The following is a 72089-nucleotide window of genomic DNA, read 5'->3' on the forward strand; positions in this document are numbered from 1 at the left end:
AAAGAATTCTCCAACCCCGCCGCCAGCTCAAACGACATCACCCCCTCTCAAGTCCTCTGCGACTCCCTCGCCTCATTCTTCCATGACAAAATAGCCGACATTCATAACAGCTTTGACAACCAACCTGTAAACCAGTTCACCCCACTCACCTCCGAACTTGTACCTCCTCCGAACTACCTTCTCGACTGGAACCTAATCACCACAGAAGACACCATTCACCTGATGAACTCCATCCACTCAGGATCCCCGACAGACCCATGCCCCCATCACATCTTCAACAAAGCAAACTCCGTTATCGCACCCCATCTCCGAGACGTCATCAACTGCTCCTTCAACTCCGCCACATTCCCAGAAAGCTGGAAACACGCCGAACTCAGCGCCCTTCTGAAGAAACCTACAGCTGACCCCTCCGAACTCAAAAACTACCGCCCCATCTCGCTCCTTCCATTTCCTGCCAAAGTCATTGAGAAAGCCGTCAACAATCAACTCGCCGCCTTCCTCGAAACCAACAAATCACTCGACTCCTCACAATCTGGCTTCCGAGCCAAACACAGCACTGAAACCGCCCTCATTGCAGCAACAGATGACATTCGAACACTTCTGGACAACGGAGACACAGTCGCCCTCATTCTCCTTGACCTCTCTGCAGCCTTCGACACAGTCTGCCATAGCACCCTGATACAACGCCTTAGAAACATCGGAATTCAAGGAAAAGCATTGGACTGGATCATCTCGTTCCTCGCTGGAAGAACTCAGAGAGTCCGCCTCCCCCCTTTCAAGTCAAAGGCCTCCGAAGTCATCTGCGGCGTCCCGCAAGGATCATCACTCAGCCCCACCCTCTTCAACGTCTACATGAGCCCCCTCGCAACCATCGCACGGAAACACAACCTCAACATCATCTCCTACGCTGATGACACTCAGCTGATCCTCTCACTCACCAAAGACCCAACCACCGCCAAAACCAACCTACATGAAGGGATGAAAGAAGTAGCCGAGTGGATGAAGCACAGCCGTCTGAAACTGAACTCGGACAAAACGGAAGTCCTCATCCTAGGTACTTCCCCTTCCGCATGGGACGACTCTTGGTGGCCAACGGCCCTAGGAACAGCCCCCACACCGACGGACCACGCACGGAACCTGGGCTTCATCCTGGACTCCTCACTCTCGATGACAAGACAAGTCAACGCCGTCTCATCATCATGCTTCAATATCCTACGCATGCTCAAAAAAACATTTCGCTGGATCCCCACCGAAACAAGAAAAACGGTCACCCACGCTCTGATTACTAGCCGTCTAGACTACGGAAACACCCTTTACGCCGGTACCACCGCAAAACTGCAGAAAAAACTCCAACGCATCCAAAATGCTTCAGCCAGATTCATACTAGACATCCCTCGCAAAGACCACATCTCCGGTCACCTGAAAGACCTGCACTGGCTCCCCGTCAACAAAAGGATAACTTTCCGTCTCCTCACCCACGCACACAAAGCCCTCTACGAACTCGGACCGGATTGCCTCAACACGCGCCTTTCCTTCTACACCCCCACCCGCCAGCTGCGTTCGTCCAACCAAGCCCTCGCCGCCGTCCCGCGCATCCACAAAGCCACCATGGGGGGAAGATCCTTCTCCTACTTAGCAGCCAAAACCTGGAATTCCCTCCCCACCCACCTCCGCCTCACTCAAAACCACCTAGCCTTCAGAAAACAGCTTAAAACCTGGATATTCGATAAGTAAACCTCCCCCCCCCTCCTCAAGCGCCTTGAGACCCTCTGGGTATGTAGTGCGCTATATAAATTATGACTTGACTTGACTTGGTTACTCTCATTGCTTTCTCTGCTTGGATTTGGGGTGCTGGACATGCTCAAAATGGAGATACAAGTTGCTTTTTATCCTTTCATCTACCAATGCTTCTCCTCTTGACTACGAAGTGTTCCTCGACAACGCTCTTGATACTGCGCTTTTTTCTTTATTGTACTGTATGTAACCCTAACCTCCTGCTCCCCTCCCCCGTATTCTTTTGTCTTAATAAAAAATGCTTTAAACCTAAAACTAAATTGTATATTAACCCCTTTAGCGCGGCACAAAATCCGCCCGCTGTGGGCGTTCTATTGCGCGGGCGGGGCCGCGTCGGCCAACGGACGTGCGCAGCACTACTGAGGTAGTGCTCGCGATGGCTGTTGGCCGAAGGCAGCAATGAAGGGGTTAAGTATAACAAATAGAAATATACTACAATATATCTTTTTTTTCAGATTCTTAACTAAAATATCCAGAAGTTGGTTAACGAGACTTACATTTTTTCCCAACACATTTTGCAATGTAAGTGAACCAAAGAAATTCTTTTATTTACATGTTTTGAAAATACCAAAATCTTTTTTAACATTAAAAAAGAAAGCATTTTAACAATATTGCAATTTTAATTAATTAGTAATTAGTAATTTTGATAATAGTTGCCGCAAAGGAAAATACTTGAGGATAGTGGTGGGGTTAAAATTACTATTCCAACTCCAAAGCATGCCTACCTCAGAGTAAACGCAGGATAGTGGTGGTATTAAAATTACTATTGCTATTCTAACGGGTGCCTACCTCAAGGAAAACGCAGGATAGTGGTGAGGTTATAATTGCTATTCCACCAAAAAAATTAGCATGCCTCAGAGAAAACGCAGGATATTAGTGGGGTTTAAATTACTATTCCTACTCCAAAGGGTGCTTGCCTCGGGGAAAACGCAGGATAGGGGTGGGGTTAAAATGACTATTCCAAATTTAGTGGTGGGGTTTAAAATTCTATTCCAACTCCAAAAGGTGCTTGCCTGAGGGTAAACGCAGGATAGTGGTGTGGTAAAAATTACTATTCCTACTCCAAAGGGTGCTTGCCTCAGGGTAAACGCCTGATAGTGGTGGGGTGTAAATTACTATTCCTGCTCCAAAGTGTGCTTGCCTCATGGAAAAAAGCATGATAGTTGTGTGATTAAAATTACTATTCCAACACCAAAGGGTGCTTGCCTGAGAGTAAACACAGGATAGTCATGGGATTAAAATTGCTAGTCCTACTCCAAAGTGTGCTTGCCTAGTGGAAAGAGCATTATAATAGTGGGGTGTAAATTACTATTCCTAAACCTAAGGGTGCTTTCATCATGGAAAACGCAGGATAGGGGTGGTGTTAAAATTACTATTCCTACTCCAAACGGTGCTTGCCTCAGGGTAAACGCAGGATAGTGGTGGGGTTAAAATTTCTATTCCAAGTTCAAAGGGTGCTTGCCTCAGGGAAAACGCAGGATAGTTGTGGGGTGAAAATTTCTATTTCAAGTCCAAAGGGTGCTTGCATGAGCGTAAATGCAGGATAGTGTTGGGGTTAAAATTACTATTCCAACTCCAAAGCATGCCTACCTCAGAGTAAACGCAGGATAGTGGTGGTATTACAATTACTATTGCTATTCTAAAGGGTGCCTACCTCAAGGAAAACGCAGGATAGTGGTGAGTTTATAATTGCTATTCCACCTCAGAAATTAGCCTGCCTCAGAGAAAACGTAGGATATTAGTGGGGTTTAAATTACTATTCCTACTCCAAAGGGTGCTTGCCTCAGGGAAAACGCAGGATAGTGTTGGGGTTAAAATTACTATTCCAAATGTAGTGGTGGGGTTTAAAATTCTATTCCAACTCCAAAAGGTGCTTGCCTGAGGGTAAACGCAGGATAGTGGTGGGGTTAAAATTACTATTCTTACTCCAAAGAGTGGCTACCTAAGAGAGTGCGCAAGATAGTGGTGTGGTAAAAATTACTATTCCTACTCCAAAGGGTGCTTGCCTCAGGGTAAACACCTGATAGTGGTGGGGTGTAAATTACTATTCCTGCTCCAAAAGGTGCCTGCCTCAGGGAAAACGCAGGATAGTTGTGGGGTGAAAATTACCATTCCTACTCCAAAATGTGCTTGCCTCAGGGTAAGCGCATGAAAGTTTTAGGCCTAAATTTACTATTCCTTTTCCCTTTTGAGCCTATGTGTAGGTATTAGCAAAATAATGTTTGCTTTTGAATGAAATATTTGTAGTAATAATGTAATTTGTTGTACATGTAAAAATCTCCATGATAACAACACTAGGAAAACCGACTGCAAATCTGCTGGGAATTATAAGTAATAGGTCCCAAAAAACATCCTGAATTCATTATTAAAGGTAAATGATTCTCCTAAAGTTACCAAAATGCAGGGAAAAAAAAGATAAAAATATACAGTGAATCTGATATTAAACAAACTACTCTTTTTTTTTATTCAACAGTATTTTTGCATAAAAAGAAGTGTTCTTCTGAAAAAGACAACTAAAGGTAAATGATATTCCATATTGTGCCTTTTAAAATGTTCAAATGAATAGTAATATTTCAATACATGAAACTTTGTATCCTTCAGTTAAAAAGTTTTTAATTCTAAATTATAGTTTATTTACAATCATTTTTATAAAGCGAAGGCAAGTCATATGTGTGTTACCTAAAAAATGTATCTCTAGAAAGCACTTTTTTTTTCAATAACAGTTTGTATCGTAATCTTTTTCAAATAAAAATGTAATCATACAAATCCAAAGCATAAAAATATTTTTTATTCTTATTTTGCAGCACATTCTTAATTCAAAAATGGACAGCAGACCGAGTTTCCCTTTGTAATCCTCCAAAAACGGTAAGAGATTTTTTCAAATAAACCTAAGCTACTGAATAACCTTTTTATTCCCCTTAGCAACAATCCTTCATTAAAATTGAAAGTAATAATACATTCTTATTTCTTTATTTCTACCAGCTACAACATTCAGACAAAATACACCTTTAAACCAAAAGAAGCAAGAAAACTCTTCTAAAAAGGTCAAACTCATCCAAACTCTATAACACATAACCATTAACTTTTTTCTCTCCCCGAAAAACAATGTTATATTTGTATGCGTTTATCAAATATAAAACACAAACGTTTTCAAACTTTTAATCAAAATTGAACCTGCATTTACTAAAAACATTCAAGTGGTTTAAAAAAATTAACTAATTATTTTTCTATTCTGCACAGGTAAACACAGAAAATAGATAACAAGTTACAATATTTTTTTTACCTTTTCATGTCATTACAGAGAATGTCTTCATATCCTGAAGCAAGAGACATCACCTCCAGTAGGGGAAACAGACTGCTAAAACATAGTGGGTATAGGTATTGTAAGGAGAGAATCACTGAACCCAGGTGTCATTGGAGGTGTGTGCAATACTACTCATCCCATTGCACAGGCAGAGTGGTTACTCTTGGTGACTCTGTTTTAAGAACCACAGATCATAACCACTCTGCCTCTGCAATGGAGATTGAGGTTAGAGAAATCATTAATGAGATTAAATATACTGCATCCACCTTCAATGAACACTGTGGTGCAATTTTGAGGGAGGTCGCCCAACATATTCCACTACATGTTGCCAGTGGTATGCCCATTATTCCTAATCTGAGACGTATTATTCAGCATAAAAAAACAGGCAAGTAACCCTCAAAGAGTAACTCCCCAAACCTATTCTGATATAATTATTCCTCCTGAACTCTCTCTTACTGTTTCTAACAAACCTTTCCTTTTGCATGACAATCAAAATCCTCAGAAGAGAATCCTAATCTTTAGCCCATCCTTAATCTTGTTAGGTTGGAGAACAGTGATATTTGGATGATGGATGGTACGTTTAAAAGCACACCCCATCCATTCAACCAAATATACACCATTCATGCACACATTAACAATACAGTAGTCCCCTTAGTTTACAGTTTGCTGCCAGATAAACGATCCTCAAAATACACTGAACTTTTATCAGTGGTAAAATCTAAAACATCAAACAAAAGTCCTAAGCAAGTAATAATTGATTTTGAATTTGAAATGATTAATACTATTACCAAAATGTACACGGATACCCAATTCAAGGTTGTTTTTTCCACTTTTCACAGATGTATTGGTGTAAAATACAAAAAAAAATCCTTAGTTGAGGATTATATAACCAGATAGCAAACTACAGTTTGAACTTAAAAACTATCTGCCCTTTGCTTTGTTCGTCCTGACAGTGTAGACTAGTACTACACTTCCATTACTGAATCTGACTACTTTACTTCAAAGGAGTAGAAATTGGTACCACTTCTAAATTATTTTGAAGACACATGGATTGGCCATCTAAGCAGGTCGGGTCGAAGGAGGAAGCCACGTTTCCATGTGGTGTGGTGGAACTGCGACTCGACCTGCTTAGAAGAAGGATCAAAAACAAACAATGCCATAGAGGGATGGCACAACTCCTTCAATCATTCAATTGGCAAACTACGTCCTAATTTCTATCATTTTTTGGAAATTTTGATGAAGGAGCAAAGTTTCCAAGAAATGAGATTATCGCAGGCATTAACAGGTAGTCTGAATCCACGTATTTCCAACAGATCAAAGGAAATGTCTGAGAGACTATTGGTTGCAATACAACAGTTCACCTTCAGACTACCTTGATAATCTTGCACACATCCTCCATTTCTAACTCACACTATCCTATTACTTGCCTGTTTTGCCCTAAAAAACATTTCCTAAACAATTTGGCATTTTTTACATTTAAAATTTTTTCAAGTCGGGTCTCCTTACCTTGTAATGTTTTCTTTTTTCAACTCTTGGTCTTTTCTTCCTTCCATCTGTTCACCAAGAGTCCTTTTTCAAATTTTGAAAGCCATAACCAATATTCCACATTCCATTTTCGATATACTTTTCCAGTTTAAAAAAAAATGTATGTGCACAAACTTATTATCTCAACATATGTGCATATTAATAAAAAACGCACCTCCAAAAAATCCTGAAAAAGTATTTTTTTTTGTTTGAAACGCAACAAAATCCCAGGTTGCAATCCAGTCTTTTTCGATAGCAGTCTCCTTTTTAAATCCAAGGTCCATAATCTGCGACAATCCAAAAATGCTGTATTTTCATGAACTACGTCGCTCAATTACTAATGCATAAAATGCATGAAAAAGTTCCCAAAAATAGAATCCTGCAAAAATTGTTTTTTTTGTATAAAAATACGCAAGAAAATCCAACGTTGCATTCCAGTGTATCACAATAGAAATCTCTTTTTTAAATCCAAGTTCCAAAATCTGCGAGGTAAAAAAATATTCTTTTTACATAATACATAACGTTCAAGATACTACTGTTTTTTTAAAGTTTATATCTTGTTATTAACCTAACTAAACAGTAATACTTTAGAAAACACGTGACCCAACGTGGGCCTACTCAGGCAACCTGTGAAGTTGTATAAATGTTGGTTAACACACATCACAGTAACCTTAAACACATTTCCTAGATCTAACTACCTCCCTCTTCTCTCCTTACAATAAATATTACCACTACACTATGCATGATATGTAATTTAATTTTTCTTACCTTTCCGGAGCGCTCCCTTGCTTCTGAACTCTTCCTCGCTGTTCCCCGTATTGACGAAACTCACGTTAACGCGTCAACATCATCACTTGCTGTAAAAATGAAAAACTGACATTTACTCCCATTGACTTCAATGTTAAAGCTTGAGAAAGTTTATGTATTTATAATTTTTTGATATTAAATGTACATATTAAATTTCAAAAATATTATTAAAATAATATGTTTATATTTCTCAATTTCTAATAAATTATTAAAAAAATTACTCTGCCTCTGTGTATTTTTTTAATATAAATGTTATGTAATATTATTTCTAGAAATAAACAAACCTTACTTTTAATAAAACTGACTATTTCTTGAAATAAGTACATGTAATCATTTTTTTAATCAATGCTTCTTTTTTTAAATAATGTAGGTAATATTAAAATATTATTATTACCTGAGTATTTTTTCTCTAACATAAGACTCTGGTATTTATTTTATTTTATTAAAATTTCACCAATGCATTTGGATTTTTATCAGAAAAACAATAAGGTATTTTTAAAATATTTAAAATGTTTTTATTAAATGAAAATACTCAGTTATTTACTTTAATATACATTTATATCATGTATACCTGATTATTATTTTACTCAAGTATTAATATTAAAATGTATATTTATATGATTAATACCAGAGTATTTTTACACATGTATTAATTTTAAATATATTTTCCATTTACACATAATTCTTTTTTACACTACTATAATATTCATATATATTTTTTCCATTAATACCCGTGTATTACTTTAAAAAAAAAAATAGCAATATAAAATGTATACTAATTAAAACTCAGAACAATAAGTACTTACAGATACTTGCCATGTGTTGTAATAGCATGCGTTGTAAAAGTATTTGCGTTGTAAAAGCATGCAATGTAAAAACATGCAATGTAAAAGAGTTTGCGTTGTAAAAGTTGTGTTGTAAAAGCATTGCGATGTAATGCCCGCGTTGTAATGGATGTTTCCCAGTCCGGTAGGACATTTTTGTCTGAGTCCATTCCACAGACCCTCCACCTTGGGAGGTACTGCTTTGGTACATCAGAAGAGCAAGTTACTTACATTTGGTAATGCTCTTTCTGGTAAATACTCTATCTAACCACATATTCCTCACTGCCCTCCCCTCCCCGTTGTATGGATGGTCTCCTTTTCACATCTAAAAAAGTTCCAAATAAAAGATCTGCTCAAGTACCTCTGATTGGTTTTGTGCTCAATGTCCGAAGGCGTGGACAGAGTCAATAAAGCAACTGACATCAGTGCGCAGGGATGGTGTTCATATGTGGGTCGGCTCTGTCACTTCTGCGGTGGAACTGAGTCACCATAGAGATGCCCTGTGCCACTTGCCGGTGTGCTGCAGCACTGCTAAGCATGAGTAAGCTTTCCGGATCCAGACTAGCAAATGGGTATATTTTAAGGGTGAGAAATAAGCTTTCTGGATACAGACTGGCAAGGAGAGATATTTTAAGGGAGAGAGATCTGTGCTTAGATAGAGTAGATAGAGTATCCACCAGAAAAAGTGTTGCCAAAGGTAAATAACTTGCTTGTTATGCCCTTTGGTTCCACTGCTGAGTGTACAGCCTGGCAGCTAGATGCACTTTGGACCCATTGCTGCATTGAAGGGCAGTGCAGAGTTCATTTTGTATTCATCCATTAAACCCTTTCATGATTTATGTGGGGATAAAGGTTGCCAGGAGGATGCTTCAAGATACAACAAATAGCTATGTTCTAGTTAGTTTCAGTGCAGTTATATGCAGGCTACACGGGTGTAAAAGGATCTAGAATGACGGCAGATGAATATGCGTCTGGTGTTTCAGGTTATGCTATGTTATCTTACTGGGTATTTGTAGAGCACCCGGCTACTCCAGAGAGTGTCCCGGTGCTAGAAAGACCCCATGACAGATCAGTGCACACAACAGTAGGTAGGTCTCATCTAATGTTGGAAGAGCCAAGTTTTTTAATTTCTCCTGAAACCAAGGAGATCCTGCACCTGTCTCAGGGAGGGCGGCAGGCTATTCCATAGCTGAAAGGCTGCCACCTGGAAGGAGCGTCCCCCATACTCAAACAGACAAACTTTGGCACGATCGACAACAGCAGGGTCGAGGACCGCAAGGTTTTGGATGGGGCATAGGGCTGAATTCTATTCCTAATGTAAGGAGTCCCTATGTTGTGAAAGATCTTAGCACCAGGGCTTTAAAATGTACCCTCTTTCACACCAGGAGCCAGTGCAGGGACTTTAAATGAGGCGTCATATGTGTCGTAGGGCCAACCATGAGTACGGCCCTTGCCGCCGCATTTTGTACCACCTGCAGGCAGCCTAGTAAGTACTCAGGGAGGCCTAGGTACAAAACGTTGACATAGTCCAACCTTGACGTAATCAGGGCATGGACCACTGTTTTCCTATGCGAGACTGGGAGTAAAGGGGGAAGTTCCTCAGCATTTTCAGTAGCCCAAAGCATGTGCCGGCCTCTGTTTGAACCTTGGACTTCATGGACATGTCAGCGTCCAGTTTCACCCAAGGTTTTTTACAGCGGTGACTGGGCTTGCTGGGGGGGGACATATTCTGGGGCCACCATTGGCGCGATTCATTGCCTGGACTATGACCAAACACAAAATAATTTCAGACTTTCCTGAATTACATAGCAGTTGATTTTGCAGTTGATTTTGCCTAAACCAGGCTAACACCTTTGCCAGTCAAGTGTTTATTTCACTACCTCTCAGCGCATCATCCTTCTTGCAAATAAACAGCAGCTGCGTGTCGTCGGTGTAGGATATTGCTTTTGCCCTGTATTCCACTGCCAGATGTGCATAGGGAGCCATATATATGTTAAACAGAGTTGGGCTCAAAACAGAGCCCTGTGGCACTCCTACTTTCATTGGGGGGGATAAGAGCAGAAAAAGGGTGGAACCATACTGTTTGCTGTCGGAGAACCACCTAAGGACCGTGCCACCAATGCCACAGTCCTGGACTCTGTGCAGAAGTAAATCATGGGGCACGGTATCGAAAGCCGCCTAAAGGTCCAGTAATATCAATACTGCTTTTTCTCCTCTATCAAGAGTAGTTTTAATAGCATCTAAGGGCCCCATTAGGATGCCGCCACGGAAAGGCATGCAGAGTCTGCTTGGGGGGCCCATTGCGGGCCCCCATGGACTCCAGGGGGGTGGCGGTACCCCCCCCCCTGCAGTTCAGGATTCAAGCAAGCCGGGCCGAGGACGGCTGAAATGCCAGAAACCGGTCCCCGGAAGCTTGTCTCCTTTCTGGTGGAAAATTGCCTTGGTAGTTTGGTCTGCCTGTTCCCATGATGCACTGGGCCAGGGACAGACTAATTTGCATATAGCCAGGTTCTGAGCTGGGTTGGTGCAGTGAGCTAAATAACGGTGATGGATCAAGCCCTGATCTTTGGACTGGGTAAGAGTGGTCTGCTTAATTCAGACACACTGTTCATCACACCCCCTTTTCTGAATCGTTTTTGGCCACTATAGGTGTGGCAGGGTATACTCAGACTCGAGTCCCTTGCTCACTGCACCATCAGGATTCAAGCAAGCTGGGCCGACGACGGCTGAAATGCCAGAAACCGGTCCCCGGAAGCTTGTCTCCTTTCTGGTGAAGAATTGGCTTGGTAGTTTGGTCTGCCCTGTTCCTATCATGCACTGGGCCAGGGACAGACTAATTTGCATATAGCCAGGTTCTGAGCTGGGATGGTGCAGTGAGCTAAATAACGGTGATGGATCAAGCCCTGATCTTTGGACTGGGTAAGAGTGGTCTGCTTAATTCAGACACTCTGTTCTTCACCACCCCCATTTCTGAATCGTTTTGGCCACTATAGGTGTGGCAGGGTATACTCAGACATGAGTTCCTTGCTCATTGCACCATCAGGATTCAAGCAAGCCGGGCCGACGACGGCTGAAATGCCAGAAACCGGTCCCCGGAAGCTTGTCTCCTTTCTGGTGAAGAATTGGCTTGGTAGTTTGGTCTGCCCTGTTCCCATGATGTACTGGGCCAGGGACAGACTAATTTGCATATAGCCAGGTTCTGAGCTGGGATGGTGCAGTGAGCTAAATAACGGTGATGGATCAAGCCCTGATCTTTGGACTGGGTAAGAGTGGTCTGCTTAATTCAGACACTCTGTTCATCACCACCCCCTTTTCTGAATCGTTTTTGGCCACTATAGGTGTGGCAGGGTATACTCAGACATGAGTCCCCTGCTCACTGCACCATCAGGATTCAAGCAAGCCGGGCCGACGACGGCTGAAATGCCAGAAACCGGTCCCCGGAAGCTTGTCTCCTTTCTGGTGAAGAATTGGCTTGGTAGTTTGGTCTGCCCTGTTCCCATGATGCACTGGGCCAGGAACAGACTAATTTGCATATAGCCAGGTTCTGAGCTGGGATGGTGCAGTGAGCTAAATAACGGTGATGGATCAAGCCCTGATCTTTGGACTGGGTAAGAGTGGTCTGCTTAATTCAGACACTCTGTTCATCACCACCCCCTTTTCTGAATCATTACTTGGATGAGGCAAATCCCCAAACGAATTCTGGATGGTTTTAATTTTATTATAAAAATATTGCTCAATAAAAGATTTTTTTCCCTCACGGACTTTGTCGTAGTGGGCTTTCAGAGCCAATTTATAGCTAATTTTATTCACGGGGTCAAAATTCTTCCTCCATAGTTTCTCCAGGCATTTACACACGCTTTTTCTTTTTCTTAGTGCCTCTGTGAACCATGGGGCTGAAGCTCTGCAAGATTTAGCTACTCGAGTTTTGGGCGGGGCTAGTTGCATAGAACACTCCTGGAGCCAGCCTTCAAGTGAGACTACATTGCTCTTTAAAATGCCATTAAAGGGAATGGGATTCTGACTAAGTATAGTGGCTAAAGCCTCCGGCGTAAGCTGGTCGAAAGGCCTAAAGCTGCTGGCCCGCGGCTTGCAGTAAGATTGAGGCCTTTCTGGTTCCTTGCATACTCTAAAGGTGAGCAGGGAGTGATCAGACCAGGTAATGGTAAGGGGTGTATCTAGTTCCATCCTGGTCGTTGAAAAAATCTGGTCCAGAAAATGGCTCTTTTCATGAGTAGTATATTCAAGTGTATGGTTAAGAGTTGAGATTCAGAGCTAAAAGAGAAGGGTCTTCAGCTTCTTTACCGACTTTAGATAGCATCTTTGAGTTCCTACCTATGTTTGGAGGAAAGAGTGTTCCTGGTGCCCCTTGATCTGTTAAGAGTGTGCCAGACTGTCATGCTTCAGTAACAGTATTTAAGGTGTGTAAGGAGCAGAAGTCTGGAATTAGGGCATTCCAGATTCTCACATTTGACTAGAGTTGCTAGCTCTCCTATGTGAAGTGGGGATATTTCCGGCTCTTAAATTTCAAGTGACCCATAATTTAAACTTGAGAGGCACAAAGCTTCCTGGAGAATTAGGTCTCTCAATCGGCATAGTGTACTGTGTATTGGTCAACTCCTGCTTTTGATGTCGGCTTAGTAGAGGCATTCTTTGATAAGAGAGTCTGCACAAGAGGACCAGAACATTTGTGCACCGGGTGAAGGTTGTGCATTGCTCAGAAAGTACATCATGGTGTTTCAGTTTTATAGGTTCATATGAGTGACTTTTTTAGGCTTAGGATTTGCTTTGCACTAATGCGGAACCAGGTCTTCTTTTGCATGTTTGTTAGTTTTATTTGATCTGCAAATCTCGCCCAAGTCTCTAGAGTGCTCCTCAACAGAACCAGACTACGTTACACATACGGGTCTTTTTAGGCACAGGGAGATTATAGGCCTTATTTAGAGCCTAGAGGACGTCACAAACTTGTCAATTTTCCGTCCGCTGTATTACACATTCCTTATAGTCTATGGCACATGTAATACCACAGGAAGGATATACTCCGCGTTTCGATGAGTCGTCCAATCCGCAAAAAATAAATAAGGCCCTGAGTGATTTGACAGAGTGACAGGATGTTGAGCAGAGGCCAGAATTAGACTCTGTTCCCCATTTTCCACAGCTAGCAGCTCCGACTAATAGGCCACGTCTTTACCGTTGAAATATGTAAGTTGGTATTTTACGATAAACAATCACAAAGGAGGGACTGACTGAAAGCTTTTTAGACAAGTACAGTATACATGCCCTAATAATAATGAAGATACAAAAGGTATGCTGTTCCTAATTTTGAGACAAGTAGAAACTGGTTTTAAGGGGTCATGAGGTGTAGGAGGATTAGGATTCCTCCTCTTGGAATATAGGGTTTTCACACACCCGGCAAGGTGTCATTCTTCATCATCGGACTGCTCCTTGTCAGGTCGGCACTGCAATGCCTGACTGGCTCCCTATGAGGGCCTCTTTGGCGGATATCTTTTATTCAAATGCTGTTTGGTGCCGTTGTCCCAAAATTAGGAACAACATACCTTTTGTATCTTCGTTATTTTACTATAGTCTGCAAAAATTCAATTTCTGCAGTGAAGTGTATTCATAATAGTAAGTAGATGCATTTTATGAATTAAACAGTAGGCAAATAATGCCGACTCCTGGAGTACGCAGAGTGAGATACTAACATAGTACAATGAGGCATTCCAGTAATACTATCATAAGGAGGTTCAACAATACATTTGAACAAGGAAGTAAAATACCTGTAGTATTTTCAGAGTGCAAGAAAGGACAGACACGTAAGAATACAGGATGACAAGATATCAGGAATCCAAGCTAATGTTTACTGAGACACTGGAGTCTGGGAACAGCCCTGGATGTTGCGGGACCTGTTGAACAAGACGGGCAGATTTTCCCATTCACTGATATTAGTAGAAAAGATGCAACAATAACTCTGCCCAGGTAGATACTTGCCTTCTAAGTTACTTGGTGCTATACTTCAAATGTGCACCCCAGAAATGCTGCAAAATGTTAGTTTAATTAGCCATCAAATACACTTATACATTCAAGATACATTATAAATAAGATTCCCAGGTTCACAGCATTTCTTTAATTTTTACGTTTTCTTTATCCGTATGTATTTGTTTCCTATCTTATTGAATTAATGCCTTATTCATTTTTGTTTTCGTGTTAAAAATAAAGGTATGACTACTGGATTTCCTTCTTATATAACCAATCAAGAGACCTTCACACTTGGATAGCTGCAGAGAGTTTAGGTTTCAATAATGTTGATATTTTTTCTTTGATCCCTAGAGGAGAGCGCAACCATACTACAAGCCGCCATTAGGAAAACTATCATCTGAGATATTGAGCTCATGATGTTGGCTAAGGGTCCGTCCCTTACTAGAAAGAGACAAGAAGAGTCTCCAAGGGAGGAAGATAACCACACAGAAAAGGGAAACCAGAACAATACATTCTAAAGAACAAAAATGTAAAAACTCCCAGAATCACAAATTGATTATCCATGCTCTTGGGACACATTTGGAGTGGTGTCTCGTGGCCACCAAACAAGACATCATCCAACTTTTCCTCCAAAACATCAACTTCAAATGAGGTGCCGTTCGCGGAAGGGAATCTGTAGTCTAGAACTTCATCTAGATATATAACTTTCCTCTCAATAGTCTTCATCATATTTTACAACTCAAGATGGGCTTCCAAAATCTCTTTATCCCTGGGCCCTTCAACGCCACCTCTGGTATCAACCTCATGTACCTCTAAAGTTCAAGTTGAAAACATCACTGGTGTCTTATGTCGGCTTTCAGTGGCATCTTCTAGAGGCTGGAGGATACAGCACTCCAGTTTCACTCTTACTTTACTGAAGCCACTGGGATATAGAACTCGTAGAGTCCCAGATCACTCAAAGGATAGCCAAACAACTCGTCGCTGAACAATCATCACACCAAGGCCAGTGGAAAGTCATCCAGCACTCTTGCAGAGCCCTCTCCCGCAGCATCATGTCGCTTCAGCTTCTCCAGCAGCCAGAATTACAAGCCATACCGGACGACAGGCCTACACTATTGGTGACAGCCATCCCTCCATTAGGTGGTTTTGCTGGTGCAGTTTTGCAGCGCCAACCTTATCGCTCACCACCGAAAGCAATGTCGCCATTTTGAAAGGAATACCCGCAGTTGGAGAAGGGTGCTTCACAAATCATGAGTGGTCATAGGCCATGCAAATACACCCACGGCCAGACTGCCCTCTGGGAAGCGGACAATCGTCTCAGAGACTGGTTCCCAAGGTGACCGGTTTAGCCACTTGGAGGTTAGTTTCAGCCTCTAGGAGTGGTGTGCACGTTACACGATCCCGACTTCAACTTGAAAGAGTTGTTGTGGGTCTAGCGCGCATTAGCACATCTGCACATGGGGACTGAATTTATAATTTTTGGCATGGCTGTTTTAAGTTCCCAGTCGGGCCCTGAATACACCTCTAAGGTATATCAGCAGGAATGCAGTCGTTCCCTGCATCCTTTGCTGACACCAGATGACAACTCGGGAACATCCTCCATCTGGTCAGGACTACTTACATTTAGGCCCCATCGGAGCTCAGAGCAGACCCAGGGCCGGAATGGGAACATGACCTAATTAAAACAGGGGGTAACCCAATTAACCCTAAGGCATCTGGGTAAGAACATATAATTAACAAAATAAACAATACCTTGGGATAGATAAGTGTACTAAATAGTAAGGGAACATAAAGCAGCCCTGGCAGTTTTCGCAGACCAACCCCTGGGGAAACACTGCCTGGCAGCGGGACGCTGGACTGGAAACATTTGCTGCTTTTGTCACTGGGGGCTGATATTGCAGCACAGCTGCAAAACCGGTCCCCAGTAACAATATTTAGCCCCTATTGCTCTAAAACATACCCCAAGCCTTCCGGGGAAACGCCCAATGCCCGGTACTGCCAGTCCAGCCCCGTGCAGACCTGTGTTCTACAGAGCTCCTTGGGACTCACCGCCCCTTCTGACAGAGATTTTAGCGCTAAAAGTAACTCTGTATACTGCTACAATGAATTCAACTGACAACAATAGTGCTGCAGTCGAACCACATGTCAACTCTGCAGTTGTTTTTGCTTCACTAGACAGACTAGTCCCATTTTAAACTCTCCTTGATGTCTTTTTCCACGGCCATTGACCAGGCAGTAATTATTGGCAGTCACTCAAAGCAAAATCTGCATTCCAAGCTTTCAGTCTGAAAATCAGTGTTTCCATCTGTATCAGTAAAAATAAAAAAAGGAAAACTGGAAGCCTTAATTATAAGCTAAAAACCCTTATTAAGTAAAAGAGAGTCATTCAGTGTCTTTTTTATTTTTTAAAGCTGGAGTTTCACCTTTTAGGTCTGGCTTTACAGGAAAGTTGGCTTTAGTATCACTCTCCCACCACATTCCCATTGCTGTTTGGTGTATCTTTCCGCCTTCTGTAGAGTGCCGGCGTTGACATCCGTGAGGGACTATACTACTTCTCAACAGAACTCTACATCATCACAAATTTAATTATTTACCTCTTAGATGCATTGTATACAGAAGCAACAGTTTTTTTTTTAACTGCTGAAAGCTTTAAAAAAATGTTTTAGTCAATACGTAGAATAAAAGTCAGACCTATTGGCTTTGCCAGTGTTTGTTTGCTTTCGAGATTCATTCCCACCCACCCCAAGGATTCTGGATTAGTCCCAGATCCTTGTGTTACATCACAAAAGAATATAAGAATGATGTGTGCTTTACTGCATCAAATCTTAATATCTACTCATGTAACTCTGCATACAAAATCAAAACTGTCATTTGCTTTCCTGACACCAAAGACAGGTGGAGCACACCTCCACTGAACTAAAACTCCTACCAAGAGATTCTTGTGCTCTGGCTGCTGAGCATTCAACTGTATGTGCTGCTTCTTTCCTGAAATTTAAGAGTCTAGATATATTCGGCTAAGCGCCCAGCCACTGTAGCACTTTCACAAGTAATAACAAATATAGACCACAATTACAAGTGCTTTATAGGATTTGGTGCGATTTATCGCACCCTGTGAAATCCTGTACCATATCAATATCACAAAGCCCATTTCAAAGAAAAACAACCTTTCCATCCACTAACCATTTCTCCTTCCACTTGCTTGATAAACTCTTTAATAAAGACAGATATATGATTCCCATTCTTAGCATGGAATGTTATGATCTACTTTCATGATTGTTCTATGGTAGCCGCAGCATAGGTGGTACCCGCAAGATCGATATCCTTCTTCATCTATAAGCATTTCTGAAACTTCTAGTTGCGTGAAGGCATCTGTTTATGGTACGTCAATACCTGCCCTGGTTCAAATTTTCCTGATGCTAGGAGCCTGCAAAAAATATTTCTTAATTGGTTCATTATTACTCTAAAGTAGTAAATAAAATGTTGACTATTCTAAAACGAAATTGAAAGAAAGACCTTACAGGCGTAAGGTTCACCGGCCACTCACAATTTTAAAATAATGGGCACCAGGCTATTAATGTGCACGCTCACTCGTAATATTCCGTTGTTGTTGACACGCAGCAGCAACAATTTTCACCCGAGCATTTATATTGCAAGGCACAATCACCATATACTTAGTTCACCTATGCTATTCTTCACAATTTACACTCCACGTTATAACCTTCAACGGTATTCTTCTAATTCCGGTAATTCGTGGGTGCACTCCGAGTCACTAACAATTCCCCTCGCACTATTTCCATATCATAATCCCTAACCTCACGTTTCGAACGTATTTTTTATGTCACTTTTTTTCTGCCTTCATTCAATTGAATCACCACCCCATTCTCATTATTCTGATCATTTCCATATCACTCGGGTCCTGATTAGTAATTTCGGACTTTCCTCCTTTTTCCTAGAACACGTTGACCCCCTGAAGAAGAGCTTTTCAGCTCGAAATGCATCGGGGATATTGACTCATGTTGTTCATATTCACAACCACGATGTATTGAACTTTTGTGATTATGGAATTATCACGCATTGTTTAATTCGAGTCATCTTTACCTAAAGGAATACTTTTGATTCAGAAGGATGAATCACATTTACTAAAACCACAAAGTGAATAAAAACTTTGAACATTTGAACATTTTTGTGTAACTTGCATTTTTCTAGCACAAAGGAGTGCTCAGGTTTCTCACCTTACGCCTGTAAGGTCTTTCTTTCAATATTGATTCTTTGCCACTCCTGGACAGAAGGGGTTCACCCTGAGCACCCTGAATGATTGAACTTAATTGATTACCCTCAAGACTAACATAATAACTGCGGAGTGCAGAGGACCCCATCCATTTGACTATTCTAAAACAACATTTCTCTTCTTTCAAATTCACTCATCCCAAACAATTAGGATCGCCTTATATTCACGCAAGGCATCATCCTCTTGTTCTAGTTTAAATTTATATGGTGGGCAATTCCATATTTGTAAGTTTGCTGCCTGTAGACTGTGTCTTGGCGACACCAGCTCGCTGTCTTCTCCAAAGTCACCCCCATTTTGGAATTGTGCTCAGTCGTCACATTTTTCTCACCATAGTTGGTACATGACTGTGCGTTGCCGGGTGTAGAAAGAACATTTGTCAAAGGTGGTATTCTATTCATGATTCCACTTGTGAAATGGTACACTTGGTAGCCTCTGTGAATCAATCATAGAATGAACTTACCAACCTCTCTAGATCAACAGCATCTCAATAGAGAAACACTCTCTATAATCAGTGATCTGCCAAAACATCGCGTTAACTATCGACCTGTTCATACATTGATTCCACAATATCGACTTGCATGATAAATGGCTTGGTAAGTAGATGTGGATTTGGAATAGTAAATTTGCCCTGTGTGTGCCATATATTGACGCCATTGGGATTCTCAATATTTTGGAATCAATATATGTGTGAAGCTCGATAGTTCTCTGGTTGGTATTTTGGCATTCACATCTTGTGAAGTACCAAAGAGTGATCAGCTGTACAAAATTCTGCCTGTATTCCACTTTTGGAAAATACTTCCATGAACAAATTGCTTCAGTGCTTGTAACTCACAAAGTAGCTGAGATGTTTCATTGTTTCCTCCTTCTTGTGAGGTACCAAAAGTACTTCCTTGTACAAATTTCAACACTATGTGTTATATCACAAAGCTGCTCAAATATGTCATTGTATTCCACTGCTTGTAACATATCAAAAGGTACTTCCTTGTGCAAACTTCCACATTATTTGTTAAGTCACAAAGTTGCATACGTGTTTCGTTGCTCCCGAGCTTGTCAGGGATCAATCATACTTCCTTGTCCAAAATTGCTCAGTAGATATTATATAACAAAGTTGCAATATATTCCCCATATTGTGAAGTAACCAAGAGTCAAAGTATATTGCAGTGTTACTCTTCCCTTAGTCATGATACACCGGATATGAAATTTTAAAAATAGATCCCTCCCAAAGAAGGGAATTTTGTTTGAAAATTGTGGTGTATTCCCGTAACTTCATTAATCATTCTGGGTGACAGTTTCCATGCTTCCATTTTGCGTGAAAGTTCATGAAAGGATTAGGAATGTTGAACCGGTAACTGTGTCGGCACCTAACTTAAACAGGTAGTAGAAGGCTTTCTTTTACATAAAGGTTATTAATATATTCAGCTATCCCACTTCCTCCTCAGTTACTATTTGTAAAATGTGTATATATATGTTCAATACCTAGAATTCTCCAAAGAATCAGAGGAGATTTAGTTTCCAAAATAAGCAAAGGTCCTAATTCACCATTCAGTACTGCAGATTAGTATACCTGCAAGCACTCGCATGGCAGAACAATACTAAGGTTGTGCGAAGATTGAGATTCCTCACAGCAGAGGAAGGTACGCTAATATATTGATCATTTGTACAACAAAATTCCTTCTTATAACAGAATGCCTTCTTTAATCACCGTAGCAAGAGAGCATCTTTACAAGCATGCATCTACTTGTAACAGCTCGATCACTATACCCATGTGATCATCCTCGCAGCCATGCGCCGACTAGTACCGGAAAGTCCTAGATCACAAAACCAAGTGTTCATCCTCACAATCATCCAGCTTCTACTACCCAAAGCCACTAAAGTATTATACCACTTGTTAATTGTCTAAACCATTCACTTAATTGTACAACAAGGTGCAAGTTCAAAATACCAACTATCACCATTGTATCAATGGAACTGCTTTTATCAAAATATGCTGGTTCACGAAACCAAGTGATCCTATTTACAATCATACATGTACTTGTACCAGAGGGCCCTAGAACACTACATGACATGACTCTTATCAAAAGGTCATCCTCCCAATGAGGGACCTACTATTAGCAGAAGATTTTAAATCACCGTACCAGATGATCAGCTTCATCCTCATGCACCTACTTATACCAGAAGGTGTTAGATCCCTTTACCATGAGATCAAGGTCAAATAGTGTCCCATGAATTTGTATTGGGGGCCTTGTAGCAGAAATGTATCAGAAAAGAATCCTCATCAACTGCTTTGAGATGGGACTTTTTCTGGATCCTTCATCAATCCTCGCCTTCACAGTGTGGAGAACATATAAGTCTAAGAGTTGAAGTGGGCAGGGCCAGGGGAGATTTTAATTGAAAGACCCCTCTTGGCCCACCTTCACACTCCCACTGCTGACAAGTCCTTGCCTGAAACTTGGCTTGAGTTGTACAGTCTGGTAAGGTCCGTCCCATTGCTACTCCCCCATGTGGCATCTGACCCACCTGTCATGAATGCCAAATAGTCTGTCAGTCCTGAAGGAAATCACTCTCTTTTTAGATGTAGGTTTACAGTACAGCTGTCACCAGACATGATGTGATAAAAAAATGGCTTCAGGAGTAATACCGAAAGGGACTGCGGCTCCGCCCAGATATTTTATCACTGGATTACTAAGATTTCTTAGTCATGAAACATCTGTGATCATTACTTTATCAAGCTGCTTGAGCAGGGCTCTTTATCGTGTCAAGCTTTTGTGTGAGGATGGAGCTTGGCCTTTAGGGCACACACATGCCACTTCAAAGCTTTATGTCTCTAGATAATTGGATATCTACAGTCTTTGTTCTTCTCTGGCAACTGAGTAGAGGGCAGTTAGAAGGAATGTGCTACTGTACTAGCCCCATTCCACCTTCTCTTTCCATCATCAAAGTTAGAGGAACCTCCTTGAGAGAAAGGGGCCCATTCTTCAAATTTCCAGTGTAACGTTTTATGGGTTTAAAATATGTAGATCTAAGGGCTTTTTTTAAACTCCTTGGCACCCGTTTGCAAAACCTCTCGCTATATTCCTGCTTAGAATCCTATCAGTCGTTACTTGATCAACTGTTACATAGAGAGTCATTAAATCCAAATAAATACTTTGGAAATACCTTAACATTGGGGGCTTTAACATCAGAGGTGCATTTACTTCACAGGTAAGTTTGTAAGTATTACTTCTAGCTTTCTAATTTTGAATTCCAAAAAAGTTAATTTAATTATTAGCTTTAGTTATTTATTTAATTTTTATAAATGCCAATACTAACATAGTTAATTTACTTTGAATATAATATATTTATATGATGTCTTTTTTAATCCACTGTAATTTAAAATTACCCTTCCCATAACCCTAAAACCCTTTTACTATCTCAAGCTACCCTTCCATAGACCCTACAAAGTTCTTAGTACTACTTCCAACCTTTCCTGAAGCCTAAAAAAACTTTACTACACTTAACACTACCCTTCCTTGAATACTAAAATCCTTTAACGCTGCCCGTCCCGGAACCTTTAAATCCCCTTAGTCTTAGCCCTTCTTTGAACCTTAAACACTTCATTCTGCCCCATAATGCTGCCCTTTCCTGAACCCTTAAAACCCCTTTACTACCACTGAATACTAGAGTTCCCTGAACCAGAAAAACTCTGTTCTACTCCACCCCACAAACCTTAAAAACGACTTAAAGCTACGTATCCCAGAAACCCTACAAACAACTTACTATCCCTTAACAAAATCCTTCCCTGAACATGAAAACATTGTAACCACTTCTTTACCAATCTTTTTTGTTTAAGAAATTTTTATTAGGCATTGAAAAGTAATACAAAAGACATGTCATGAAAAGTTAGAAAAAAGTACATATGAATATAATATTGAATGACATCAGTCCAGAGGACCAATCTTTAAACCCTGAAAATCATTACTGCTCATTAACACTACCCTTCCTGAAACCCTAAAAGGAAAGTACTACCATTTTATGCTACCTTTCATTGAACGCTAAAACCCCTCACTACTCCTTACCGCTACTATTCTCTGAACCCTAAAAATGCTTATTAACCCATAACGCTACCCATCCCTAAAAACTTTCACCAATCCTTTAACGCTACCCTTGCTGGAACATTAAAAACGTCTTACTATCCTCAAACACTACCCTTCCCTAAACCATAAAAACACTTACTCCTGTTAATGATACTCTTTTCTGAACCCTCCTATCTCCTTACTACCCATTATTGTTCACTCTGGGGACTCTGCCTGCTAAAAGCAATAGAGCCAAAAGGTGAAATAGGGTCAAAAATTGGGAACTGAGCTTTTGACTATTCTGGTAAATCCTCAATCCTTAGGGGTCTCTTAGGGCTGCACCGATGATTCCTGTTGTTTCTATTGCCACCTCCTTCCTCGCAGTTACTAATGCTCTGTTGAGAAGTTATATGGTGATTTCAAGGACCTAGTTATAAGGCCATCAGTGGTGTGAGCAACACGAATAAACTTACATCTCTAAAGAGAGTTGGGTGAACGTTTTTAGGGCTTCAGTGGAAGCACTTTCAGGACTCCGAGGGAATATATTCTACTGTGTATGTGCAGTGTGTTCTGCTGCATTGCTATTTGGGAAATAATGAGATCCACACCACTAAGGGAGTTATTTACATAATGTTGGGTTACTTGCAGTTTAAAAAAAAAAAATGTATTGTTTTTTTATTGCATATCACAACAAAGTAATACTTAAGAAAACGTAAACAGTGCCGGCAGGTGTAGTGCAGAGGCAGGACATCTACGAACGGTTAACACAATAAATGTACAGTTAGGGTTAAGACCATAATAAGCAAGCTCCTGCAAGGCAGCACAGCTCCCTACGAAAGGGCCCAGAAGACAAGGGGGGGCGATTCATATAACTAATCTAAGATCAAATCCTAAACTTTCTACTTTTGGTATTCACAGAAGGCATTTAGTAGTAGTAAAGTTAGGACTCCTAACTTTACTACATCTAAACTGAGACAAAATCTTAACTTTACGACTTTTGGTATTCATAAAATGCATTTAGCAGTAGTAAAGTTAGGAGTCCTAACTTTACTACTACTAAATGCCTTCCGTGAATACCAAAAGTAGTACGTTTAGGATTTTATCTCAGTTTAGTAGTAGTAAAGTGAGGAGTCCTAACTTTACTACTACTAAATGCCTTCCGTGAATACCAAAAGTAGAAAGTTTAGGATTTGATCTCAGATTAGTTCTGTGATTTTGCCCCAAGGTTAGGATGAGCACCAGACCAAGATAAACAGGTAGAGCTGCCTCCTCCCCGCAATTCTAGCCCATGCAGACCCCCAGGGCCCCACCATAGACAACGGGAATAGGCATGGTAATGGAAAAAAAGAGAGCCGGGGTCTATCAGGGGGTGTCACCTTAGTCTGAACTATGCGCTCCAGTGTCCGAAGCCGGAACTGAGCCGTTGGATGGAGAATCATCCACCAGCACTGGACCCGCCAACAAGATGGTGTCCCATGCAGGCAGTATCAGAATCCTTGGGACTCTCCAAGCCTCATCCTGGCGGGTCGCCTCCAGTTTCACAGTCTGCCCACCTCCTCAGTTCTGACCACCAATGATATATATCAGGTCCCCTGGCAGATTTCCAACTCATAGGCCGTTGTCTGCGGGCAAGGATCAAGGCCAGATCTAGAAATCTATTGGTAACCTACGTAGCCACCGATCGGTCTTGCAGGCCTAGCTGGTAAAACAAAGGGCTCAAGGAAATTCCCTATCCGTGGCCTGTGTCGTCCAGTAGGGCAACAGAAGCGGACAGGACCAGACCATATGCTAAAATTCTGCGTCCTCAGCGTCGCACCGTGGATATTCAAAGGTCGCGGCCGGGAACATAGCATGCATGCGTCAGGGAGCCAGATAGGCCTGGTGTAAATTAAAGATATGAATTAGTTTGGAATGGGCATTATGAGACACTTTAAGGCTAGAGCCTAATATCTTCTTCCAGGAGGAATTAGAGAAAGAAGCATCTCGAGGTCCGCCTCCCATCGTGACCTGAGGGTTCAGTGATCTGGCCACGCCCCTCCAACAGGGCACTCACCAGTAGCGTAATCTTTGATAGACCTGTGATGACAAAGAGGAGGTGTAGGCAGTGGGTTTATTGCATGTATACCATGATTCAAAAATTGTGTCACCACAATCCGTAGTCAAAAAGTTCTGCAAATTTAGAGAAAAATGTGAAAGCATTATTTTTGCTGTTTTCTAACAACTATTAGTGTAAAATTGGCTACAGCTTGTTTCTTGTGCTCTGGTACTAATAAGCAAGGAATGCAGTATTTGTCTAGAAATGCAAAAATTGTTTTAAATGTACTGACAACTACTTTCCACACATTTCAATTGAATAAATGTACGTAATAGTCTGTCATTGAATGAAAAAAGGCACCAAATATTAGTCCATAACTATTCTACATTATTCATAATGATGGGCTATCTCTAAAGGTAATCTTTCCTTTTTGTGACTGGCTTGCCAGTGCAGATGTATGCATGACTTACTTTTACCAATTATTCTTTACAATATGCATAGAGGGGCCTTTGTTTTGTTTCCACACAAAGGTCTATTACTTGCCACCTCGTGCTATCAGCTGACGATGTGTCATTATGCCTTGAAGGAAGTACTTCCATTAAAAAGACATGACAGACTGTTCTAAATCTGAGAACAGAGCTCCGCCATGCCGTTTGTCACAGCCAGATTTTTTCCCTTATACAGGAAACAATACTTCTATACAGGAAGCAATAGTTTCCGCTACTTTTCCATGCTGAGGCAAAGGCAGTAGGAGAGGCTTCAATGTGGTAAAAAACATTTATGCATGCAATGCATGCAAACAAAATTTCTGAATGCCTGCGTTAACAGTGGTTTGTACATTAAAGCCCAGCCTGTTGGCTTTGCCAATGCTTGTTACATTATGTAGCCCTATTCTCACCATCTTGAAATGTTGGAAGTTTGGTCTCTGTCCTACTTCAGATGTGGCATCTTAGCTACAGGAATGAGTATTCTTCCCTAGTGTGAAAGTACCCCCTACTCTTCCAACTTAATCATATGCCCACATTGCCACCAGTGGCATGAATGCGCCCTCTTACCAGGCCCGCTGTTACCTACAGTCTTCTTGGGACGTACTATGGCCTAAAGACCTATAGGGAAGCCTTATAGTCATGGTTAGCATATGATGTCACAGAACCAGCTTAATTGTGGCCCTTAATCACAATCCCAAGACACCTTGTACTTTCACAAGCTTCAGCTTAATCATGCTTCAGGCTCAGAGGACCCATATCTATGGACATCAATTTACTGCTACTGCCACCGGTGCTTAGTTTGTAAAAAAAAAAAGAGCCAGGGCTCTCGTCAGGAGGCCACTGCAGCTGGCACCACACATTTCCCCTGCCATGTTGCCAGTGATAGTAACAACCCATCCACAAACCATCACACTCCTACAAGTGTGACAACTTGGACTGTTTCAGGCCCCCAAAGCAATAAGAAAGGCTTAGGCAGCAGGTAAAAGTAATTTTAATGTATACTGAATTAATAATTAACTGTTGTGGTCCTCTCTAAATTAGCCATACTGCGCCACTTTGTGGCAGACTGTCACAAGCACCGGGGTTGACAATTAAGTGCCGCTGCCGAGCACCTGAAACCACAGGCTCAAATTAAACACTGACTGTCACAAACACTGAGGCACTCGGCCATCATTTTTCCAGCGGACAGATATCCATACATGTCCTCTGGTAATAGTATGATGTAGGCATAAGCATCCAAGTTGGTGCAGTAACCTTTCGGGAACTTTAGCCTAGAGGTTTCCGCAGCCCAGCTACATTGAGGCAACAAATAAACTGGTTAGAAGTAAGGAGAACTTCCAGTAAGTAGCCCAAACATAGTTAAAAGTAGATCATCATGGAAGAAGACCTTTGCAGACAGACACAAAGGCCCTCTCCATGCTCTCCTGCTCAAATCTTGGCTGTACGACCCTTGATGACTTCCCCTGCAACGGTGTGGATAGGTACAGTTTCAATGATAAAATACTCCTGCACAGTAACTGAACCTGGAGTTCTTTCTGTGGTGAACCATACCTGGTTGAGGACTTTTGGCCTCCAAACAACAACAGAGAGACTATGTTGTTCTTCTTACGGCTACATCCTTTGTACTCTTCACCATCTTGTTTTCATTTTCTGTTCTCCATCCATTTCTTGGGTCAATAGGTACTCAAAATTTAAGCTGCAACTCCAGAGTCATCTTTCCCACAACAGCCACATTCACATGGTCCTTCCAAAGTTTGCAAATCCCTACACGTACGATGCCTTGAGCTCGCTGTATGTTCCCTCACCAAGATGTTTGGGACAAAAGACTCTTCTCACATACAATCCCTCGGACAAGAAACTTACAAAGCTACTGGCTTTGGGTTGGTTCCACATCCGACCTCGACTGACATCTTTTGGTCACGGAAGCCTTCGGGTAGGTTTGAGCAAACTAAAATAATCCTCCATATATCAAATACCAGAACCTAGAGATCTTTCTTTCACCTTGGATCAAGATATTAATTTTACCTCAAAACCAACAATCAAGTTGTATTGCTTGTATTTATGTAACTGTGTACGTTTAAGAGAAAAAAAGGTGTTTTTTGATCTCCATAACACGTTTATTTGCAGGGCGCACCAAATGTACCCTAGTTGGTTTCTGGGCACCCTATAGCATATGTTTCTGGCTACCTAACTGAATGGCACTCCTTTTGTCAAACATTGTAATGAGAAAGGCAGAGTGCACCATATATGGGTATATATGAAAGAGTGAGTGGACCCACTAGGATTTGAACCTGTGGCTATGGTGTCAAACAAAGACCCCCACAGTGGATGTATTTCTTCACTGAGCCATCAAACCCAGCTACATTTAAAAATTGTTTTACAAAAGTTTACAATGCAAAATACAATAATTAAATGCATCCCTTGAGGTAGCTTTCTGGTTCCTTATGTAGCAGTAGAAGACTTGGTATCTTGGCAAAGGGGGAATGCATGCTTCGCAACCTTGAGTCTCGGTGTGAGAGCCCCGCTTACTATAGTGACGTCAAAGTTCAAGAAACCCATTGAAAGAATCGGAATGCAGCCAACTCCCTGTTAAGTGTCTCTCTGTGGGCAGTCACCCATGGAAAGAGACCCACTTTGGCCACTCTAGATCCCATGGGGAAAATAGAGTGGGGCTGCAGAGGGATTTTTTTTCCATAAGATTCCTCAGCCTTCCCTGTCACAAACTTAGATGAATTATGACCCAAAGGATGACCACTGTCCACTCAGCTCTTAAATATGATTTTGTCTGCCCTTTCAAGAAGTGCAAGAAGGGTGGGTAACCCAATAAACCCTTGCGGGCTTGGGCAGATAATGTATAAACAAACGATGCCAGCAAGGGATTTTATTTACAACTAATATGCAGCAAAGTGAATCTGTATTTCTAGTTTAAGATTCAGACTGAAAACATCAGTCGCTGTATACATTCGAGTATTCAATACCTCTTCTAAGAAGAGGGTCTAGCTACCACACTAGCTAATGTAAAGAAGAAAAGCAACAAAGGGACGTTTTTATATAAAAAATATTCTTACTTACTTTCAGGAACTGATTGTGACTACGCCGGCAGAAACTTTCCCATACTTTCCCATAAGTTTCACGTTCGCAGTATGGGAAAGTTACTGCAGGCGTAGTCACGGTCAGTTTCTGAAAGTAAATAAGAATATTTTTTGATATAAAAACGTCCCTTTGTTGCTTTTCTTCTTTACATTAGCTTGTGTGGTAGCTAGACCCTCTTCTTAGAAGAGGTATTGAATACTCGAATGTATATGTTTTTTATGATGTTTTCAGTCTGAATCTTAAACTAGAAATACAGATTCACTTTGCTGCATATTAGTTGTAAATAAAATCCCTTTCTGACATCTTTTGTTTATACACTTTCAAGAAGTTGGCATTCATTTTGTGATCTGCTGAGAGGGAACCGGGAGCCAAGATAGATGTGAGCCCATTGCACCGAGCCCAATGCCATGGACCATATAGGGATAGCCCTTTATATCCAAGCACGTTCGAATGCGAGACTTTTTGCCTTATGCCAGAGGCAGTTTCAGTCAAGCACAACCTGGCAACCTTACCAACCCGCTGCTGCCTTAGCCAACAACCAGTTGCCTACGGTCAGCTTTCCCAATGGGTCTTGGCGGCAGATCATTCTATTCTGAAGGCCCTTCCTGTTCAAATTTGCTTCCTTTATCTCTCTCCACAGAAGACAATTTTCGCAATTGCAGGAATTTACAGAAGTCTCACCTCTTCCGACAGGGCCGGCGTCCATGGCAGGTGCAACTTCGGGGGATAAAACCTTAAAGGAAAGAGGACCTTGTTGATTCACAAGACTCACGTGAAGACCCAATTTGCTCAAACTTTTGGACATTCTGGGTGTTTTCTGTCTGCAGCGGTTACACCCCGGGCAGGATAGACGCCATTGGGAACGGAGACCTTAGTCCCTACAGCGCCATTTCCCTTGATGTTAGATCTGCTGCAAGGACTCTTCTGATGGCCAAGCCAGTGGCACCTCCACCATTTTGAAAACACCTTCCCATTCATTTTGTTTGAAGTGGGCTGCCAAGAGGAACTGGTGGATGTCCCCTTACCACCCTCTAATTAGCGAAGCCCTATGTACCTGCCAAGTAAACTTGTTATTTTCTCCTTTTTAGGTCTTGACTAGCGATGCATGCGTACGAAGTATGCATGTGCTAGGAAAAATCCTAATGAGTATGGTATGGGGGCTGGGAATCCGCCCCCGTCTTTCATTGGCTAGCTCCATAAATGGAGGCTAGCCATTGAAAGACTTCTCTGTCCGTCAATCCCGGACCAGATTCGGGGGCGTTCCCGAGAATTTTTGGCTTTTGGCGACGTCAGCTGAAAGCCTGTTCTCTGGAACGCCCCCGAATCTGGGCCGGCATTGGAAACACCAGTCCAAAATGATACTCGAGAAACGAAGATGCGGAGGGAAAGGAAATGCCGTGACTATAATATATATGAAAATACATCCATAATAACAATTGAGTGGAATCTAATTTGAGAAGTCCACACAACATGAATCCGTCGGTTTCTTCGAGTCTGTATAGTAACAATGCCTTGCGGACGGGGGTGGGGGTGACAAGTCGGGAGACAGGAGCGCGGGAGATAATGCTCAGAGTGGGGCAGGGGACCCCTGTGTGAGAAGGAGGGGAGGGACAGGACGGGCGAGGGGTGGCGGAGTGCAGGCTGGAGTGTGGAAGAAATAAATGAGAGAGACTCGAGGGAGAGTAAAGTACACTTAGACGGACTGGAGCGGCGTAAGAGAGAACGAAGAGAGCCAACGGTACAAGAAGGGAGAGAGGGTCGAGGGAGAGGCGGGGCGAACAAAGAGAGGGAAAGAGAGTGAGACACGCTACAGAGAGAAGGGTGGGAGGGAGGCTGGCTGGAGAGACATCATTAAAGCCGCGCAGATTCCACAGTGCATCTCTAGCTGTCCGCCCGTCTCTCTCACTCTCAGCAGCAGGGACCAGCACCAGGCTCTGGGGTCTTCTGTGTGGAGCTGAGCTGCTGTGAGCTGCTAGCCCCGCGCTGCCCTGCCAGTCTCAGCACCGCCCGGCAGCAGGAGGAAAGGAGGGGGCAGCAGCCCCTGGCATCACCCGGAGGGAGCAGCCCCAGTGCCCTGCTGGTTGGGGGGAGGGGGGGCTCGGGCGGAGAGGGGTGACTACCACTAGAGCATTCTAGCAGCAGGCAGCCTTTGACGGCCGCAGGACAGCCTGCCTGCCTCCGCGGGAGCCCCGGAGCTGAGATGTGATGCCGCCAGCTCTCTCCCGCCCCCGGCCATCAGCACCGTGAGTGGCCGCACTCCCCTGGATGTGACAGCACACCGTGGCCGACTCCTGTTCTGCCGTCCCTCAAACTGCACGAAGAGCCCTCGCTCCAGGCGCCGACCTGCAGCATGTAGGGGGCGGCTAACGCTTGTTTGGTGAACGCGGAGCTCGCCCGTTGCCTGCTCCCGTCCACCCTGGATCCAGAGCACCATCGCCAGCGCATGGGCTTTAAGGGGGATACATACCAAAGGGGTCTTAACGTGTCAAAAAACAATATTTACTTGCAAGTGTGACCCCGAAGAGTGTATGGCACAGCTTAGGAAACGTATGTAACTAAGGGTCCTTTACAGGTGTAGCCTATGTACCACCGTAGTCACATGGTTTTACTTGAAATGTCCTAATTAAATACAACTTTTTTGTATAGGTTATACCTTAATGATAAAAGCAAACTAAAGCCATTTGTCAAGATATATGGAGAATGCCTTGATTGATATAAGAAGCCCATGGCAGCTAACAAGGCAACCATCACTCCATACTTCTGGGTCACTCACTCTACCAACATCACATTAGGGCAACAAATCACAACCATCATTTGCTAGATGTGTAGCGACCATACAAAGTTGTAAAGAAGTGCCTCTCATCTGACACTAAAGGACTCGTCCTACTTGAAAATTCCAATAAAATATAATAAACTAGCAAAAAATGTTTGGCAAGTAACAAAATACTCACTTTTTATTAAAATGCATCAAATCTCTGGTGAAACCCACCATTTTGTACTCAGTTTCTTCAAAAGTTGTCTGCTTTTCAGATGTGATCCTGGAACTAAACCATTCTCCTGAAACTAATCCTTTGGCCTAAGAATGTCAGTGTCTGTCAGCTGCTTGGGGTACCTTCCAAAAGAGGCCCCTCCAGGGAGATATACTGGGCAGACTGATTTGAATTAAAGTCGGACGGGTGACTTAGTCACTTGGTAGGTTGAGATCCCTCTACTAGCCCGTCCCCAAAATTCGCCTTCTCCTCTACCTTGACCTTTCCCTTTCCAGGGCTAGGTTGAGATTTTTATGGGGTGGGTCTGGTGGTTTGGAACTTGGTAGGTTTACCATATTTATTTAAAAAAAAAATTACAACATTTTAGGCCCCATCCCTGTGAAAAAGTGGCACACCCCTTTCCATCTGTCTTTCACAACACACGCTAGATAAAGACATAACTGTACGCACACATACATTTGTGCTTGTTTTGTGCATGTCACACTGTACCACACTGTTGCTGTTTTGTAGTATTGTGGCTAACAGAGGAGTAGTACTGTGATGAATAGGTGTAGGTATTATCCAGCTCAATAGAACTCGCAAAGGATGAACGACCCAGTCGAACACAATAATATTTGAAGCTAGTGCCGTGAGAAAGCTGCAGGGCGCAGGAACCCTGAGTAAACACGAGTCGGCGGGACATGGTAGAAATTAATTCATGTGATAAGGTTCAGAATTCAATATTGTTCAAATGCAAGCTAAGACTGAACTTTTTTGTGTGCAAACTTACAGCTGCCCTGTTGTCCAATCCTTAACCAGTTGAAAATAAAGTCCAGTTAAGAGGGTAAGATCCAGCCAAAACCATGCACCTGAAACAAATTAAGAATGGTTGACCCGTGGGTAGTTCTACTGTCCAGACGCCTACTTCTTTTTAGGTTTTGCCTAGCCAATGCGTACGAAGTACGCATGTGCTAGGAAAAAGCTAATGAGTATAGTATGGGGGCTGGGAATCCGCCCCCGTCTTTCATTGGCTAGCTCCATAAATGGAGGCTAGCCATTGGAAGACATGTTTGTCCGTCAATGCAGGACCAGATTCGGGGGCGTTCCCGAGAATTTTTGGCTTTTGGCGACGTCAGCCGAAAGCCTGTTCTCAAGAACGCCCCCGAATCTGGGCCGGCATTGGAAACACCGGAAGAAGATGTCCGGCCCGCATTCTGCTGGTCATGCCAGCTCGACTTGCATGTTTCTGTTGTAAAGAAACAAACCCCAAAATAAGTGGTTTGTGTTGAAAAATAGGATAGCAATGGTCGAGACACAATGGAAACTTTTGACAGGAATTTGGGGTAATTGTAAATTTTTCCTATTTTGACTGCCCTTCCTTAAGCAAAAGTGTATTGGGCAGAACAACCGTCGATGGTTGACGGATTGAGGAGTGCAGAATACACTGACCCCCTGCTTCTTGGTCTAACTCAGTCATTGCCCTATTTTCATGTTGATCCCCAGTGTGTGTGGGGGGTCTCGCAGTGTGTGGGGGGGGGGCTCGCAGTGTGTGGGGGGGCTCGCAGTGTGTGTGGGGGGCTCTGTATGGGTGTTTGTGGGGGGCTCTGTGTGGGTGTGTGTGGGGGGGCTCTGTGAGGGGGGCTCTGTGTGGCTGTGTGGGTCTCTGTGTGTGTGGGGGCTCTGTGTGGGTGTATGCCAGGAAGCATAAATAGTAGTGATTCCCCAAAATTACCCTGAAGGGAGGTATCAAAGTGCTGGGCCTAAATGGGGTCCCTATTGACTTATTCAAAGACAATAGATTGGTGAGCCCCACTATTATTCAACGTATTGAGGAGTGCAGAATACACTGACCCCCTGCTTCTTGGTCTAACTCAGTCATTGCCCTATTTTCATGTTGATCCCCAGTGTGTGTGGGGGGTCTCGCAGTGTGTGGGGGGGGCTCGCAGTGGGTGGGGCTCGCAGTGTGTGGGGAGGGCTTGCAGTGTGTGGGGGGGCTCTGTGTGGGTGTGTGGGGGGGCTCTGTGTGAGGGGGGCTCTATGTGGCTGTGTGTGTGTGAGGCTCTGTGTGTGTGTGGGGGGCTCTGTGTGGGTGTGTGTGTGGGGGGGCTCTCTGTGGGTGTTTGTGTGTGGCATTTGCGAGAGATTAAGCTATTGACATTGTAAATGACAATGCCATTTATTTATGTTAGAAAAAAACATAAATAAAAATAATGTCAAGAGCAATGCCAATAGCTCTAACTTTAACAAAGGCAAAACCATTGCATTGTAAATGCTTGTTTTAAAAACAACCTGTAATTATTTGCGCCTACTGTCTTGTTTTTAGATCTGGCAACTGAAATGTTGACATTTTTCAAACTTTTTAAAAGTTGAGAAGCCCAGTGGTAAAGGGCGAGAGCGATGCTTCAAATAGTAAACTTCCTGAGACGTCAAAAGGGTATGCCTCCACTGCAGCCAGAAAACAGGAAGTGTGCAGCTACTAAAACTTGCATAATTCTAGTTTTGCTTCCTCCGAGCCCACACATGCCTCAGGTGCAGTCTCTTGTTGATCAGCGCCTTCAGTGTTGCTGACCCAGCTGTAAAGAGAGCAACAAGAAGTTTATAATTTCAGACATTACACACAGAGATTAAATGTCTGCGTACAGAGTTTCGTAGGCCGGAAGTTCCTAACTGGTCTGGACTTGTGGCGCAACTCGAGTTCCGTCTAGCCAGACTGAACTCTCAAACCAGCAATTCAGTGTCATTTTAAGGATTTGGGGGACTCCGGGGAAGATTTATAGTGTTAACCCCCTGCTCGGAACAATATAGAAATGTGTTAAACATTTTCTGATAATTTAACCCTGCATAATCCCAAACTTTCACTGCTCCGTCCATCATCTCCTTGTGTTTGCTTTGTTCACCCTAAATTGGCAGGGTATGCCCAGACGTGGGTCCCTTGCTCACTTTGCCACTGGATTCAAGGTAGCCTGGCTGAAGAAGGGTGTTACCCAGAAACCGGTCGAAGGATGCTTGTTTCCGGTTCAGGGAAGCCCTGGCTTGTCAGTTCGGGCTGGACTGTTCCCATGAGGCACAGGGTCAAGACTGATTTGCATATAGCTGGGTCTGAACTGAGGTGGCGAAGTGAGCTAAAAACTAATGATGGATTCTACCCAGATCTGTGACTGGGGGTGAGCGTCTGAAAAGTTTCAGCACTCTGTCCATCATCTACTTGTGTTTACTTTGTAATCCCAAATTAGCCTGTTAAATTTACAGAAACTGGGTCACACAAATAATTCAAATATATGTTGCTTGGAATCCCAAAAATGACACTGGGTGGAGAGACCCAGAGGTGGAGGCAAGAAAAGAGAGGGAGGGTGCGTTGCAAAGTGAAATAGATATAGTAGACAGAGTTCAAATTGGCAGAATGTTCACTTGCCTAGTAGGTCCTTTTGAAGGTGGGGGCGCCGGACAGTTGCCTACTTTGCCATGCCTTGAAATGTCTTTGAAATGACATTCTATTGTATTGAGTGGATATTTTAATAGAATGCCTTTTGCAAAGTGAACCGAGAACCTACCCTACTGCAGGCATTGTTAGCTGGAGTATTATGTGGAGTTCATCCAGGAGAACCAATCGTCCCAACCCTTTGGAGGAGTTGTTTAGCCCCCATGGAGTACCGTATAGAGTCCAGCCAGAAGTCATTGAGGACCAAACCTTCTGCAGGCACTGTTACTCTGATATGCACAATTATTACCTTAACAGAGGACCAGACCCACAGCGCGCAATGTTTAACCACAAGGAGTGTCATACAGAGTCATCCCAGGAGCGTTAGAGGACCTACCCTTCTGCAGGCAGTGTTAACCACATAGGAGTATCATAGGGAGTCCACACAGGATCGACAGAGGTGCAAACCAATAGCAGGCATTGTTTAACCACACAGGAGTGTCATACAGAGTCAACCCAGAAGCGGTAGAGGACCTACCCTTCTGCAGGCAGTGTTAACCACACAGGAGTCTCATACCGAGCCAACCATAGAGTGTTAGAGGACCTACCCTTCTGCAGGCAGTGTTAACCACACAGGAGTCTCAAATGGAGTCCATACAGGACCGACAGAGGTGCAAACCCATAGCAGGCACGGTTTAACTACACAGGAGTCTCATACGAAGTAAACACAGGATCGACCGAGGTACAAACCCTTGCAGGCCTTGTTTAGCCACACAGGAGTCTCGTACAGAGTCCACACAGGATCAACAAAGGTCAAACCCATAGCAGGCATTGTTTAACCACCCAGGAGTTTCATACAGAGACCACACAGCATCAACATAGGTACAAACCCATAGCAGGCATTGTTTAACCACCCAGGAGTTTCATACAGAGACCACACAGCATCAACATAGGTACAAACCCATAGCAGGCATTGTTTAACCACACAGGACTACACATAGGAGATGTAGAGCCATGGATGGATGGATGATATGAGGTCTACGCAGGAAGGACGGAGGATGAAGCATACTGGAGTCACAGTGACCCGGGATTACTATAAGGCGTTCACCCAGGAGAAAGTGGTGGTGGGGGGTTTAGGGAAGGAATACGAGTTCGGAGAAGGCAAGAGTCTTCTCTGAAGTTCCTTCCAGGTCCTAACAGGCCCACATAGGAAGACACTCTTCATCTGCACACCCAGGGAGGCGAGGCTAAGCAGGTTCAGCTGCTAGAAGAGCTAAAAATAAACCTGAATGATCTGTTAAACATTATTTCAGACCTCCTCTGCATTTCAGGGACCTTTGCCTGCTCAATAGCGCAGTAATGTAGGTTTGTCTATGTTTTAGGAGCAGGTGCTGTCCTTGATGACAGGAAGGTTTACCCTATCTCTCCAAAAGTGGGTGTTTATGCTTCTAAGAAGTTGATTAACTGGTCTCTACCATAAACAGTGCCAGAATGCAGGGCTGCCGGATCCTCGCTGATCAAAGGCCTGGAACCAAAATCTGTTTGCTTCTGCAGAGAGGATGGCTTTGTTCATGACCCAGTTGAACACGTGAGGTTTTCTTGTGCCAGTTCACTACAAAGAGCCAGAATGAAGATGAAAGGAAGCAATAAATTAGTGCCTACACCACTCGCCAAAGAAACGTCCTAATCTCGAACAGTTGCCTTCTCATACACTGTTGGCTCTTGCTTCTCCTATATGAGAAACAGGGGTCTGAAAAAATCTAAAAGAGCAGTGAATACATGTCATCTGGCCAGATGTCTTTTAGTTTTTCTTCTAGGTGTTTTGCTGTCTGATGATGTCTGTTTTCTACACAGGATACTGAAGAGTTTGAGGGTCGTGGGTGAGGATGGGCCAAGAACGAGAGAGAGAGAGAGAGAGAGAGAAAGAGAGAGAGAGAGAAAGAGAGAGAGAGATAGATAGAGAGAGAAGAGGGGGAGGGGGAGGGGGAGGGAGTGGGAGAGGGTGGGAGAGGGGGGAAGGGGGAGGGGGAGGGAGAGAGAAAATGAGAGTTAATGAGACATTAGTGTTTTGGGGGGAGAAATATATTGCCTTCAAGTCTTGCCTTTATGTGTTATATTACACTTTTCCCCAAAAAATCTACTACTAGCTACTTTGGAATATGCATACGTATTTAGAAGAAGAAAAATAATTTGGAAAGCTCTATGTTCACCCATTGGGCATCTTGGCACTCACAGATAAACAGAGCGCAGATCACAAACAGCTGCAAGCATTCGGCGGGCAACTATGAAACGAGAAGGATTTTCGGGTCCTCCAAGCGCCCATATACGATTCCGTAGCTGTAAATGTGTAGCGGAAGGTTGTTCCAAGAGCAGGTCTCAGATAAGATAAGGCTCCGCCTGCCACTAAGGCTTTCTTGGCTCGCGGTACACATATGTGGACTTCAGTATCATTAACCTTGACTAGATTCATCCCCTCAAGCCATTCTTGCTAGTGGTGTTGCTTACTGGCATTACAATTGTTGCCTTTGGAGTCCTGATTTCGAAAGTAACACACATTCTGTTGCTTTTTAGTCATTAATCTGCCTATTTATAAAGTTATTCGATTACTGATTTTTCAGTTCTCAGCTATAGGGCAATTAATATGCACACGTGGAGGCTCTTTCACTGACCTCCGCAGACAGCCTTCCATGGATAGCCGCCAAAGTCCACCCTCTATTGGCCAACGAAAGTTCTTGTCCTCAACATCCGTGCAAAATGGCCATCAAATGCTTGTGGGTCTATGGGGATTTTGTAGACTTCAACTTGGTCATATAGGAGCCTAGAACTCCACACATTTCCTCCATACGATAGTCAAGTCCAAGGACATCATCCAAAGAAGGGTAACCTGGCAGGCGTTTAAGGATCTGTGTTGGAAGGCGGTGACCCCAGGGGCCAAGATGACTCTCCTAACCACCCGAGACCTCCTCTCCCACAATTACTGCCGAGTCTTATCGAGGGGGAGTCCCCGCCGGGGAGGACTGATTGTACACACTGTCGACACACCACACTTACGAACGGACACCACACAGTGAATCTTTATCAAGTATGAACTTTATCAGGATAAAAATAAGGAGCAATACAAAGCGATTGAGGGATCGCAGAAGTCTCGTAACAAGGGAACGGGGAAGCGGGACAGTCTTAGAGAGCCAGCTGGCACGCCACGCACCCTGTTCACAGTTCTCAATCCTCGAACAGAGGGGTACGGGGGCTGGCGATGGAACTTGCTGTCCTACTCACTTCGGTTCAAGATGGTCGTGAGGGTAGCGTCGATGGTCCAGCCGGACCAGAGAGTTCTTCAAGCCGCGACGAGGTCAGCAGGGCTTGGTCAGGAGTACTCCGTCGTACTCGTAGGCAGGTGGAGCCGCGACAGCGTCCGCAGGGCTCTGGATGGTAGCAAGTATCTCTCGTTCTCAAGAGGGGGGCCGCGACGAGGTCAGCAGGGCTCCAATGGTTCAGGTCTTACTCTTCGAGAAGGAGTCGCAACAGCGTCAGCAGGGCTCGATGGTTCCGTTCCGTAGTTTCAAGGATGAGCCGCGACGACGTCAGCAGGGCTCGATGGGTCAGAGTCTGTTCTCCTCAAGGTCAGCCGCGATCAGATCAGCAGGGCTTTCTTGTCCAAGATACAACTGCCGGCTGGATGGACGGCAGGCTGTCTTATAGTTCAGGAGCTCTTTGATGTCCGGACCCTCAGAGGCAGGAGGCCGGAGGTCCGAGGGCCAGGCGCCTGATTCTCTGGGCGGCTGTGTCTTTGATGCTTTTGGACCACGCGTCCAGGGAATCCCAGATGCTCATCAAGGCCTGGAGCCAGCTCACTAGGAAGCCAAAAGGTGCGATCGAAACCAGCCCCCAGGGATGGTTCGGAGGTGTGAGGACAACCGGTTCCTCTGGAGGGGGCCTGAGGTGTGATGGAAGCCTTGGTTTCGGGTACTTGGTGAGTCGTTCACCCCCCTGGGTGGTCGGGGCGCACCGGACGCGCACGCCTGCTGCATCCGGGAGCGGCCAGAGGCTGCCGAAAGGGAAGAAGGCGGCCGGCTGGCACGGGTGGCCAAACATGGAGTCTGCCGGTCACGTGCAGGGTGCTGGCACGCGGTCTGGAGGTCGTTTCAGGCCTGATGTAGGAGTCTCGTGTATAGTTCTGGGTGGACGGGAATTCGTTCTGGCCGTCGTTCTGGGTTTATGGGGGTCAGCGAGGGCCACGCCACGAGGCCGGGTCCAACAATCTGTCTAATGCCACATCATTGGACAGCCTTTATGGGATGGCTCGAAAGAGACAAGATTTCTGACTGCTTGATAGTCTAGGTCCTCTGACCCCCTTCCAAGGAGGGTCATCAATTTCCATGTTTGTAAGGGCTTTAACAAACCTGATCCTCTGACACCCTGGCAGCCTTTGTAAGAGGGTCTTTAATGCTAAGTACTTTTGGCTCTTGATGCACAAGATTCATGGTTAGACTTTGTAGGAGAATCTTTGAAGATGTATATTTTATGAATCTGTTGACGGAGGTAGTTCTTAAAGGCCCTCTGTAGGTGGCATGTGACAGCCCATATAATGTTGTCTTTGATAGACCATGTCCAGGATAGCTTCCGACGAGTTAAACTAAGATTCACATTTCTATGACTTTTTACAGAACATATACTCAGGCTGCATGTTTAAGACATGTTAAGATTTTAGAGCTTCTTAGACAGCTTCAGTAGAAGAACAACAGTGGTCTGTGTTATGTGACCCTTTGATAACAAGGTCCCTTGTTAACCTTTGCAGGATGTCCATCAAATATGCACTTTTATGAGCTTATAAGAGACCAGGATCTTGTGCTGCCTTTTAACCAAAGGTCTATGTGTTATGCGCCTCTACACCACCAATTACAAACATCTTGCCAATGTAAGAAACTAGCTGTGCAGTTAAGAATACTAAATCTATACAAATAGTTAACATAACAATATGTTGGTTTGATACAGTGAAGTCGATGAAGGCGCAGGTTGAGATAATTGGTCAGTATAATAACATACAGCCATGTGCCTCTGCTGGGCCACTACTCGACCCGTCGTCTCAGAAGAGCCACAGAGGTTGCTATGTTTATGGCCTTTGAATAATTAGTTTTGTGGACAACCAATTTCATAATCAATCATTTTGTTTAAGATCACACTAATTGGGAAATGAGAAACATATTAAATAGAAACTGAAACTCAACATATCCTGATAGAGTATATACTCTTCCTAGAGTGCTCCATTTCCATTTCAAGTCTACCCCCCTCCCCCATTGATTTTAGTTCCATATGTCCGGATTTCCCCGAGTAGAGCATGATGATGAAAGAACCAAAGGCATATTTTCATACACCTAATTAGAATATGATCTAATTCACAATTGGACCTCCCACCCCTTAGATTGAACATTAATTGTATATCAGAAAGTTAAAACACTATGCTAAATCTGATATTACCCTTAGGATAGTCCGGTTGTTATTGGATAACAAGTAGGTTATATTTCATCTGATGTGATTCTAACACAAGTTTAGCAAAGACTGTGGTCTTTGCAAAGATTGCAGAGTTTGTGACTTCACAAAACTTTGCCTACAGGCGTCCTTTTTCATGAAAAATGAAGTGTTTACATCAAATGTCTCTGCAAAACCTTTTATTGAGATAATCCTCTGCCAAAGATTTTGTTTGCTATACATTTTATGTGCAAAATGGACTCGTGCAGTATTTTTCCGCTCATCATTTATAAAAGTTTTTTAACCTCTGCCAATTTTGAAAACTTGTGTTAATAATTTCACTAAATTTGCGAGAAAAAAAATCTTTGCAAATTTACACTGCCTGGTCTTACACAAGGAATTTGGAATATACAGTAGTTGTTTAATCCAGAAAAGGATCGCTTTTTCTCTTTGAGATCTATTAAAAATATTTACTGCCTCTCTGAAATCGTATGTAATCACTATTATTGTGTTCCGTCCTTGATACTCTATAACCACTAATGTGGATCCAGATACCACTAAAGGATTCAGCGAATACGGACGCGGTCTACAATCTCTTTTTCAATTGATGTTAATTTAGTCCTCTAGTGACTGCATCTTCCTGACTCATATATAAACCATTCAGTATTTTTCTTGTATATTTCTGGGTCTCCACCTCAGCTCTTTACCTGACATAGATTTTCTTGGTAGAATTAGTTGTGAACATATCTCTGATTTGCATTAATCAATCCACTGTTTATCAGTTCCGTCGCCACAACTGCTTGGTATCAAAAACATTTTTCTGTCAAATCTTTTGAAAACAGAAATCATCTCTCTTGTGCTTTCAAGGCTTGATTACTGCAATAGTCTATAACGCAATCTTTACTGCAATAGTCTATACCTCAGTCTATCAGAGGGTTCCTTGAAGAAGCTTCAGACCCTGCAGAATGCAGCGGCTCAATTCCTTTTTAGAATTCCTAAATTCGATTCAGCCAGAGAGGCCATTGAGAAACTTCACTGGCTGCCAGTTAAACAGCGTATTAGTTTAAAGGCACTCTGTTTGGCCTATAAATCACCGCAGGGCCTAGGTCAAACTCGGTTTAAGGATAAGATTAGATAGAACGTCCCAGGGAGGACCTTTCGGTCTGGGTCAGCTAGGGATCTTGCAGTCCCTTCCTTTAGACAAACACCTGGGGTGGGAAAAGCTTTTTTTAGCACTACCCCCCTTCTTTGGAAAAAACTACCACGGCTCCTTCGCTATCAATTTTCAGTAAATCTTTGAAAACCTGGCTTTTTGTTTAATAATAGGAGCTGTGTTTTTTCCCTTGTATATCAAGGGTCTTCACAAGGACACCAGAGCCTGTAGCCTTATCATTCTCTTTAGCACAAAGACGCCCCTGGGCCGGAGTGTGCGCTTTATAAATTTCTCATTCAGTCATTTTCAAGCTTCTGAAAGCAAGTAGACTGCCTTATCTACTGCCAGAGAGAGGTAGTCTGGTTCACCACTTGCAGTAGCTCAGTCACCGTCTTGTGCTCCTTCATGCCGATTATGGGCCTATCAAGCTCAAAGCCACCTGGCTTCAAGTAGGCTTCTAAGGATGTCGTCCAACGCTCAATTGCTTCATCTTGCCACTGCTTCGAAGCTTCAATCTCAGCCTCTTTCGTATCCTCTTCTCTCCACCATGTTCCCAAAAACTCAAGGGCCATGTTTTATCGGCCTATGGTAGCATCGGTTCACGGATAGCAACGGTGGGAGTGACATCCACTCCATATTGGGTGCAGTGTTGGTCCTTGGACAGCCTTCATAGCATGACCACTGATTCCTTCATATTACTGGACCATAATTAGGACTCTCGGTTTTATTTGTTTTTTTTAAACATCTATTATACTTCGCTGTTTAGTGCCAGTATTATTTGTATTTATCCACAGTTATTTTCTATTTGATAAATGAAGTCCCGCAAAATATATTTCCACATTTATTTAACTGATAAATATGTACTCATTCTTTGTTGCATGTCGAAATTTAGAAATATATGCTGCCACACACAGTATAACAATTAGCATTACAATACAAACAAGTGCACGTATAAATTTATTTAATTTCAGTTCCGCATCTATGTTTCAAACTCTCCGTGCTCTCAGTCTGCACAGGTATTAGCCTGCAAATCTTGAATGGCAGCATGCTTAGGCTTTGAAAAGAACAATGTTAAGTATTTTTTTCACTTTTTGAAAAAAGATACACACAGGAACCAAACATTGTTTTCTGTCCGTAGTTATCTGTAAAAATCAGTGCAAATGGACACTGGGAGCCCCAACTATTATACATAAGGCCCTACGAAGCATTGGCAGAAGATTCTGGGAAATCCACCTGCTTTGGACCAGCTCAGCAGATAGCAATCATTTGTGGTCTATCAACATCTACTTTTATTGGCCTCTGACATAGTATGTTCTCGGACAGACATAGTAGGCAGGCAGTGTAGGTCCATGCCGATAGCCAAGCCCTTGCAATACCTTGGACCGTGATACAGCAAAACCTTAAGCAGTATATGTTGAAAGGCCATCATTCCATGTATTTGTGAGACGTACGGGTGCAATTGTGAGATCCATCCCTTATTGGCTGATACCAACATAGGACCTCAGACAGCTGCTATATGGAAGCCTCTAAGGTCCACGTTTGGTGCTCGTTGATGACCAGGTCCTTGGACATCTTGTAAGAGGACCATTTCTGTCCGGGTTCTATTGGAGTTGAATAGACCAACCCTTTGTGCAGTATTTGCAGGACGGCCATCGAGGTTGACGTGTTTCGGACCTTGGATAGACTAGGTCCATGGATGGACTTCTGAAGGGCAGAGGGTTGCTCAAGGACCTGGAGTAAAGAACCTTTCAATGTGCTCAGTTACAAGTTTAGCTCAACAGCGAGAGCTAGTTCCCCTTTAAGAGCCAGTATTAGCTTTCTAAAACAGTGTTGGGGCATTAAAGCATTGGCTAATGCAAAAACAGGTACAGTCCGGCTACACATGGGTGTCCAGAAATAAGTCCTTGTTCACTCTCCTGTGACCCCGTGGGACCCATCTCATCACCCACCTCCCACACCAGCGCCAAGAAGCCCTCCTTCCCTCCGCCTGTAACCCTACAACGATTCAGAAGAGGCCAAGCCAGACTGTTACCAAATAAGGACCTTTTCATGGAAAAGCTGTTTTTTAGTTCGCTCCCACGTGCTCGGCTCAGAGGGCTTGGATGGAATTCCATCCTGTGTGGTGACATCATTGTTTTCAGACTCCTGCAGTCGGAAATATTGAAACCAGTCGCTGTTGGCCATGGGGAGGGAGGCGGTCGCAGTCTGAGGCCTGCGAGGCAGCCTGGGTTACTCAGACACCGTCTGCTCCCAGCCTCGTGCAAGTCAAGTTTCAACAGGAGTTCGTGGTGTCTGTGAGCTATAGGCTGTGAGGGGGCGGTGTCTTTTAAATAGATGTATATATGTTTGGCAGATTGGGAAAGAGCCCTGACAGACAGGTGCCCATCCCAGCAGCCACCAGGGCTGGGGCCGGACCAGTCACAAGTGACGCAGAGCTGCCACACGACTGACTTTAACCCCACTTCACTCATTTGTCGTAAGGGGCGACCAGATAGTAACATTGTCCATTTTGCCTCACAGGCAGGTCCCCTGGAATTATGCAGCAGGGTAGAATCAAAATTTGCGGCAGGGTTGACTACATTATGTGGCAAGAAAAGGCAAATTATGCGGTATAATACAGCACGTTTTGCCATTGTAGTACTTCCTTATGTTATGATTTTTAACCTTCTGTCTGAGCATACGTTTGACTTCTTTCGTACTAGTTTAACAGCAGCATAGAGCAATAAGCAACAGAAAGGTGATCAGTCAACATTTGCAAAGGGCCTTCAACTGTCTGGCAACTTGTCTTGGTTCGTGTTTAGTAACTTTTCATCCGTGTGAGCTAGAAACACATTTTTTGTTAAAACCTGCAGATTTAAAAAACATAATCATGCGGAAAAGGTGGCTGAAGCATAACCGCATAATTCAGGTGCCTCTGGTTATAGGCCATTCACATTCAGCCTTTCTATAAAGATCCGCCAAGAACAGTATCCGGCCACTCACCATTCTAGTCTGACTGTCTCTAAATTGCGTGGCAACAGCTAATTCAATGAACTGGGAGTGTTGTGCCATTGAAGCGTTGTAAAGGGTTTTAACCACTGCTTACGCAGCTCTTAGGTTGTTCATCCGCCCACATAATCTTGGCACTGCCTATTCACGTAAATAGTTCGTCTGATTGCGTCACTGGACTCGGTGACCCAGTTCTGCCGCCCAGGTCACTGGCTGCAAGAAGTGAGTAACTCTGGGGTCACAGGTTCGAATCACAGGGGTGCCCGCTCCACCCTTTCAGCTGCTCAGCAGCAGAAATGAACCACAAAAAATGTGTAAGACTTTAAACATCACCACAATGACTTTATCTATCATGGTACAGAAAAGGAAGATTTGTGTTATCAGTACCAGTGTTATCCTGCGTGTTCACTATGCTCAATCGTTAGATTATCTTTTGAAGTTCATTTTACAGATTCCCTCGGCTGTGGGAGCTGTGATGATGCTTGCAGTGCCTCCTGGCTAGGCTATGGCTGCTGCTGGTTGCAGGACTGCACTGATAGGCCACCAAAGATGTCCTGGTGACTAGAGCTGCACTATTAGGTGGTGGGGGTGCCCTGGTGCCTGTGGTGAGGCACAGATCTACTCACACTGCAGAAGCTGTGCCTGCTGTCTGTGCAGGTACCAAAGGGGATGATGGACGGAGCGTTTGAGCAAATCAAACACTCACCCCCAGTCAACTGATCTGGGTTTAACCCATCATCATTCTTTAGCTCACTCCACCACCCCAGTTCAGACATGGCCATATGCAAATCAGTCTGACCCTGTGCCTCATGGGAACAGTCCAGCCCGAACTGCCAAGCCATGCCTTCCCTGGACCGGAAACAAGCTACCGAGGACCGGTTTTTGGTTTTTCTTTGTTCGCCCTAAGTTGGCAGGGTATGCTCAGACGTGAGTCCCTTGCTCGCTTTGCCACTGGATTCAAGCAAGCTGGGCTGAAGAAGGCTGGAATGCCAGAAACCGGTCCTCCGTAGCTTGTTTCCGGTCCAGGGAAGGCATGGCTTGGCAGTTCGGGCTGGACTGTTCCCATGAGGTACAGGGTCAGACTGATTTGCATATGGCCATGTTTGAACTGGGGTGGCTGAGTGAAACGAGCATCCTGGGACCGGTTTCGGGTTCATAACTGGTGCACGACTAGGCCGCCGGAGCTGCCCTGGTTCCTGCTGTGAGGCACTGATATCAGGGGTGGCTCTAGGCTCATGGTGGGCCTGGCAGGGAGCCTAGGTAGGGGGCCCCGGAATAGGGGGTCTGGGCGGGGCGGAGTGTGGAGGCCAGTGAAGAGGGGGGGAGTAGGGTGGGGGTCAGGGTGTTTGAAAGTGGAACCGAGCCTGAGGCCGCCAATTCCTTGCCAGGGGCCACCACGCAAATATGTAACCATCCTCAGAGGATTGTTATATTCAGGATATATATTGGCGTGGTGGCCCCTGGGGTTTGGTGGCCCTGTGCAGGTGCACAGCTTGCACATGCCTAAGGCCGCCCCTGCTGATATACTCACCCGGCGGAGGCTGTGCCGCGGTCTGTGCAGGTGCAGGACTAGGCCACCGGAGCTGCCCTGGTCCCGTGGTGCACCAACAATAGACTTACGCTACACGCGCTGCACTCTTGAACCTGGTACACTGTGAGGCTGCAGAAGGTAGACTGCTATATGTGGTGCTGCCTGCACTGCTAGGCTGCAGTGGCTGCACAGGAAGTAGTGTATCATGCTAAGCCACAAGAGCTGATTGGAGTGCCTTGCACCGTCATGCAGCAAGAGCTGAACTCGCGTCTGTGGTACTGCACTGCTAGCATCAGGAGCTGCCCTGGGGTATATGGTGCAGCAGGGCTAGAGTCAGGTTGCACGAGCCCTACCAGGGTCTGTGGCACCGCAGTGTTGCCTTGCTGCAGCAGCCTTACTTAAGTTAGTGGTGCAGTAGTATCCAGCACTGCACCTGTCCCATTCAGTACTGTCTTTAGTCCGAGCAATGCTTGTTTCTGTATTTTGTTAGTCTCTGTCCTTGGGGGAAGGCAGCTGCCGAGGACCTCAAAGCCCTAATGTTTGTTTGAATGAATCTCGAAGCCTAACCCCAGTCTGAAGCGAAGGGATTCCCGTCTGTTCCCCTTCAGGCTGTGGACACTGAAAACAAGAGCTGATGTGTCAACAAGAACCAAAGGTACATCAAACACCAGAGCTGGCATGAGGTGGGAACAGGCCAGCCTTCAGGGAGGAGAGACAAAGGCAAAGCGAAACCATAACCAAGAAGGCAGTGGGAAACGAGAGAGCAACCTCGCCAAGGCCACAATGACGAGAAGAGCCTGGAAAGAGCCCAAAAACAAGAAAAAACAGCCTCTCTCCGGGATATGACTGGAGCCCAACAACAACCGACTCTCTTGGGCTTCAGAGGGGAGAGGAGTTGGCCTAACGGCTAGGGCGTGGACCTCGAATCTAGGGGAACCTGGTTTGAGTCTCGGCAATGACGCTGAACATCCTGTGATTCTGGGCAAATCACTTAGGGCCAGATGTAGGTAATTCTATTTTACCGATTCATAAATACCGAATTTTACCGATTCGGTATTTATGAATCGGTAAAATAGAAGGGGGGAGATGTCGGTGAAATCGGTAATTGAATTACCGATTCTGTAACAATCGGTATTTACCGAATCGGTAAATACCGATTCGGTACTGCCCATTGATTCCTATGGGCATTGAAGCCCATAGGAATAAATGGGCATTACCGAATCGGTATTTACCGATTCGTTAAATACCGAATGTTGCAAGGGTGCAGGGGGTGTCACTTTGACACCCTCTAGCACCCCGAATTCAGGGCATGTCTGTCTGTCACATGGCACAGGTGTGCATGCACACATGTGCATGCACAACTGGATTCGGTATTTTACCACCCAATTGGATTGGGTGGTAAAATACTGATTCTGTAAGGCCTGTGGGACTCAGAAGAGTCCCACCTACATCTGCAAGTTACCGAATCGGTAAAAATACCGATTCGGTATTTTACCGATTCGGTAAATTTACCGAATCGGTAAAATAGGGCCCCTACATCACAAATGACCATTTACCAGTCGGTAACGGCAGAACTCGGCCGTTACCGGTCGGTAAATGGCCACCTACATCTGGCACTAAATCTCCCCGCGCCTAACAAAAATTTCGTCATGTAATGCAACTGGTGCTATGTAAGGCGCTCTGATACCCGATTCCGTTCAAGTTCGTGCTATATAAAACTCTATAAAATAAATAAATGAACAAGAGCAACCTTAGAAGAGCCAACAAAGAAGGAAGATGCCTCACTGGGGAAGTAGAAAAAAAGCACCACATCACAGACACTTAAGAAACACCAACAGATAGAACAACCTAAACGAGGAGAAGAGCGAAAAAGCAACCACGAGGAGATGAGCTTGGCAGAGTCCAAAGGCAAAACCAACAGCATGTCTCAAAGATCTGAGATCAAACGAAGCACTGCAGTGGCGACTCAGCCGCTAAGACGGAGGAGTGTCGCCCTACTGCTTTTCAGCAGTGTAAATAAAGGAAAATGACAATAACTTGATGCTATTATCATTTATTTTGCCTGCTGCTGCAGCTTTGCCGGGCGGGGCTGGCCTGATCTGCTGAAAGAGGAGCAGGGGGCGGAGCGGTGGGTACTATGTAAGTGCGCATGCATGTTTGGGCGGCCGTCTGGGCCGGCCAAACAGTCATGCACACTTTGCATGTTCCCCATCCTGGCTGCATTACAACCTGGGAGGAGAACATGCCCAGGCTCCCAGTCCCCGTCTGAGCACCGAACCACGATGCTCAGACTAATCACAACACTGCATTGCAGCATTGTGATTGGCTTAGCTAAGCCTGGGTGCTTCCTGTTCCGGCCTGAGTGGAGGGACAGCAAGGAGCGATGCGGCAAGGAAGTAAGTGTAATTTTCTTTTTATTTACCCCGGCCACCTCCGATCCGTGTCTACCGCCATTGACTGCAACATGGCTAAGGAAAGCATAACAAAAGAGCAACGTCACTAAGGCCACAACAATGAAGAGAGCAGTGCGACGCGACTTAGTGTTGGTAACAAAAGGGCAACCCCACCAAGGCCACAATAACCACAAGAGAGTTCTACAGCAAAAACAGCATTCTGTCTCAGGGATCTGACTTCGAAGGGGGAGACTGTTCACTGAGTCCAACCACAAAAAAGGCAACCTCAGAGGAACCAACAACGAAGAAAGAAGCCTGACCAAGGGTGGAAGAATAAAAAGAGCAACATCACTACAACCGAAGAAACGACAATAAACAGAACAGGCCAAGCGAGGGAAGAACGAAAGAGCTCCCTTTCCAAGACCACAGCCATGTGATGCTCTGCTTGGCGGAGAGCCCTGAGGTAAAAACAGGTTGTGCCTCAATGGATACATAACAAAAGTAGCAATTGCGATGCAACCAGTGTGAGAAGTTGGCCTGATATGTGATGTCCACTATTCTAGCGGGCATCCTGTATCAGTCCAAACAACCCTTATGGTGATGGTTGTAAAGTCAACCTTATAGACCAGCTATACTAGTGGTAGCATGGACAAAGCACTCTTAGGCTAACACTTCAGTTAGCATGTGAAGCCAATTGTTTTACCAATTATAACCCCTTGAATACAAAATGAAAGGACATGACACAAGGTATATATCAAATATATATGTATTTATTACTAACACAACTCCTATGCCCTCTTTATGAGGTCAGAGTTCGAGATGCATCACAAGTTACTCAATAAGCATACTATAAGTTGCACAAATACAATTCTGCCCTAGGGGCCTCACAAACCATATACTAAGTAAGTGGTATAAGAACCACTTCAGGAATAATGAATAGGCCTAGGGCCTAGAGAATTGCTGGGACTACACTGAACAACCACAGATTAGGAAGTAGGAGTCCCACAGGATGCGTGTGCAGTGTCTAAACACACACGCGAGTTACCATAGACTTTTAATGGGAAAGTAAAAGTTACAAAGTAGTTGATTTCGGACACTTACGGATGGACTACGGGAAACCCCAGTTAAACTAATACACTTGGATAGTTGTTACCCACGGGAGCACCGGAGTACTCGAGTTACCTCACCCAGGGAAACCGGGTGCATAGGTGTTCTTTCGTGTCGGGTTTCGTCGTCGAATCCTATGGAGAGCTGCAAAAAGATGCTGCAGGCGACCAGGAGGAAGATGTCCGGTTGGATCCAAGGGTGGATCGGAGCAGTGAAGAACCTGAAAGCAGAGGGGACAGAGTCTGGGTCACTAGCCAGTGACCAGGAAGGATCCAGGAAGGAACCAGGCAATGTCGAGATGCAATCAGGTGAAGATGTGAAACTTGTCTCTGCAACCACGTGGACCAGGAGGCGTCGACGATGACCAGGAGCTGGATACGGACTGTCCCACAAAGGATCTCGCTGTCGGCTTCCGGATTGGAGTCAACAAGCCTTGGCAAAGGCAACCCACGCAGGAAAGGAAGATCGGCTTCTGTTCAGACCAGCAAGGTCTGGGGAGCTTTCCCGTTACAGGAAAGCAGGAGCAAGCCCAGAGCAACCAGGCAAGTGGTGTTGTTTCAAAAGGATGTCTTTGGGAGGGCCACTAGCCAGCGGGCTAGCAACCGCGAAGACGCGTCGAGGAGAAATGCAGGCACAGGCCCCACGCGGCACTCGTGGAGTGTGGAGGGCTGAGCTTCAGTGCACTCACGGCTCGGGGATGGGGCTTCTCAAGTCCCAATGCACAACTTCGAGGACGCCTCAGAAGCTGCACAGTTAACAAAAAGCAGGTACTGCAGGTAGTCCAGTCCCACATCTCTTGTGTTCGCCCCGGGTCTCAGCTTTGCTGTGGATGTAGGTCGGGTCAGAGAAGTCTGGAAGTCCAGAGGCTGCGTTGCTAAGTCTTCGGGCTCCGGCGGGAGCATCGACAAAGCAAACCGGCAAGTCACTGATGGTGCCTGTTTGCACAGGGTGGTCACTCCTTGACCACAAGGGAGATTCTTCAGTCTTCTAGTTGCAGTAGAATGTCAAAGGTCCAGGGATTCGTTTCAGAGTTTCAGTTCAGGATAATCCAATGTCTTTAGACACAGCTCCTAGCTTTATACTAATCTAAGGGGCTGGATTACCTGCTAGGTCCTTCCTATGGGTGGAACCTGGGAAGGGGGTGGTTACACCCCTTTCCCGTTGTCCAGTTTCGCGCCAGAGCTGGGGCTGGAGTGCCCCAGCAACTGGTTTGAACCGGGCTATGCATGGAGCACCTTGTGTGCCCCAGGAAGTGTCTCATTTCTTTCAACCCACCCTGCCCCAATACACTATAGCCTGTCTGGGGAGGTGCTAGCACCTCCCAAGGCAGGAAACCTATTGTCTAGGCCTCCTCTGCCGGAGTTTCGTCCAGCAGCAGGAGGTCAGACTCGTGTCTGTGGCAGCAGCATCCATTTTGTGATGCTGAGGCTCTGTTTAACTTGGTAAAGCTACAACTACATGTCTTCTCCCTCTAGAAGGGTGGAATGCTACACCCGCCGCCAGTACTGGCGGGGGGTAGTATTCCAAAACGTATGACACCTTACACAACATGTTTTGATAAAGCCAAACCAAAGTTAGCATTAACCGTGAGGATTATAATGCACTTAAGATTATATGGTAGGGCTTTTTCATAGAACAGCTATAGGGACATGGTTCCGAAAGCTGCAGACAGGCTCAGCTCATGCTAGAACACCTTCTCACATAAAACCAAGCACTCTGCCTTCAGGATTGTCAAGGCCTGCCATAGGAGTGACTTATAGGTGTATATGTGTCTATATATAATGGTAGGTATAGGAATACTATACCTAAGCAAGGGGTGATTACACAACCTTGCCCCAGCTGAGTGATCAGCCAGTTGTGTCTGTTTGGATGGCCAGCCAGGGGTGGCATAATACATGTTGCAGCCCCTGGTAGGCCTTGGATGCACCTATGCCCTGGTTACCTATGGTACACTATACAGGGGTTTACAAGGTGACCCGATATCCAATTGGAGATGTACCTAAAGTACATGGAGTCCATTTTACAGAGACAGCAGATAGCCTGGGGCCCTGAATAGCAGGATCCCAGGCCAATTAAGTGAAAAACCAGCTAAACACTAGGCAAAAAGTTGGGGTAACCATATAGTCAGATATCCACCTTCCTACAACCAGGTCTAACATAACAAAAGAGCATCCTCACCGAGGCCACAACAGCCAAGAGAGGAGCTTGTGTGCAGTGCATCTCAATGATATGAACACAAAAAACACATACTGCCCTAGAGTTCAGCATCAAAAAGTGCAGCCTTAAAGGAACCACCTTCGAGGACTGAAGCTTTACCAAGAGTAGAAGAATGAAAAGAGCAACCTCATCAAAGATACAACAATGATGAGAGCAACCAGACCGATGGTCTAAGAATGTGAAGAGCAACATGCTAGAACAAGGAAAAGAGCAGTGAGATGGCGACACAGTAACAAAAGAGCAACCTCTCTGAGGCCACAAAAACAAAGAGAGAATACTATTCCTGCAGTCCAGCAAAAAATTGCAACCTTAAAGAAACCAACAGCGAAGAATGAAGCAGGTCCGGGGGCAGAAGAACAAAAAGAGCAACATCACTGTTTCGAACCAAACAGCAATTAAAAGAGCAACCTGAGCAAGATTATAAGAACCAGCAGAGCCACATCCCTGAAGAGAAAACAACGAAAAGAGCTGTGCGCCGGTAACCGAGGATAGCATAACAAAAGAGCAACTTCAACAGGGTAGCAGCAATGTAGTGAAACCTGACGCTGATGTCCAACAACAAAAAGAGCAATCTTAGAGGATCCAACAGTGTAGGAAGAAACATGTCCGAGGGTAGAAAAACGAAAACAGCACCATAAACGACAATGACGTAGGCTGCCCGAGCGGGTGTAGAAGAACAAGAAGATCAACATCATGGAAGAAACAATAACAAAAAGAAAAGCCTGAGTAAGGACAGAAGAATAAAAAATCACACTTTCAAAGTCTGCAACAATGAAGGATGCAGCCTGAAAGATTGGGAATAATAAGATCAACCTCGCCAAGATACATCAGGTGCCTCAAGGATGAGACGAAGATGAATGGCACTCAAATCACACGTAAAACGCCTCCCATGTCTGCCAACAAACAAATCAAGTTCACTAAGGATCCATCAAAGATGTTACAGACTGGGCGTTAGAGGAAGAGGTGCGGCTCTGTCAGTGTAGGAGGGTCGAACACGCAGAAGAGGACTTGCAAACATGATTGGGGATTCATATGAGGTTTGGGGAGGTCGAGGAGGGTTCTGTAGACGAAAGGCTAGGACAGGAAGGATTAATGTTTTATTCATGATTGTCCCTCTAAGTGGAATTACTGCTGTTTTACGACATGTATTGGATGATGGCTCAACTGTTCGAATTTGTCATTGGTACGGTGCTTGTAATGTACTAAATGACCTAAACAATTAATACATTCTTTAAAAAAAGGATCCATCAGAGATGCAAATGCCCTGACTGACAATGGAATCACAAGCAGCGAAGACAGCAACCTGAAGAGAATCCAAAAGGGAAGAGACCAGCAGGTCTGAGGGATCTAACAACAAAGACAGCAACCTCAGAGATTCATCAGCAACAAAGAGAGAAGATCATCCAAAGGATTTAGCAACACAAATTGCAACTCAGCAAGGGAAGGGGAAATTGATAAAAAGAGGAACCTAACGGAGGATGTGAAAATAATGAAAAGAACAGTCTGACTAAAATTTGCATAAAAAAGAGAGGAGCCTCGGTGAAGATAGGATAAGAGAGAGAACATGTTTTTAACAGGAGGGAGAGTAAGGGAATTTAAATATAAAAATGTGAGGTGGGAACTCCTGGTCCCCGGAACTAATAATAATAACAAGGAAGGAGTACCCCTTAAATGGGAGGAAAACAGCAATTTGCTCTCTCCTATTAGGTATGGTTAGGTAAGCACAAAGTGCCCCAAACCCGTTAACTGGACAGTAGTAGTCCTTTAATAAGACCCCTCACTCACCAACATGGTTGGTGACATGCTTCATCATTGGGGTCCCACCCCATAGGCCGAGTGCCTATAGGGTGTGCTACGACACCTGACTACAGTTATAATTTCTTTCACATAGCACACTTGGCTATTTAAAAAAAAAAAATTATATATCACACTTCTCGAGACACCAAAGCCTTCCTAGTTGGGCAAAGGTGCCACACTTGTTTTATTAGGGTTCAGACGCTCAAGAATAAAGTCTTGAACGGAGTAGTACTGGCCCTTTTTAATATACCTTCACTCATTAATATTTAGCACATATAACAAAAAACAATATCCCGCTCCACTGTAGTCAGGTGTCGTAGCACACCCTATACCACGTTCGTCTTGACCAAGAAAACAGGTATGCGCTGTAATACGATAGTGAGAGAACGACATTTGCCGATTTCTCCTCTAGACACGCACTGGAGTAATGCGTACAATCCAAAGATATAACCTGGATTAGTTAATATGGTCTGCTCGGCTTTAAACATTTATAAACTGTCGGCTTTTAGTAAGCGTAGGAACTGTCATCTTTGAAACGCCATATACATGCGTCTCACTATGCCATATTGTATCCGCAGGTCTTCCAGATATATCGGAAGTTTGGTGCTGTTGTCCGGCTGCCTCCGCTTTTTCTGTTTAGACCCGAACGCATCGCGCATCTGAAAGTGATTGAGTTTATACGAAGAACTGAAGAAGTTAATTATAAGTACGTTTAGTTATAGATCCTCCCATGCTATCCGCATACTCACGCTGCTTATTTCTGCCGTTTTATCAATTCCCTCTTTTTCTCTTTTTACCGTTTGCCCAGATAAATATCCGGCACTTGTATACGCTGTGCCTTATGCTGCACCGATTGTATCTACATCGGGATTACTCACCTTCGATGTTGGATACCGCAATTTATTTTTAACTGCTAAAGTATCCAAGGTGGGTTTGTAACATGACGCAACCATTAATCAGATACATTTTAGTACACTGGTTACATTTTTCGTATCGTTCTTTTTCTGTTTTCAACAGATCTCTAAACAGGGTGTACGCTTTTAAAACGAGGAAAGCTGTGAACGAACTGAACTATCCTTTCAGATGTACTAACCCTCTGGCCCAGATTCTGTCAGGTAATTAGACTTCTTGTAAACAATAGTGAACCATGGCCTGTTAGTAAAGTATAGTCATGTATACACATAGGACTCTTGTTAACAAACGTTTGTAATACATTTGTTTTTATAGATTTAAACGTGAGAAGGAGTAAAAAAGTATTTCACACCTTACACTTTTGAAACCATCCCTTTTGTTGAAAAAAGAAAAAAAAGAAAAAAACGAGTGAAAAATCACCATTGGTAGGTGTTGATATTATAATTAAATTCACATTAATCTTAATGGATCAAACGGTGAGACAAGTAGAAGTCCCAAATTACCCATTGAATATTTAGGATAAGAGTACTGATAGGATTAGCAGGCTTCACCAGTTACAGACGTGAAAATCCTATCCACATAGAATTACAAATAAATGGTTGTTTCTAACTATAGCTTTTAAACCTTGAATTAAATTAAAAGGAAATTCATGCCCCTCTCTACCCTGTCTCTATCTTGTGCACTTTATCTGTCTGACGTTTATAAGAACCTGTTCATAAATGATTTCATATTTACTGTTTGTTTAAATCTGTAACAATTTCTGTGGTTTGTTATATGATTAGAAGGGGGGAAAAAAGGTAGAAAGAAGATAAAAAAGAAAATGTCTATACCCTACAATGAAATGTATGGAGGTGTGTCCTTATATAAAAATTATAGAGGTAAATTGTATGATTATATGTTTATATGTTGTGTTATGTGTCCTTATCTTGCGGTATATTATGTCTCTTTTATAAGAAATGTGTGGCTTTCTTGTTTTAATACATATATTAAAATCGAATGTAAAAATTTATCCATTTGAACACAGGAAATAGTTGTCTAAATAATATAATCTGAATTATAGATAAATGCTGTTGACCTGATGAAGACGCTTTGTCTGCGTCGAAACGCGTTGGCAGAAAAACATCTATTGTAAATCAACTATGGGAATTATCACAAGTTTTTAACTTTTCCTTTTAATACTAGAGACTACTAAAATCGAAAATTGTATTTTCTTTTTATATTTTGTTATAACTCTGTATCTGATTGAATGTATCCATCATTTTTTATAAATGTGATTACATTTTATGTATGACTACATTATTTGCTTTAGAAGATTTCTCTCCTTTTCCTGTGTTTTATATCTATACTTGTATAATTATTTTAATGCCAGCCACTTATATTGTTATTGCCTGGATACTTTATTTCTTTACTAATTGTTGAGCCCTGATCCAGGAATCTGATTGTACTCAGGGGGTCCCTTTTTATTACCAGTAGCTACATGTTCTCCCACTCACATTCTAAAGAATTTGTAATTCGCTGTTACCTTCTTGTTAAGTTGTTATTGTTCTAGGGAGATTTTGACACCAAAGCTCTCAAACAGAACTACTCCTAATAATATAGGTAGAGAGGGTTTTGGATCCACCCCCTCGCATCAATGGCTTTCTTTGACATTCCTCTTTCAGCATTGGCCCGAGTCTTTGTCAATCATGTTTTGGCTCAGCCCATTGGAGAAGGTCTCTCTCACCTAATGCAGTTGGCTGTTTTGGTGTATCGTTCCATACTGAACAGCATGCAGGACTACTTTATAGTTGCTGCAGCGTCGGTCTGCTTGTTCTGGCTCTGCCTCGAGTGTCTCGTTCTAATGCATGTGGCAGCACATTTAACCATGACCTATTGGCTATGCCAATGCTTTCTTTTCAAGAAGCTCCTGCATGGGAGGGCCTTCACTTCCTGACTTAACCTTCTTCTCTTGAATTGGGACCTATTCAACCACCAAAAGGCCAGCAATACAATCCTTTATCTCACATCCCCAGACAAAGGTCAGTTGGTACATATTTTTAAAACAACTAAAAAAGCTGTTTCATATCCTGTAAACGAAAATGCTGGACCACACCCTGCACATTCATCCCACACAAAATTCCATACAACTTTCCAGTTCATATTTTCCAGGTATGAGTTCTCTTATTGTTCTGTAGTTCCGCCTGGCACGTAGAAGCTTCTAGGTGCATGTGCCGAAAAGAAACTCGGGTCGTGGGAGCCTGTTAATCAGCACTGGCCGGCATGTATCAAGGGTGGCAGGGGGGTAGGGGGAGAGGAGGAAGGGGAATCAAAAAAAAAATGTTTAAAAAAAACACTTATCTTATTTCTATGTCCTGTGTGTCTGCTCCGTCGCTCTTCCATTGGACTCAGGCTAGGAACCAGGAAGCACACCCAGGCTCCCCTGACCAATCACAATGCTGCAATGCAGCATTGTGAATGTTAAGCACCTAGGCTCCCCTGACCAATCACAACACTGCAATGTAGTGTTGTAATTGGTCTGAGCGCTGTGGTTTAGAGCTCAAACGGGGACTGGGGGCCCGGGCATGTTCTCCATGCAGGCTGTAATGCAGCAGGCGTGGAGAACATGCAAAGTACGCATGAATGATTGGGCGGCCCCAGAGAGCCGGCAGAACATTCATGTGCACTTGGAGTGGGCTCCTCGGTCATCGGAGCAGCCTGCCCGCCTGCCCGCACACCTGATTATTTTCCATATGAGTATCATGTGAAAATCTCTACGTATGTGTAGTTCTTATGTGTGAATATATATCTACATACTCATATATTTTCTTCCTAATCTTTCCAAACCTCATCAGACCACCACTCTATGACTCATTCGATTCCTCTTCCAAAATATCCCATACCTCCCCTCTCTGAATCATCTCAAACCATTTTTACTACCACAAACTCCCAAACAACTGTTTCCAAAGCCTTCCTTCCTCTGTCGATGCTTTATCCTATTCATCCAACTAACCGGCTCTCTGACTCATTCTTAACTTCTTTTACTACCATGAACTCCGACACAACTCTTTCCAAACTCTTCACCGTTCTATCCACCCTTTATCCTATTCATCCAACTAACAAAGACTCACCACTCCCAATAACAATTTATATTTCCCTCTACTAATCTGATACTGAACCACCTATGGGTTCCAGAGTAGCGCATTACTCTCTGAAAAACGCTTCAACGCCTCGTCAGGGGTAGTAAGTGCGATATAAATACAATTACACTTACAAATGGGGAAGAAATACTATGATCAGGCGTGGGGGTAATAACACTGGCACATTGGATAACACATTGCCAAAATCAACAAATGGTCATTGTTGGTGGACATGTTATTTCTGGTATGTGCTGTGATCAGGCTTATGGCGGCTAATCACCATTCATGGTTTTATGAAGACCAGAATCATGCATTTTAGTTCAATATTTACAATGTCTTCTAATGGTGTCAGGTATTGAGCGAAAGCCAACTGTTTGGAGGTGACAAACTGTCCTTCCCATTGGCTGAATTCATACATTTTAGTAACATATTGACTGCACTAAGCTATTATCAGGTGCGGATGAACGGGGGGGGGGGGGTGGGGGGTGGCTAACGAAGCCAGGATGGCGGACGTGCTCTAAGGTACTCCACTGAGAAAAAAAACAGTTAATCATAGCAATCCTGCTCCTAGCCTCTCATGGCCACTTGTTTCGACGTGACAACTTTGCTGATGTTGGCAACTAGCCAATAATGCCAGCCGATTGCAAGGAGGCCACTTGTGGATAGCTGTTGCCGCTCTGCTGCTGGTCCAGCGCTGACAGAGCGGTATCCCAGTGAATTGAGCCCGGCGGCTTTGGTGCTGGCTTCCCTGTAATAGCTGTGCATGAGAGTGACGGATGCCATGGAGGCCACGCTGCGGACCAGGCCATTTATAGACTAAAAAGTGAGTATCTTGTGCTGCATGTAGGACCCGGTCTGGGACCCTGCCGCTGCTGGTGTGACGCCGGCTCTGCCGAGGCCGGAGGCTTCACCGCTGCTTGTGGGCCGCCCTGGCATGGACTCTCCCGGGGTTCGCGGGGATGCCCTATATGACTGCTACTGCCGCCAGGACGCTGGCCTTCCAGGCCTTGGTGGTTACTCCGGGGTCTCTGTGGGTCCAGAAGCAGGGTACGGGGCCTGCTCTCGACCACGATGATGGTGGGGGCCCTTCCCCACTCAGCCCACCTCATCGGCGGCCTTCGTAGGCGTGGGGTCTCCATATTGAAGTGCGGTCGGTGGCCCTGAGTTGCAACGCCTGCAGACGCTTACAGTACCTACCCCCTAGCGTGTCCTTCGGTTCCTGTTGTGGGGGAGACCGGCAGAGAAGCAAGAGGCCTGCTGCTGCTGCCTTACCCAAGTACGATTCAGAAAAGGGGGTGGTGATGAACAGAGTGTCTGAATTAGGCAGACCACTCTTACCCAGTCCAAAGATCAGGGCTTGATCCATCACCGTTATTTATCTCACTGCACCATCCCAGCTCAGGACCTGGCTATATGCAAATCAGTCTGTCCCTGGCCCAGTGCATCATGGGAACAGGGCAGACTAAACTACCAAGCCAATTCTTCACCAGAAAGGAGACAAGCTACCGGGGACCGGTTTCTGGCATTTCAGCCGTCTTCGGCCCGGCTTGCTTGAATCCTGATGGTGCAGTGAGAAAGGGACTCATGTCTGAGTATACCTTGCCACACCTATAGTGGCCAAAAACGATTCGGAAAAGGGGGTGGTGATGAACAGAGTGTCTGAATTAAGCAGACCACTCTTACCCAGTCCAAAGATCAGGGCTTGATCCATCACCGTTATTTATCTCACTGCACCATCCCAGCTCAGAACCTGGCTATATGCAAATCAGTCTGTCCCTGGCCCAGTGCATCATGGGAACAGGGCAGACTAAACTACCAAGCCAATTCTTCACCAGAAAGGAGACAAGCTACCGGGGACCGGTTTCTGGCATTTCAGCCGTCTTCGGCCCGGCTTGCTTAAATCCTGATGGTGCAGTGAGAAAGGGACTCATGTCTGAGTATACCCTGCCAAACCTATAGTGGCCAAAAACGATTCAGAAAAGGGGGTGGTGATGAACAGAGTGTCTGAATTAAGCAGACCACTCTTACCCAGTCCAAAGATCAGGCCTTGATCCATCACCGTTATATATCTCACTGCACCATCCCAGCTCAGAACCTGGCTATATGCAAATCAGTCGGTCCCTGGCCCAGTGCATCATGGGAACAGGGCAGACTAAACTACCAAGCCAATTCTTCACCAGAAAGGAGACAAGCTACCGGGGACCGGTTTCTGGCATTTCAGCCGTCTTCGGCCCGGCTTGCTTGAATCCTGATGGTGCAGTGAGAAAGGGACTCATGTCTGAGTATACCCTGCCACACCTATAGTGGCCAAAAACGATTCAGAAAAGGGGGTGGTGATGAACAGAGTGTCTGAATTAAGCAGACCACTCTTACCCAGTCCAAAGATCAGGGCTTGATCCATCACCGTTATTTATCTCACTGCACCATCCCAGCTCAGAGCCTGGCTATATGCAAATCAGTCTGTCCCTGGCCCAGTGCATCATGGGAACAGGGCAGACTAAACTACCAAGCCAATTCTTCACCAGAAAGGAGACAAGCTACGGGGGACCGGTTTCTGGCATTTCAGCCGTCTTCGGCCCGGCTTGCTTGAATCCTGATGGTGCAGTGAGAAAGGGACTCATGTCTGAGTATACCCTGCCACACCTATAGTGGCCAAAAACGATTCGGAAAAGGGGATGGTGATGAACAGAGTGTCTGAATTAAGCAGACCACTCTTACCCAGTCCAAAGATCAGGGCTTGATCCATCACCGTTATTTATCTCACTGCACCATCCCATCCTTGGCTATATGCAAATCAGTCTGTCCCTGGCCCAGTGCATCATGGGAACAGGGCAGACTAAACTACCAAGCCAATTCTTCACCCCCTTTTCTGAATCATTTTTGTCCACCATAAGCGTGGAAGGGTATACTCAGATGTGAGTCCCTAGCTCATTGCACCATCAGGATTCAAGCAAGCCGGGCCGAAGACGGCTGAAATGCCAGAAACCGGTCCCCGGTAGCTTGTTTCCTTCCCAGTATAAGAATTGGCTTGGTAGTTTGGTCTGCCCTGTTCCCATGATGCACTGGGCCAGGGTCAGACTAATTTGCATATAGCCAAGTTCTGAGCTGGGATGGTGCAGTGAGCTAAAAAACGGTGATGGATCAAGCCCTGATCTTTGGACTGGGTAAGAGTGGTCTGCTTAATTCAGACACTCTGTTCATCACCACCCCCTTTTCTGAATCATTTTTGTCCACCATAAGCGTGGAAGGGTGTACTCAGATGTGAGTCCCTAGCTCATTGCACCATCAGGATTCAAGCAAGCCGGGCCGAAGACGGCTGAAATGCCAGAAACCGGTCCCCGGTAGCTTGTTTCCTTCCCAGTATAAGAATTGGCTTGGTAGTTTGGTCTGCCCTGTTCCCATGATGCACTGGGCCAGGGTCAGACTAATTTGCATATAGCCAAGTTCTGAGCTGGGATGGTGCAGTGAGCTAAAAAACGGTGATGGATCAAGCCCTGATCTTTGGACTGGGTAAGAGTGGTCTGCTTAATTCAGACACTCTGTTCATCACCACCCCCTTTTCTGAATCGCCTTACCCAAGTGGCATGGAGAGCTGCAACTGCACCATACAGCTGCAGTAACCACCAGGTGCCACAGCGCACCATCCCTTAGACCCACTTATCTGCCTCCTGAAGCACGGGAGGCCTTCAATTCTGGGAATGCCCTAGCAGGCCTCATCACTCTACACTCCTGATCTACTTGGGGGGCCCCACTGGTTTGACTGAAGCTGAGAACCACCGCTAAATCTACAGTCTATTCCAGAGGAGGGGGGACCTCATGGGACCAGAGACACTGAGGCAGCGAGCCTGACCTGCCCATTGACCCACCGCTCTGCATATCATCGCATGGTAGCACTATGACCTGATCTGCCCATAGCGATTGCTGCTTGCTCCTGGGGCTCTCGGTGAGGAGAGGGCCACCCATGTGTGGAGAACACGTCTGAGCTGCTCGTGCTGCAGCGCTTGGACTGATTCCTAGAGCTCTAGCAAGCAGGTCCAATCGGTAGACTGTCTTCCGCCTGTGGGTGCGCTGGAACTAGCGGAACACCTCCTCAAGATGGGCCCCCTCCAGTTAGGCACCCCAGCCAAGCCTGCGAGGACACCCGGCAAGGGCATGGTGTTGGCCGCTCCGAGACTATAAGTACTCATGATCGCCCCTAGTCACTGGAAGACAAACAAGATGTGATGCCGGACACCGATAAGAGGACCTACACATCCCTGGAGAACACCTGCGTCTCTTTAGAGAACAAGATTGACAATATAGCAACAGACCTTAATGTGCTACATGCTGACCCTTGTAAATTGGTGGGCAAAATGAAGAGCAAACCATTGCCGAACTTCAGCTGACATCCACAGTACTGGTCTCCTCTGTCCAGTTGCTGATGGATCATGTTCATACCCTTGAGAGCAGGGCGGAAGATGCAAAGGGCCGCTCACGCACAACAATATGCTTGTGGTGGCCTTCCGGAAGGCATCGAGAGATGTAACGCTGTAGAATACCAGGACAACTGGCTACAGGACCTGCTACCAGCTGAATCGCTCTTGCAGTTCTTTTCGATATAGCAGGCTCACCGTGTCCCAACACAGAGACCCCATGCCCCAGGCCAATGCTGACTCGCTTGCTTCATTACTGTGACAGGGACACCATCCTACGCAAAACCAGGAAACTTCTTCATTATGTTCTTCCCGAACTACACAGTGGCATAAGGCCTTCTTTCTGGCTGTCAAATGCCGTCTTCACGACCTCGACTTGAAATACTCACTGCTTTTCCTGGCGAGATTACGTATCATGACATATGGCAAAGTATGCTTCTTTGACTCACTGGGGGATGCTTGAGAATTGCTGGAAACGTTGGGGCTTGCGTTGCTCCATTGGGCTGCAGGGACAGAGCCCACTACTGATGGAGCCAATAGCGGGCACCTCAGCAGGTCTGGCATGTGATGCGATGCCCTCCTAGACCTGCGGCTGCTCTGGACTTGGAACTGGCCATACAGGAAAGAAGACGAGCCCTGCGGTCCATAGTAGCAATAAACTATGCCCAACCTGACACCAGCACTGAAGAACAATATGCGCTGTCTTCCAGTGAAGACGGCTCTTCCAGCTTTTGGCCTATAGATGCAGATGCCTTGACACTACCAGAAGTCACTCTGCAGACAGCTGATGACATTGTCATATAAGTCACTATCTATGTTTCGTTTTTTGGCAGATCCTATATTATTATATACTGTTATTTTCTCTTGCTGTCACTTAACTCTTTAATAATTGACCTCCTAATGCATTGCTAGTTTCTGCAGTATGCACATGCGCAGCACACGGCCACCTTCTTATATATCTAACACTAGGTGGAATACACATGCTTACACTACATGGGGTCCACCACCCTTGGCCGCTTCACCTCTGTTACAGGCTATCCTACTGTATCTTGCATAAGTATTTCAACAAGTTTGCACAGAAAACCTGTTGTTCCTCTGCCCTATAAGCATTTAATAGTTGCATCTCATCTTTCCTCTGCTTTTGGCTATGCCGCCAAGCCCTATGAAGCCTTAGTCCGGCGCTCAACCCTATGCTTCACTACTGCCATCACAAGTCTGGTCCCTAGCACCATTCACGATAGTTGCCCTCCCGTATACAAACTGCTGCCATGACACATACTACTTTCATTACCTGGAACATGCAGCACATGCATACTCCCTCCCGCCGATACGCCGTTTATGCCTATCTCATGCTCCGCTCCACGCAGGTGGCCATAGACTAGGAAACACACTTAACACTGGCGGAAGCAGGAAAACTCCAGCGTTGCTGGCATGGCCAGGTGTTCGCTAATCATTTTTCATCCTTCGCACGAGGGGTATTAATTTGGTCCCTTTCTCCACTGAGGGGTTGGTGGCAGACGCTGAGGGCCGCTACATCCTTGTCAAGGGCCGTTTAGATGGCCGGCACATCCTTATTGACAGTATATATGCACCTAACACAGAGCAACCCCTGTTCCTCCAACAATGATCAGCAGCACTGTCCCGCTAGTGTGGATTTCCATGTCTGCTGGGTGGGGACTTTTAACTGTGTCCTAAGCACTGACCTTGATAAAATCCTTTCCTCCACTGCCAAGCAGATCTTAAATGACTGGCTTCAGCACTGGCACATGGTAGACCTTTGGTGAAAGGCGGAATGCTCATACAAAAGTGTACTCCTTCTTTTCCCACCACACCACCTGCACATTGGTTTGACCGATTCGTTGACACAGCGCCCCTACTTCCCTCTGTGACACACACTCGCATGGGACACAGGCCCACCTCCCATCCCGACATGGCGCTTGCAGTCAACATCACTTGAGGACTCCCTATTCTGTGCCTCATTGCAGACTATTGCGACCACATCCAAGGGTCAACAACATTTAGACTGATTGAGTGGGATGCATTCAAAGTGGCAGCCAGAGGCTACTGCCTGTGGTGACTTGAAATATCCGCCGCCAGCTTGACAATTATATATCCTGTATAGAGTGCATACTCCTGCAACATGAGACTGACACACCACCGAATCCAGGGGACTCGCGTCGCCCACTGGCGACGCAACGTGAACATGTTTCCCTCCTGGAAGGTCTGCGTTGCCTGAACTATGAGGCCCACTCAGCACATATACATGCCACTGCCTACAAATGCAGCAAACTACTGGCATGGCTAATATGGTCGGAACAGCCCGGCACCCTATTGTGGAGCTAAGATCGGCTGCTGGTGACCTACTTTACACACAGCAGGACATACATCTAGAACTAACCCACCACTATACCTCGCTATACAAATCTAGGCTCACTGCTCTCCCATCAGACACCAAAGCCTTCTTCTACACGATTCCCCTGCCTTGCACCCAATCATGCTTTCTGAAATACAGGAAGCGATCAAGGCACTGGCCACAAACAAGACCTCCGGCCCGGATGACACACATGTTGAATTTTACAAGGCATACGCAGAGCTCCTGTTCCTCACCCTCAATGAAGAGGCGCTGGCGGCCTCATGCCTTGGCCACCTCCCTGAGCAAGGTACTACTTATATCCCTCCCTAAACCGCACAAAGACCCCACTGATCTGGGCTTCTACCGAGCCCTGGCGCTGCTCATCACGGATTATAAGGTACTTGCAAAAATTCTGGCTACTTGGCTGGCACCTGTGGTACCAATGCTGGTACACCCTGACCAGAATGGATTTGTGCCATCTCGCAGCGCGTCCTTAAACCTGGGACGCTTTTTCCATGTCCTGAAGTATGCGCCAGAATCGTGGTCTTGAGCAGACTGTCTGTACTAGATTTGGCATGGCCTTCGATTTGATGGAATGGGACTTTCTTTTCGAAACCTTAGCAAACTATGGCTTTGGAGACTGTTACTTATGGCTGGTTAAGCTACTTTACACTTGCCCACTGGTCAGGGTCAAAACTGGCCCCCTGGTTTCGGACTCATTCCAGATTCACTGGGGTACTCACCAAGGCTGCCCACTCTCTCCTCTGCTTTTCGCACTAGCCATTGAACCGCCTGCGCTTTCCCTCTGTGCTGAGGGCGCAGAATGTGGGTTTCCCACTGTGAGATGGTCTACATTAATGTTTCTCTATATGGAAATGATCTACTCATTTACCAATGAGACCTTCACTCCATCCCAGATGCGGTTGCCCTAATGCCTGATCGCTTCGCTCATCTTTCCGGTCTTAAGGTCAACTGGACTAAATCCTGTTTGTTTCCTTTCTCCCATTCGCTGGTGGATCCCCACTTCGTCCTCAACCAGACCCAAGTGCTCTGGTAACCCTCTATGTTCCGCTGGCTGGGTATCAGTGTGCACCATGCACCTCAGGACTTTACAATGGCAATCTACAAAGGACTATTATCTCATTGAGAGCGCAGATGACATTCTGGCGTACGCTGCCACTTTCAGTGGCAGGAGGTATAGCGCTCCTTAAGATGGTCGCCCTCCCCTGTCTCCTTTATTCCATTGCCACCCTCCCCCTGTATATTCCCGCCCCATTTTTTCATACCCGGGAAGGAGCAATGCAGGAATTCATATGGAACAAATCTTGCTGCAGGGTTGCAATATCGAAATTATGGGCCCAATTCACAGAATGAACTTAAGACTCAATCCTAAACTTACTACTATTTTGGTATTCACAGAATGCACTTACTACTTTTGGCATTCATAGAATGAACTTACTACTTTTGATATTCACAGAAGTTAGGATTTTGTCTTAAGTCTGTCTTAAGTCTGTCTTAAATCTGTCTTAAGTCTGTCTTAAGTTTGTCTTAAGACAAACTTAAGACAAAATCCTAACTTCTGTGAATACCAAAAGTAGTAAGTGCATTCTGTGAATACCAAAAGTAGTAAGCGCATTCTGTGAATACCAAAATAGTAGTACGTTTAGGATTGAGTCTTAAATTCATTCTGTGAATCGGGCCCTAAATGTGCCCACAGACCGGGGTGGCCTTGCGGTGCCTCGTTTTTTAGCACTACTATCTTGCATCTCAATTTCAGTGGATGGCTAGATGGATGTCAGTCCTACAGCTTGCGGACACAGCAAGAGCTGCACCGGCCTGCAGTCTACTGGACGTGCTGCATACGTTTCACCCCTGCACATGTACGCCCATATCTAACTCGGAGTTGCTGGGGGTAGCATACCAATGTTATCGCAGAGCTCGTTACCTAACACGTGCAGTGACTCTTTATGCCCCGGCAGTAACCCTGCTCGGCCCACCCAGACTAAACGTGATTACATTGTCAGCAGAACTAACAGCATGGCATGCGGCAGACACCCCCACAATAGGAAACCTTTACTGGGACAATACTCTCCTAACCTACGAGGCGCTGATTGAGGGGGACGGGCTCCCACCAGGACACTTCCTCCTATACAATTCACTAGTGACCGCCATGGGAAGTAAAAGGAGTGACATGGCACTGAAACTCCTGGGACAGAGACTGCCCTACTAGCTGTAACCGAGGAGGCAAGACGGATCTTGGATCGAGGGGGATCAGTGGCAGTGATCCTCCTCGATCTAAGCGCCGCGTTCGACACGGTACACCACAAGATCTTGTTGAACCGTCTTGCCGACCTGGGAGTATACGGAGATGCCCTGTCGTGGCTGGAATCCTTCCTGTCAGACAGAACCTTCCAGGTCTTCGACGGCACATCTGTATCCTCCAGTAGGCCACTGGGGTGCGGAGTGCCGCAGGGCTCTTCCCTAAGCCCTACGCTCTTCAATGTGTACAAGAGGCCGCTGGCTGGGATTGTTCGTCCGCATGGTGTTAATATCATCTCCTATGCGGACGACACCCAGCTGGTGGTCTCCCTTGCACAGAAGAGCGGTCTCCAGACTCCACCTGACCTGGCGGCCTGCCTGGAGGACGTAAAAAGGTGGATGTTGAGCTCATGCTTGAAGCTCAACGATGATAAAACGGGGCTTATGCTCCTCGGCCCAGCAACTCCTTCCACTCTGGAGCTAATATGGCCCTCAAGTATGGGCACTCCCCCTCTCCCCAAAGACAATATCAAAAGCCTGGGAGTATGGCTCGACAAATCGCTGAGCCTAAATACTCAGGCCACTAAGGTGTCAGCCACTTGTATTGGCCTTCTCAGGGTAATCAAAAAAATCCTTCCCCTCCTTCCATTCGAGGCCAGACAAATTGTCATACAGGGCCTGATCCAATCACGGCTGGATTTCAACAATGCCCTTTATCTTGGAGCCCCGGACTATACTCTACAAAAACTTCAGCGCACTCAAAACTGTGCTGCCCGGGCGCTCCTGGGAATCCCTCGGAGGACCTCAATAAAATCCGGCCTAAAAACTCTACACTGGCTGCTTGTCAGGGACAGAGTAAAATTCAAGGCTCTCTGCATCGCCCACCAGACTTTCTGGAGAACGGGCCCAGAAATCAACTCTTCCCTGATCTCCCCATACCAACCCAATAAAACTCTACGCTCCTCAACTGCTACACTTGCCAAAATCCCTCGAATATTTAGAACTAGACCAGGAGGACGCTCGTTCTCATACAACGTTGCCAAACTGTGGAACACCCTCCCTCTGCAGATGAGAAACAACACAAATCTCACCAGTTTCAGGAAACAGCTTAAAACCCTCCTGTTCAACAACTAGTAACCTCAGTGGTCAGGTTTGTTTGGTTTAGCTCCAGCGCCTGGATGCCTCAGGGCAACTGCAGCGCTCTATAAACCTAATTTTCATTTCATTTTCATTTCACTCCTGACACACCTCACTATGCCATATCTGCCTGTAATGGGACCGGGCAAACATCAGATCCTCTGGTTTTCAGATTTGCCCACTCCCATTCCGGCCCACAGCTCATGCCCCTTTGATGCAGGTTGGAGGAAGAGCTGGCTCATCCCTGCACTGACAAGGAATGGGAAGCACTGTCCATGTCCCCCACAGCGCCAGATTCCGCTGTATACAATACTACATCGTGCACAGGGCATATCTCACCTCAGCAAAAACAAACCGATATTTCCAGCGAACGGACACTGCCTGTCCCCGTTGTTGACTTGTGGATGCCGACCTCCTACGCATGCTTTTGGGGTACCTGGGCCTGCAGTATTACCGGCAAAGGGTCACTACCCAGCTGTCCGCATGCACGGACACTTGGAGCTGCACATCTGGGAAGTGTGCATCCTCTGTCTCTATAGTAGAACTAAGAAAAATACGGTCACACCTCGCTTCCTTGATCTAGGGCTAATGATGGCCAAACGCTTCATGACTCGTCAATGGAATATATGGGGTACAGGAAGGCGCAGGGTGGCGTTGGATACTTTGATGCGGCCGAGAGCTGAAGGGGGCCTTGCTGTCCCAGATTCCGAATTGTACTTCTTGGCTGCACAATTTCAATTGTTTACCCAGGCGGTGGCGTTGGAGTTTCGGGGGCCGGAAAAGGTGACTGCACCTGAGGTACCGCGGCATGTTTTGTCCTTTGTGGTCCTGCAACAGCACCTGCGGACTACCGATTTATCGATGGTGGAGGGGACCTTACGGCATTGTTGGAAACGGTTCCATAATAGAATTGGGGTGCAGCGCCCATACGCTCCCGAGATACCGCTGGGCGTGTTTATGCCGTTACCACATGGTGGGGATTGGTCCGCCCTTGCGGAATGGGAGGAGCTGGGCCTACAGATGGTGGGTGACCTGTATGCAGATGGCGAGCTGTTACCCTATAGCACGTTGCAGGAGACCTTTGGCCTCCCGCGCGGCCATTTCCTGATACACGCTGCACTGATCACCGCCATACAAAGGCATTGGGGTGCTGGCCTTTCGGAACCACCAACAAGCAGAGCGTGCCAACTCGTAGTGATGGCAGTGAGCACGTATAAGGTGGTTACTTGCCTATATAAACGTATGCTGGGAGAGGGGCTTAACCCGTTACAAAAGCTACGGGAGCAATGGGCGACGGACTTAGATAAAGCAATACCCGACACGGCCTGGTCACAGATAATTAAAAGGCTTGGAAGAGTACCAGGATTGCTAGGTTCCAGCTGATCCAATTTTTCGTATTGCATAGGGCATACCTCACGCCAGCTAAAATTAATCAGTATTTCCGGATTGACACCGCGCTATGCCCCCGGTGCAGACTACAGGGCGCGGACTTGAGCCATATGCTGTGGGACTGTCTGCAGTTGGGCACATATTGGGAGGAGGTAACTGATTTACTTTGCAGAGTAACTGGGCGACAGATTATTATAGATAAGGGAGCTTGCCTGCTACACTGGTTTACACACACTAGCAAAAATAAGATATCTAGCAAGTTTATAGACCTAGGATTCCTTCTGGCTAAGAGGGAAATTACATCTCACTTGAAGGCGGTGGTTGGCCCTAGCTACTTTAGATGGAAGGCGGCACTGCTTATGTGGACGGGCAGTGAGAGTTCGGTTTGATTGCAACAGGCTCATAGGTCCCATAGCGATAGGGCGCTGGAGGCGGCGCGGGCATGGGAGGCTTTGATGATAGAGCTCCGGACATCAGATTTAGATACTGACTCGGACTTCGGCGCGCCAACGGAGGATGAACACCAATAGGCGACTTCCTTTGGCCTTGAGGAGATTAGCGTGGGAGATGACCCCCGACTTCCATGGTAGTCGCGGTATTTATTAATATTATTGGTGCGACAGCCTGCACAGACCCTGCACACTAGGGTAGCCTTTCATTAGCACTCACTCTTTTAGATAGTAGTGCCAGTGGCAGGGGTGGGGAGTGAGGGGTAGTTAGACAAGGAGGGCAGACCCGCCTGTGGTGCTGAATAATGACCTAGAGCCCAGACTTTCATACGTGATAGAATGCTGAACAAGGGAGCTTGCCGCTCTAGCGTCAGGCCTAGAACGGGGGCATTGCGACCGTGACTAAGACTTTGATATTTGCCCTTTTAGATTGTTGGGTCACTGTCGATGTTTATTCTATTATTGAATGTCTGACTCTTTGTATTGATGATGGTTCTACCTCATGTCTGTTTGTATTTTTGAAATAATAAAAAGATTTAAAAAAATAATAATAATGACTCGTCGATGGAAGGTGCAGGAACCCCCAGTGCTCACGGCTTGGACACAATCTCTTATGACTTGGGCTCAGTCAGAAGGTGTCGTCTTGCACAGAAAAGACAATTTAGGGCTATGCAGATACCCCATAGCGACCAACTGGGATACTATTCTGGTGGACCTATAAGCCGCCGTTCATTCGGCTTCGGGCACTGGCCTAGCTCACTACCACCACAGATGACAAAGTCCACTTATCGGTTCAACAGCTGCCGACACTGTTTGGGGTGTGCACCACTTGCCCTTCACGGGGGTCCGAGCTAATATCAGGTTATGGCGCCTTTATGTGCGCATCAATTAATTGCTTAGTATGTCTTGAGCGGCTTTACTGTGGGGAGGGCCAAGACCGGCAGGGGGACTATTGATGTTTTGTTGTAGTCTCCCTTTCTTTTTACTCAGTTCACCTGTTTATTGCTGGGTACCCAACTGGCCTCATTGCCATGAAACATTGGTTGTAGCACAATGATTGTCTGGAATAATAAGATGCAACTTGACACCTTTATAAGCGCTATTATCTGTACATCACCTTTAATACAACTGGCAACTGATTAATGAAACACACTGTACAACATGTACTTACGTCTTGTAACACTGCACTCATTCATGTATACTGTGCAAATTGTTATACCAAATGTGCAAACCCCATATACTGATTGTGAAACAAATTTCAATAAACAGATTCAAACAAAAAAAACAGATGGGGATGTACCATCACAGTGCCATTCCTGGATCACGCGCTGTCTGGCAGTGCATGCTGACTCTGCGTGAGCTATCTGATCCCAGAAAGCTTTTGCTGGCAGTGCAGAGAGAATTGTTAGTTTGCAAACACTCCTATTGTGCAATCCACCAGGGCAGCCAGCGCTTGTAGTGTTTACAGTGTGCGGAAAGTGCTGTCTGTACATGTAGACAAGATCACCCACAGGTTGATGAAGAATTCGAGATTGTACCAATGGATACATTATCATGGCCCTAAAAGGTGAGGCAGTAGCAGGGGTGACCTCAGGGATTGCCTACTCTGGATATGGAGATCAGGATGGGTCCCTCTCGAGTTGGTGCTTGAGGGTGGGCAGCTTCCACACTCATTGGGCAGTGTGGTGCGTACCCCATACGCTGAAGGCGTGAGAGTATGAGTTGCCAAGGTCCTCTGGCAGACGCATTTTTCATTTCACACCCTGTGTCACTTTAGGCCCACACTTGCAACAGTTGCACATCTGATCCCATCAGCATCGCCACCCCTCTCCCCAATGTTCAAGTGTCTTCCTATAAAAAAATAACATGAACAGATTGCTCATCGTTCTGTGCTGTGAGTACATAGGGACGATCTTCTTTAGGAGGCCTTTCTTCTAGGTGACAAGGTACAGACAAGGCATACCTCCAAGCCTCACTGCCATTGTTGTGGAGCCCCAGGTCAAAGCAAGAGACCACATGCAGGATGTAGACTTCATAGGAATGCTCTGCTTATACGTTAGAAGATACAGACAAGTGACGCATCCATACCGGCTCGCCATTGCTGTAGAATACGAATGCACATGTAGGCTATGTTCTTGCCCGAGAGGCTTCTTCTTAAGGGTTAGCTTGCATGGTCTGATTGAAGAGAATGAGGTAAAAAATGATAAACATTCTTAGTGCAAGTCAGACAACCTCAGGGTTCCAGTGAATGAACATTAGTTGACACACTGTCAAACCCTGAGGCACTTGTAGTGATGGAGCGCTGCGTGACCCGAGAAGGCCCTGCTGAATGTAGAATTTAAGAGCATTCATCGATGCAGCAACACACCTTCCAGGGCTTTTATTAGTGGAGTATTCAATGATGCAGCATCTACCAGAGCTATCAGTGGGGCAGTAGGACCAGCACCGAGGAGTTATGGCTCTCTTTTATTATTTATAGTAGAAAGGGAACACATTCACCCTGCTTCCATTACAGCCCATGATTCCATTACCAGGCTACTGGCAGCATCATAACATTAACTCTACCAGTGGAGGAAGATTTGCTGACGCTGTATCAGCCATAGTGCTCCCTAAGGAGGCGCTTTTGATGGTACAACATTAGACTCTGCTGAATAAAACGTAGGAGGAGGCGTTGCTGCATCATCACTCTCTACAGTGCTCCAATGGAAGATCATGCAGTGATGCACCATCACAATCACATGCATATTACTATGCAATGCCTCTCATGTAGAAACATGCTTCCAAGGGAGGAGTGCGCTTTGATGCATCATTGGCCCAAGTTGCAGCATTATCAAACAC

Source organism: Lissotriton vulgaris, chromosome 12 (genome assembly GCF_964263255.1).
Source record: "Lissotriton vulgaris chromosome 12, aLisVul1.2, whole genome shotgun sequence".
Classification (NCBI taxonomy): domain Eukaryota; kingdom Metazoa; phylum Chordata; class Amphibia; order Caudata; family Salamandridae; genus Lissotriton; species Lissotriton vulgaris.